The 53,485-nt window shown below is 49.4% G+C and overlaps 1 protein-coding gene across 5 annotated transcripts; it reads right to left on the reverse strand.

Moving 5' to 3' along the window:
• Nucleotides 1–13,229: 13,229 nt before the first annotated feature.
• Etv3 (ETS variant transcription factor 3) lies at nucleotides 13,230–30,801 on the reverse strand. 5 transcript variants are annotated; one of them, XM_045138331.1, is made up of 5 exons: nucleotides 30,685–30,801; nucleotides 28,884–28,942; nucleotides 28,085–28,322; nucleotides 26,331–26,446; nucleotides 13,230–17,717 (listed from the first exon to the last, which is right to left on the reverse strand). In XM_045138331.1, exons 2-5 carry the CDS (start codon nucleotides 28,927–28,929, stop codon nucleotides 16,603–16,605), a joined length of 1,515 nt encoding a protein of 504 aa, XP_044994266.1. In that variant the 5' UTR covers nucleotides 28,930–28,942; nucleotides 30,685–30,801; the 3' UTR covers nucleotides 13,230–16,602. The 5 variants fall into 5 exon arrangements, with proteins under 5 accessions (XP_044994266.1, XP_044994269.1, XP_044994267.1 ...); XM_045138334.1 differs by having other exon boundaries at nucleotides 28,884–28,939; nucleotides 30,685–30,744; XM_045138332.1 differs by lacking the exon at nucleotides 30,685–30,801 and adding an exon at nucleotides 30,084–30,171.
• Between the last annotated feature and the right edge of the window lie 22,684 nt (nucleotides 30,802–53,485).

Here is a 53,485-nt window from a genome sequence, read left to right on the forward strand (position 1 = left end):
GGGCCTGGGAGACTGGTTTCTGGGCTGCCCAGCTGAGCCTCCTTTCTTTCCTGCAGGGGATAGAGGCAAGTGGCCCAGTGCCTTGGCATGGCGGAGCTCAGGGTAACAAGTCCTGGGGACTGAGCAGGAAGCTGGGGCACCCCCCCACTTCTGTAGCCCACCCTGCCCAACACCCAACTTCCCAGCATGCCACAGGGAGCCTCGGCGTATTTTAGTATTTATTTATATTTTTCGAGTTCTTGAGATAGGGACTCACTCTAGCCCAGGAACTTCCTATGCATCCCAGGTTGGCCTTGAACTCATGACAGTTCTCTTGCCTCGGCCTCCCAAGTGGTGAGAACAGCTGTGTCCCACTAGCGTGGCTTGACTGGGTTTTGGAGGGTGTAAAGTACATTGAGGCTGAGGCATGAGGAACAGAAACTCAAGGCCAGTCTGGGTTATAGAGTGAGCTCAAGGCCGGCCTGTGCAACTTAGTGAGACTCTGTTGAAAATTAAAGAAGAGGAGCGGGGCATGGTGGCGCACGCCTTTAATCTCAGCAATTGGGAGGCAGAAGTAGGAGGATCACTGTGAGTTCCAGGCCACCCTGAGACTACATAGTGAATTCCAGGTCAGCCTGGGCTAGAGTGAGACCCTACCTCAAAAAACCAAAACAAAAAAAGGGATGGAGGAATGGCTTAGTGGTTAAGGTATTTGCTTGCAAGGCCAAAGGACCCAGGTTCAATTCCCCAGGACCCACATTAGCCAGATGCACAAGGGGGCACACGTGTCTGGAGTTCGTTTGCAGTGGCTCAAGGCCCTAGAGTGCCCATTCTCAATTTTTCCCTCTTTCTCTGTCAAATAAAGAAAGAAAGAAAGAAAGAAAGAAAGAAAGAAAGAAAGAAAGAAAGAAAGAAAGATCAAATAAAAATTTTTTAAAAAAGGAATTAAAGAAGAGGGCTGGAGGGATGGTTTAGTGGTTCAGGTGTTTGCCTGCAAAGCCAATGGACCCAGGTTTGATTACCCAGGACTCACGTAAGCCAGGTGGCACATACATCTAGAGTTTGTTTGCAGAGGTCTGAGGCCCTGGCACACCCATGCTTTCTCTCTCTCTCGCTCTCTCTTTTTTTCCTAGCTCTCTCAAATAAATGAATTAAAATAAAAACAACATATATATATATATAGGACCAGATGTAGCCTAGTGGTGGAGGACTTGCCTAGCATATGCATGTTCAAACCCCTGTACTGCAGGGGAAAACACCACCCACCACCACCCAGCCAGGAATGGTGACCCACACCTGTAATCTTACTACTTGGAAGGCAGAGGCAAGAGGATCAAGAGTTCAAGACCAGTTTAAGCTGCATAGTAAATTAGAGGTCAGGAGACCCTGTCTCAAACAGCCAACTAACCCACCAACCAAAATCCAGGAACTGTCCCTGCCCCAGCTGCCCTCTTGGCTCCCTGGCATGGTGGCACAATAGCAGTCCTGTGGGGTGTGGGGGACCCTACCGACTCTGCCCCTGTCTTCTGCTCTGAGGGCCGACAGGCTCTGAGCATCTCTCAGGACCCGCTGCGCTGAGGGGACAGAGAGGATGGCAGCTGCCCTTTCCCTCAGCCCTGCTAGACCCCGGAGCAATACAGGACTTCTCCCAGCAGAAACCAGAGGACACTCCTGTGGTCTCAGTGCTGCCCCTGTTCTGCCTGTTCTGGTTGATTATTTGTTTCATACTCTTTTTTTTTGGTCGAGGTAGGGTTTCACTCTAGCCTACAGTGACTTGGAATTAACTCTGTAGTCTCAAGGTGGCCTCGAACTCATGGTGATCCTCCTACCTCTGCCTCCTGAGTGCTGGGATTAAAGGCATGCACCACCACACCTGGACTTGATCCATATATATATATATATATATATATATATATATATATATATATATACACATACATATATATATTGAATATATTTATTTATATAATAAATATATTATCTGGGAGATAGAATGAGTGCACCAGGACCTCCAGCTGCTGCAAATGAACACCAGACACATATGCCACCTTGTGGATCTTGCTTACATGGGTCCTAGGGAATTGAACTTAGATCCTTTGGCTTTGCAGGCAAGTGCCTTAACCACTAAGCCATCTCCAGTCCTATTATCTTTTTTTTTTAAAATTTTTTTTGTTCATTTTTTATTTATTTATTTGAGAGCGACAGACATAGAGAGAAAGACAGATGGAGAGAGAGAGACAGAATGGGCGCGCCAGGGCTTCCAGCCACTGCAAACGAACTCCAGACACGTGCGCCCCCTTGTGCATCTGGCTAACGTGGGACCTGGGGAACCGAGCCTCGAACCAGGGTCCTTAGGCTTCACAGGCAAGCGCTTAACCACTAAGCCATCTCTCCAGCCCATCATTTTTTTTTAATTTTTAAAAAATTTATTTATTTGAGAGCTACAGAGAGAGAGAGAAATGGGTGTACCAGGGCCTTCAGCCACTGCAAATGAACTCCACACATGTGCGCCCCTTTGTGCATCTGGCTAACGTGGGTCCTGGGGAATCGAGCCTTGAATCATTTGTTTTTTGACATGCTCCAAGCCTTCACTTGTGCTTTGCACTGGGCGCCAGTGAAGTGGGCCACCTTAGCTGAAGCCTCCCCACCCTGGGGAATCAGACCTTGGGCTGGGCTTTTCAAGGGCTTGGATGGGAATTGGGCTGGGGAGGGGGACACACTTCCCTTCCCTGAGGAATAGAAAGAGCGATTCTTCCTATTTTTCCCAAAGCTCACACCTTTCCCTCCACTCTCTGCTGTGCCTGGCCTGAGGTCATGCAGCCAGTGCTGTAGAATTTTGGGGACCTGGCTGATTCCAGCAGGACCTGTCTGGCCAGCCTAGATGTGACAGAAGTTTCATTTACAATCACACCTTCTCAAGTTGTTCCCGAAAGAGGAGCAGTTCCCACTAGCTCCTGTTCACTCATCCAAGGGTATGATGGAGCATGTGACCTCTCCCTGCCACAGGGACAGGGATGGAGTGGGGGGCTCTCTGGATTCCGAGGGAGGCAGGATCTCCCTCGTAGAGGGATGAGGTCTCCCCGGTGGCTAGAAAGGGGCAAGAGAAAGGAAGTGCCATGAAAGGGAGTAGTCATTTAGGCAGGAAGAGGAAGGTGCTGGGTAAGGGTCTCCTGGAGAGTCCAGTCTGGGGTGAGGAGGCTAGGAGCGAGACTCTTTGTGTCCCTTTAGCCACAACGGAAGATGACATGTGGGAATCGATAGCAATCTAGGTGACAGACTCCCAGTAATAAGCCCATTTCACTCACACTTCTCTATCCCCCCACTCCACCATCTCCTGCCCTGGCCAGGGCTTCCCACAATGGTGGCCCGGGGTGGGGTGGGGGGGAGGGCCCCTGCGGGGTGCCACTGTCTGCCTCTCCTGCCCTGGCTGAGTTTCCCAGTGGGAATAGAAAAGGCATGGCATGTAGGGCACAGGTGGTGGCCCTTTGTGTTCCTGTGTCTGAAGGAAGCTCGTGTCCTGATGTGGGTGTCAGAGCCCCTGTCGGGCGGTGGCCTGCCTCGGAGCAGCTGGGAAGCGAGTGTGTGCTCCTTTGTGCACGCCTGCCTCCCTGCATGTGTGGGCGTTTGGGTCCGCTTTTGTGTTTCCAGCACTTGTGTGCCTACTTGTCCACACACACACCCATCTCTGGGCACGTGGGCATGTGGACCCAGGCTCAGCTGTGTGTGAGTGTGAGGTCTGGTTTCGGTGACTGTCTGCTCCTGGAGACCGTGTGGGTGTGTCTGTGTGTGTCTGTGCCTGTCTTTGCCTCTTTGAACACTGGGAAAATGCTGCCCCAGTCTGGCCCTATTAGGCACTGGTGTGCTTTGCTGGGCCCAAGAGCTTCCTCGGGCAGACTCTCAGTGCTAACAGTGGGACAGCCCAAGAAAAATGGGACGAGTGGTTTTCCTACTTCCAGGCCTGGACTCCAGGAAGCCTAAGTGAATGTAGTGCACGTGTCAGGGAAGGAAGGCCAGGGGCATTGAGGAGGAAGATAGAAAGGTCAAAGCTGGGCATGGTGCTGCAGGCCTTTAGCACTCAGGAAGCAAAGGTAGGTGGATCACAATGAGTTCTAGGCCACCCTGAGACTGCATAGTGAATTCCAGGTCAGCCTGGGCTAGAGTGAGACCCTACCTAGAAAAATACCCCAAAAATAAAAGAAAGAAAGAAGGAAGGAAGGAAAGAAAGAAGGAAGGAAGGAAGGTGGAAACAGTCAAGGCAATTGAATGGAGAAAGAACTAGAAAGGTGTGGGAGTGGTAGGAGGAATGCTCACTAATGAAGGAGCTTCCCTAGGGAACAAGCAGAGGGAAGACCCTTGAATTCAGCTGACTGGAGGCAAAAGGGAAAAGTTGTACCCCACTCTATAGGAGAGTTGAGCTAGGCCCAGCCCAGGGACAATGCATACCGTAGTGTGAATATACCCCGAGATAGAGCCCCCAAGAGGTCCCCACCGCCCCTCCTGCATGCCCCACGCTGCACTCTGCCTCATCAAATGGGGTGGGGACTCAGTGCTGAGTGTCTTGTTCCCATTGTCTACCTGGTGGCTCCCTGAGAGGCACAGAGATCAGAGGTCCTGGGGAGGGACAATGGTTCATGATTGCCCCGCGTGAGGACTGCACTTCACTAGGAGGGTCTGGATGTGCCCACAGAGCATACTGTGGGCTTTTAGCCCCATCTTCAGTGCCTGGCATGCCGCAGTAGCTAAGGACTAGGGCCACAGCTTTGGCTCTGCTCCATAGCGCCCTTTTAAAATTTATTTATTGATATTTATTTGAGTCAGAGAGAGAGAAAGAGAGAGAGAGAGAGGGAGGGAGGGAGAATGGGCATGGCCAGAGCTTCCAGCCACTGCAAATGAACTCCAGACACGTGCACCCCCTTGTGCATCTGGCTAATGTGGGTCCTGGGGAATTGAACCTGGGTCCTTTGGCTTTGCAGGAAAGCACCTTAACTGCTAAGCCATTCCTCCAGCCTGTTATAGCATTTGATTTTAATTAATTGACTGAATGATTATGGGCTGAGACAGGCTCTTGCCATGTAGCCCAGGCTGGTTGATTCACATTCATTCAGTCTCCTGCATGCTGAGATTGCAAGCATGCACCGTCTGATTCCTCAGTATTTTAGCTGCCTTCTGGGGGTGGAGAGAGGGCCAGGCATGAGGTAAGGGTCCTTTTTGCTCTCAGCCCATCTCATTCCTGTCTTCTCTAGGGGTCTTCTGCATGGGGCCTCACAGGCAGCACCATGAGGAGACTGAAGAAGTCTCTGGAAGTTCAGACAATCTTCTCAGTGCAGGAACCTTGTCTCGCCTGTTTCCTGTATTATATTTCACTTGACATTTTTCAACTTGTTCCCACACAAAGCCTACGGCATTTCCAAGGGCTTAAGGTGTTGGCAGAACCTTTGAAGTTCCTGGGCGGCCACACAAGCTTTCACCTGCTTCGCACGCTGTGCTCTTAGAGGGTTTGACCAGGGGTCCAAGGCTAAGTGTCTTCGCTCTCTGGCCCGCTGCTGACACTTGCAGAAGGCTGGCCGTGTGCTCCTAGACATGGTACCCGCTGTTTGGGCAGGGAATTATGGATGTCACGGGCCCAGGACCCAGTGGGTATGTTGCCTTGGCCCCTTGAGCCCTTCCCAGGGCCAGCCCTAGAGTCCTGTGTTAGGCTTCCCAGCCAGCTCTTTGCCTGGGAGCTGACCAGCGCTGTGCTCTGGAAGATGGCGTAAAACCTGAATGTAAAATGGTCTAAGATCCCACTCCCCCTGAGCTTTGTCTTTTATACAGTGTTCTGGTCTGGTCTTCAAGGGGGTCTTGTCTCTTTCTTCAGACTGGGGGCGTCAGGAAGCCAGGGACTGTTGCTTCTCAGTTAGGGGCTCCTTGGGGAATGGTCTCCCTTCCCTCAGACTGGAGGTCCTTACAGGAAACGCCTTTCTTCTTGCAGCTGCCAGGGTACAGAGGGGTGGGAGGCTGGACCGCTGGGGTGCTGGGTGGCGGGGAGGGAGAGTGGAAGGAAGGCGGGTTCAAAGGACTTCAGGGGACAACAGGTACCAATGTGGTTCAAGAAGGACAATGGCAAGACTGATGCCCAGCAGAGGGGTGCAATTGGTGGGAGCCAGGGTGCCCCAGGGCTGGAGTGCAGGTGGGGGGAGTCAGGCTAAAGCTGAGTGTCCCGGGTTCTGAGGTTTGGATCCCCCCACTCTTATCTGGACCTCTGAGAACCCAAATGACTCCCCCCTTCCCTCCCCCTGAATGTCCAGAAAGGCCTGGGGCTTTGGAGTCCCTACTGTTATCTGTAGAAGTCTCATGGCCCCAGGACTGGAGCAGGAACGTCACCTCTTCTCGGCCACCACCTGTGGCTCTGGGTGGATACCGGACTTTCCAAGTCTCACTTCCTTAAAGGAGGTTAACAGGTGATGGTCCAGATGACCAGATCAGGTTTGGGGCCCAGGTGCTCAACTGCCCCTCACATCTTGTCCCGTAGTCCCATGCAAGATTGCCCTCTGCTCCTCCCAAAGCCTTGAGACTGTCACCCTCCCCGGGCTGGGGGTCTGGAAGCGTCTTTCCTTTCCCTTCAGATTGCAGCTTTCTCTCATCAGGCCAGGAGTTACGTAAATCCTCAGGTCCTAGAAACTGTCTTATCTGAGTCCTCTATACCTTGAACTCGAACTTGTAGTTTAGACATCGCCACTCTCTGGAGCCAGGAAGGGTTTCTTCCAAGAGAAGAATGTAGGCGGGGGGGGGGGGGTGTCCATGTAAAGCTGGTCTCTCCCTCTCTCCATTCCTCTACCCCAAGCCCCAGCCCAGGGTAGCCTAACTAAACTTTATAAATTCTCTGTTAAGGAGAAGATATGTTGGTAGGAAAAAACATGAGGGAGAGAAGGGGCGCTGGGAGAGTTGAAGAGCTCTAATTACCTGATCAATACGGGTAAAATGAAGCAATCTAGCCAGTCAATACCCCGGGCAGGGGCTCTCAGCCCCCTTCCTTCTGCACCCCCCTCTCTTAGGAATCCATCTCTCCATCTGCCGCCAACCTCAGCCTCTGCGTTCCAGGGTCCCAAAGTTCCACTCCTGCTCCTGCCAGCCCCCACCCTGTGTCAGGCTGCCACCCTGCGGGTGCCCCTTCTTTTCCAAGTGGATCCCACCCTCAACACTTCTGGGTTGGCACTTCCTCCCTGCTCTTCCATGTCTGCTTCCCCATTATGCCAGGGATAACAGTCGGAGCTGTCCGAGTGACGAGAACTAGGAACACCACACCTCTTCATTTCACTCTGACCCCATCACGACAGCCACTCCATTGAGCACGCGTCGGCCGAATGCCAGGCTGAGCCAGACCCTGGCAGCGGGGAGTGGGAAGGATCCCCTAGGCCTGCCTTTTGTGCCACCACCGAAGGGCACCAGCCCACCTGAGGGCTACTGTCCCTACAGAGGGGAGTGGAGGCCCCAGAACTCCCCCAGAATTGTGGGAACAGCCTTTCACGGACAGAGGCCTGTGCGCTGTAGGGTTCCTGCTTGTCCTCACTGCCGGCCACGGCTAGCCTGCAAGTGCCTGGCCTTCCCTGCCCAAGACCATTTATTGACTTTGTAACCCTGGGGCAGGGCTGGCTGAATGAGAGAATGAACACTGGCCCCTTGTCTGCTGGCATGCTGTCGGCCATCCGCCAGAGGACCGTGAGCCCCTGGAGAGCTCGGGCTCTGGTGTCTCTCGGGTCAGTGTCCAGCAGGCACTGCCCAAAGTGGCCTCGCTGACCAACCGACTCTCCCTTTCTGGCTGAGCGTGTTCCAGGGGAGTGCAAACACACATTTCCCGTACAGAACCTGGGGTCTCTCAAGCGACACGAGGGCCGGCCCTTTCCAGACACTGTGAGGCTCATTCTTGAGTCTCGGGAACATGCTTGGACTTTGGAGCCTCTGGGTGAGTCACTGTGTTGACCTAAGGCAATTCCCTTAACTTCCTTGACCTTTATTTTCTTCGTCTGTACAGTGCGGATAACAAAAGCACTCTCTCCAGATCCTTCTGTAGGGCAAGGAAGTCAACACGAGTTATGTGAGGACATATAAACCTTCCTTCTCTTCCACTGGGACTGGGCAGGGTCAGCCAGCTGACAGGAAGACAAAGATTTCTTTCAGCTGGGCCTTGAGTGGGAGAATTAAAACAAACTTCTAGATTTGTTAGGCTCTGGAGACAGACCGACACCTACATACCTAAGTTTCCCTCCCCTTCTTTACCCAGGGAGTGGAGGTAACACGGAGAAGACAGGCGGATCACAGCACACTCAGGTTATGCCGCCCCTCCCGCGCCCTCCCCCGTCCGTGCTTCTTTCTGAAGACTCCAGTCAGACTGGCGTGAAGGGCACCGGCCAGACTCAGGGATGCCCCCTGTTCCTGCCCCCTGGTCTTCGCCACTAGTGAGGCCCTGAAGGCCTCCAGGGGTGAGGCAGGTGACTTCTGCTCATTGCCTCTCAGCTCTCAGCACTCAGGCTATAAGGCTTGCCGGTGTCCTGGTCCTGTCTACAGGTAGAGGTGGAGTGACTTAGTGAGACAGACGTCTGCTGGTGCCAGCCTCAAAGCATCACCTCCGATCGTTTGGGTGGCATCTCTGGTTTGTGGTGCCTGCCCCACTGTCTGCTGACCTAGAGACTGGAGCTGAGTGGGGTCTCCTTCACCTTCAACATGGGTCCCTCAGGTTTCCAGTGGGGTGGGGTGCGCTGGGCAAGGCAGCAGAGGAAGGCTGGCTGGCTCCTCTGCATTCTCTGGGAAAGAGGATCCTGTCTGACCAGAGTTAACCCTCCAGTCCCCAGAGATGCTGGCCTGACCAAGGTTCTTAACAGGGTCTCACACTCCAGACGGGGACACATGGCTCAGCAGCTGGAGAAACGGAGCTCCCTAGCCCCTGGTTTGCTTGTCTGGTCTGTGGCTGCTGTGGGGAGAGGTGTTTTCAGTGGGTCAAGTGTGACAGCATGAAGCCGGTAGTGGGAAGGCCTAGGTTTGAATCCCTGCCGTCCCTGGCTCTGAGCTTCCCTCACCTCTGGGAAAAGCAAGGCTTGTGCTGTCTACCTCCCCTGGAGAGGGCAGTGAAGAAACGGAAGTGAAAACTCATGAAGCCAGGGCCGACACAGCATCTCGGTCACTTTTAAAGGATGACTTGAATGTCCAGAGCTTTATGTGCCTCATTCATCCTCACAGCTCTGGAAACAGGGCATGGAGGTTCCTGACAGGTGTGACCAAAGTCTCCTGAGCTAGTGGAATGTCAAGGGCGGGGTTATGGCTTAAGGGAGTCGCTGCTCTTGGGAGGGGAGGGAAACCAGAGCTCACACGGGGGTAGTAAGGCCCCAGGTATGTGGCGGCACCTGCTGCTCCCTACTCCCTGCAGGACAAGAGGCAGGTGCCCAGGGGTGGACCAGGTGTGACGGACCAGTGAGTCTGTCCCCTAGAGGAAGGCAGAGGCAAGCAGGTGAAGATCTGCAGACGCGCTGCGGGCGGGAGGCAGCGCGCACTCTCTCTTCGTTTTCTTGCCCACTTTCTGAGTAAACGAAAACCCCGCCCTGTGGGGAGGAGGCAGGCTTGAAGTGGGTAGGCATACAGTTGTAGGAGACAGAGGGAGGAGCACGTGAGGAGCAGGGCCGGAGGTTAGGAGGTCTACTAGGACGGGGTCGCGGGGCAGGCAACTTGGATAGTGGCCCTACTGTGGGGCTTGGAGGCTAGAGCAGATCGGCTCACCTGCGTGTCTCTCCCTCGTCCATTGGCCTGTCTCCATGTCCACATCTGTGCTGTCTGTGTTTCAATATTTTTATTTACTTGTTTATTCATGGGGGGAGGGAGAAAATGGACACACCAGAGTCTTCAGCCACTGAAAACAACTCCAGACACATGTGCCATCCTATGCACCTGGCTTACGTGGGTTCTGGGGAATCAAACCTGGGTCCTTAGTCTTCATAAGCAATCACCTTGACTGCTGAGCCATCTCTCCAGCCCACATCTGTGTTTTTTATTCAGCAGTGAAAAACCCTACTTCCCTTCCTCCTTCCCCTTCTCCCTTCCATCCATCCATCTGGCATGTACCAAGCAGGATCCAGGCAGTGTGCTAGGAGCTGAAGTAAGGGTGATCAATCAACCCTGCGCTGGCGTTTGGCTTCCTGGCTGACCACTGAGAAGTCAGACACACAAGCAGACCAGTGACCAGTGACAACAGCACAGAAAAGGCAGAGATAAACCTGGGCCCCAGTAGACACAAGATGTGCCCCTGACCAGCCTGGAGAGGGCGCCGAAGACAGGGTCAGAGCAGAATGCTGGAGAAGACCTGGCCAGGAGTGGGGGATGAAAGGCATCGGGCAGAGTTGAACAGACCAGACCCATGACTCAGCATGGCCGGGCTTCCAGCAGTGCAGCTGAGAACCCAGGTAGTGGGGCTCCTCCGAAGCTCAGTGCCCTCTGGGCAGAGGGGAGATGGACAGCTTCTGTGTCACAGGGTTGTCATGACCCTGTCTCCTGGTCATGACTGAGTCCCTTGGCTGTTAGGGTTAAGCTTAAGTTTGGGTCTGTGGTTAAAAAAAAAAAAAATGAGGCTGGGGCTGGAGAGATGGCTTAGCAGTTAAGGCGCTTGCCTGCGAAGCCTTTGATTCCCCAGTGGGTAAGCCAAAGCCACATGGTGGCACATGCATCTGGAGTTTGTTTGCAGTGGATAGAGGCCCTGGCACACTCAATTCTTTTCCTCAAATAAATAAATAAATAGATTTTTAAAAAATGAGGCTAGAAGTGGAAAGCAGCCAGACTAAAGCCTTCTATGCTATCCGAAAACTGAGGACTGTGGGGTCACTGAAAGCTTTACTCTCCCTGACTCATCATGAAGAATTAGTGGCCTTTCCTCGCTCTTCTTGTTGCCTGGCCCTGCCTCCTTCCTCACTTTTCTTGAATCTGGGGTGGAGGGTGGAGAGGGAGAATACGGGTGGGCCAGGGCCTCCTGCTGCAAGTGAGCTCCAGGCATGTGCTCCACTTTGTGCATCCTACTGAAGGTGGGTGGGTACTGGGGGATGGACCAGGCCATCAGGCTTTAACTGACTGAGCTTTTCTTCCTTGTGTTCACCATCACTCCTTTCCCTTTGTCCGGAATTCCAGGATGTGCCTGTCCAGGTCTAAGCACTGACCTGTCAGCCTAAGCGGGCGGCTGGGCGGGAACTGTTGCCTGGGACAGGCAGCTCCGGGCTAGCTGATTGGGCTTCTCACCTGGGTCACCATGGCCAGCAGCCCGTCACTGTCCTCGCCTGCCTGACAGGGCTGAGTCTGCTTGAGTAAGCAGACTGCTTTGGCAAGATAGCTCCTGATGGCTATGGACTTCTGTGCCCTTTCTCAACTGGCAACTGCCAGCCGAAAAAAATCTCACAACTCCTTAAGCTTCTCCTAAGCTCCCTCCTTGTATGTGCCTCTTCACGCATCACCCTTGCCACACATCTCACCCTTCCTGGGCTGAGAGATGGCTTGGTGGATACAGTGCTTGCTGCACCACGTGGGAGGACCTGAGTTCGGATCCCTAGAACCCACGGAAAGCTGGACGCGCAATGTAAACCCGTGTGAGGACAGTGAGCAGAGAGACTCACTGGAGAACCTCTCAGGCCCGAAGGCCTGGGAACACAGGTGTGAATGAGACCCTGTGCCTCAAACACAGTGCAGTGAGGGCCGAACCCAGCGTCGTCCACTCCTACACGCGCACAGCTGCACGCATCTGCACACACACGTCCTCCCTCTAGCTTAGCAGGGCCTGAACCCTCCAAGAGAAGTAGCATTTGATAACTGATGTGCTGGGACCATCAGAAAAATCTGCCTAACCTTAAGAGCAAGATGAGATTAGTGTATGTGGTGGTTTGAACAGATGGCCCCTAATATATTCAGTGTCTCATTAGTTTGTAGTTTGCATCTGCAGCCACCTGGCTGGAGGCAGTGTCACCGGGTGGATCTTAAGGTGTGGTGGTGGGTTTGAGATTCCAATCTAAAGACATGCAAAGTGTGCCTAGTGGGAGTTCCTGACTGTACAGTGTGGTGTGGCTTGTGCTTCTCTCTCTGCTTGGTCCTGTGCAGGCAGGCCAGCTTCTTCTGCCATTATGGAACTTCCCTGGACCTGTAAGCTTCAATAAATCGCTTCCTCCATCACTGTGCCGGGTCTGGACATTCATCTCAGTGACCTGAAGCTGTCTGCTGCGGTGTATGACAGTTTTCCTTGAAGGGTTAAATGGCATTTGGTACATTACTGCAGACTGCCCCCATTCCTGTCTGTTCTGTATTGTCTTGCCATAGACTTGATCTACCTTTTTTTTCTTCTTGGTTTTTCGAGGTAGGGTCTCACTCTGGTCCAGGCTGACCTGGAATTAGCTCTGTCATCTCAGGGTGGCCTTGAACTCATGGCAATCCTCCTACCTCTGCCTCCCAAGTGCTGGGATTAAAGACATGCACCACCACACCCGGCTTTGATCTACCTTTATTGAGGTGTAACTCACAACCATCTTCAACCTTGTGGAGTGACTGTGAATCAGTGTTCACTAAGTACAGAAAGGATATTCTTACCACCACAAGAGAAAACCGGAGCCATGTGCAGCCACTTCCTACTTTCTCTGGCAACCCCTGCCGTGTTCAGTCTGTGCATCTGTACAGCCTGGATATTTCCACGAGTGTGACCAATGGCCCTTGGTGCCTCTGCTGCAACCTTTCCTGGGGCTCTGTCACCCCACGGAGAGGACCGAGAGACCAGAGGAGAGAGTCCACAGTGCGCTCTGGGCTTACTCACCAGGAGGGTGGATGGTCCAAGGGCAGCTGCCAGCCTCTCCCAGCGTGCACACCGCGTGCACAAGCAGCCCGCTGGTCAGCAGCAGTTGTAACTGCGTAGACGACCTTGTGGACCTCTGTTTCCAGCGCTTTCTGAGATCAGAGACTAAAACAGCTTCACAGCAACCTGGCCATGCACTCCAAGTGGATGCTCACCACAGCCACTGTGCAGGGTCCCTACCTGTGCCCTGGCTTCGTATCATTTCCTTAGGAAATGGCCCAAAACCAACTGGCTGGTGCCTCTTCTCTTGGCGGGTGGGCCCTTGTGCAGGACACAGGGAGCAGGTTAGCTAGCACTAACTGGTGGGTTCTCTGGCACGATCACCTTGGCAGAGCGCATGAACAACAAAACCAACACTCGGCAAACATTAAAGTACTTTTTTTTATTTAACTTTAATTTCTGAGGTAAAATACTTTTTTCTTTCGACTTCCGTAACAAAATACAGAGCTATCAGATACCCCTGGAAAAAATATGTATATTATACATATATTTCTGTAACATTACATATATATAATATATGCAAAAATTTGAAGACTTTATAGAAAGCAGAACGTCTAAAAGGCACTGCACGATGGAGCTCAGAGTACTTACACTTTATGTACATGGGTAACTATGAAGTCATCTTTCACTGTGAATGTCTCATTCACAAATCCCTGCATCACAATTTTGTAATTCAAAGAATGCCTAAATATTGAAAAACTAATTAACTCATAACTTTTTTCTCAAAAAGAAATCAAAAAATGGAACAGTTCTTAAAAGACTGAATCAAAGTTTTCTTTTAAAATACATAAAAGTAAGTCCCATTACTGTTTACAAAACAGAAAGCACAAACATAATTATAGAATAAATAAAAACAAGGGACAAACAGCCACCTGACTCTACAACCATTTTTTTTAATGCTTCTGGAAGTTTCTTGGCCCATGGGTTGCTAGGGTGCAGCAGTTCTCTGTATTAGTGAACTGGGTTTATTTAATGCAGTGCAGCTTGATGTCTAGGGTGGAAGGACTTGGTGTCTTTTGTATTTTACTTCTATTCATTCTTCAGAAAAAAAGGCAAGCTCAGCCAGGCTGAATGCCCTTCAGAGATCTACTCTCCAACAGCTGGAAGAGCAAGCTGTGTGCAGGAGCAAGATCTTGGGAGAAATCTTAACAGACTTACAATTGCAACGTTTTATACATTTGGCACAAGGAAGTTTGAAGAGGTGGCGGCCTGGATCTTGTCCCCTTTCCCGCCTGCTGTTGAACAGCGATGAGAAGCTCTAGGAAGGGGAAGGCTGCGGTTTCATACCATGCTGGTGACAGGTTAATGCTGGGCGGGGACTGAGGGGACAGAGAAAGTCTCACTCCTTTGCCCCAGCAAGTATTAGTGACCGCCACATTCCCTGATCTACCTCCTGGGAAGCCCGAGGTCAGCCCTGTATAAGGACCCTCCCCTGGAACCTCAACCCCAGTGTGCAGTGCAAACCAATCAACAAGGACTAGTGGAATGGCAATCAAATGAAACAAACACCAATTCTTAAAGCCCCAAAACATTTTTCATGGAATTCAACATTTTAAGAACTGTTTTCAAGTGTAGACGCAGTGATTTTTGATGCTCAATGGAAGCAGCATCTGGTAAGTGGCCCTGGCACTTGGGTTCTGGGGTTACAGGCAGGCTTCATGGGTTTCTTCCCTCTAATTTTAAAGGCCTCATGTTTCTATTCCTGAGTTCATACTGACACCTGCTGGCCCTCCCCTCTAGTGGACAGTGGGCAGCCAGCTGGCCTTGCTGGTTAGATAAGCAATCCAGGCAGACAGCCCTCCTCCACCTGCTGGGTGGGCTTGCTTTGTGGTTCAGTCAGTCAAGGTGCAGGGATGGAGCGACACACAAGCACCAAGGGCAGCCTGAAAGGAGACTTCTGCGGCTTGACCAAAGCCTGCGTCCTAACAGACCACTCTCCAAGTCCCATTCCTGGGAGACACTCGCGGAATTTGGACCAAGTGAGGACACTTGTCAAGAAATAGAATGATGAACTTGAGTCATCCCAAGTCACCTACTATGTCGCTGACCTGTTCTAACCTTTCCTGAGTCCCTCTTTTGTGTATGCACTCCAGTGTGAAAAAATAGCCCCAACCAGTAGAGACAGCCCTCCAATGTTAGCAGGCGTATAGAGCTATCCTGGGCTAAAGTGGTGGAGTCAGGAGTCAGTGCGACTCCAGATGCACTCCCATGGCACCCCGTCTCAACAGGTGTTGACTCTCTCCCTGCTGCCTGGCGCCGGATGGAGCTGAGCGACAGCCAGGTGTTCCCTGCACTCTGCAGGCACACGTGCGCACACAAGAGGTGAGTTACCGCGCTACGCCCCTAGTGTTAGTGTTGTGCTTCACTCCTTTGAAGTTCAGGGAATTCTGCATGAAGGAACGATAGTCACTGTGAACTGCAGTCTCATGAAGCTCAGAACAATCTGGGCAAATGGGGATGACAAGACGGCAATGCCAGAACAGGACAGACACGGACTCCTTCTCTTCCCAGGCCTTTTGGCACCTGGCAACCTTGGATCGTGAGGCATGGACCTGGCTGCCATCTGTGCCTTCTTCCCACCTCTCCCGTCAGCGTCAACAGTTACAAGCTCGCCAAGCCACCTTCTACATTTCCGGGTCAGCATTTGTCCTGTGTTCCCACAGCACTGCCCTTTGCCATCTCAGTAACAGCACAGGGAGTGACAGTCACACAGGAATTTAACTGTGTCTCAATATTCCTGGGTTATCTGAACAGTGTCTACACCCTTCACAGGCTGACGCTGACAGACCCGCATCATCTTAAAGTATGTTCATACTTAAGGCTCCACTTCAGCAAAATGGTAAGAGAACCAGACACAATGGAAAGACATCTTCAACAACACTGTCATGCTTCTCAGTGAACTTGCTCACAGTCTGACTTTGGTTTGGTCTTCCAAACCCACAATGGAAAAAGAAAAATGAAGAGCATTTTCGTCATTTGTTTTAAAAGGCATTGGGTTACTTCCTCCTGTACTTTTCTTTCTTCCCTGATCAAGAGTTTACAACTCCTCATGGCTTCTTAGTAGGTGAAAAGTCCAAGGAACCTGCACCAGGGTTTGCTGTCCACCTCAACCCTGCAGCTCAGAGGAGAGGGTCAGCTCCTGTGTCCTCCCAGCCCACAGGGACTGGCAGGACACACACGTCCTGAAAGCATTTTCCAAAAATGAAAGAAAAATCCTAAATGACAGAGAGAGAGATAGAGAGAAGTAGAGAAGGAGGGAGAGAGAAAGGAGGAGGAGAAGAGAGGAGAGGCAGGGAAAGAAACATCTGGACACCCTCCACCCCAGCAGACTGAGGTGACTCACTCCTCTCTTCAAGTAAATAGTTCAGGCAAGATACTCAGCAGTGATTCGCACTGCTCCACCTCCTAGCCATGGCCTTTCCCTCTCTCTCTCTCTCTCTCTCTCTCTCACACGAATGGCTTTCTGTGTATAAACACAACAAAGAACCGTGGAACCTGAACTGCCACGGGACTACAAAGGACCTGGACTCTGAGGGACTGTCCTTTTTAGGAAGTATAAGCCTTCCACAGGAAATAGGCTCTTTCCAACCTCCCTATGTCCTACTCACCAGGAAAAAAAATGTTTACAACCCACCTAATTTACAATAGAGGACACCCATGCCATCCAACAGAAAAGCCCAAGTCTATGCCCCAGATCAAACCAGCACCCCCCCTCATCTTGCTAAATAAATACATGTATGCATTTGATTGTAATATAAACAGCTCCCATGCCACGTGCAGTTCTAGGCATCAGCCGCAGCTGTCGCTAGACTTCTGGGTCTCACCCCATTCCAGAGGAACTCGCCAGTCTTACTCAGCTCCCGGGCTTCCGGGTCATCATTCCAGCGCCGCTTCAGTCGCAGCTTGGGAGGCATCAGGGCATCTTCTCTCTTCTCGGGGGCACTGGGCTCTCTGTCAGACCTGTCCTCACCATCAGGTTCTTCGTTCGGGATGCTACTGGGCACAGAGGGCCAGGTGGGCGGGGCAGAAGGCCGGGCAAAGATGGTGTCTCTCCCCTCTCCTATGGTCCTGCTCAGAGTGGTGCCCCTTTCATGGGGGGGCCCCGCTTCTTCTTGGGCAGGGGCAGACAGCCCGAGGCTCTCGGGATCCTTCTCAGAAGAGGGCTCCACCTTAATTCGAGGGAGAACGGGAGCACTGGTGGGTGCAGGCTCCTCACTGCTCTCGGCCCTCTCCCGGTTCTTCCGCCCAATGGGTGGGGGCTGCAGCTTGATGGGGAAGTGAGCAGGCTCCTCGGGATGCATCTGGCACTGCAGCGGTGGGACCACGAGCCCTGGGTAGCGGGGGAAAGTGCGAGGGCTGAGATGGTAGTTGAACACAGAGCAGGCTTGGGAATGGAGGTAGCGTTTCATTTCTTCTGGGCTGAAGGAGAAGCAGCTGCTGGTAAAGGGGCTCAGGCCTGGGGAGGGGCTGTAGGAAAAGACGGGGGGAGTCAGCGAGAGAGCTGGCGACATGGGAACATTGAGGACCCCTCCCCGGCCAGTGACGGGAGAAACAGCGAAGGGGCTGTGAGGGTCAGGGTACAGGGCTGGCCGAGTGAAGAGCGGCAGCATGATGTCAGGCTTGCGCTTCAGGTGCTCAATCCCGCCTCCGTCAATAGCGCTCCGCGAGGACAGGACGTCCACGCCGCGGTGCCACTCAGGGGCCGAGCCGTCCTCCAGGTCCGCAGGCTCCGCCTTTCGGTCGGTGCCACAGCTGGACTCCTGGGCCGCAGCAGCCAGGGAGCCAGCGGCGAAGCGCCCTCGGGGCCCATCCCCGGTGGGGGAGTGCGAGTCCAGCGGTGGGAAATGGAAGCGGGAGGAGGCTGTGGGCACTGGTGGTGCGCTCTGAGGAACCACAGCTGGGAGGAGAGAAAGAGGAAGGCTGCGTTGGCCACCTGGTCATCCACCTGCGCCGCGTTTACTAGCCAAGCACACGATGCTCAGGAGCAGCAAACACTGCAATGGCTGAACCCCTACATCCCACTCAGCTCCGTTCATCAGCCTAGCTGCCCTCTTCTGCTCCATCCTCATCTACCTGTGTCGGCTCTGTCCCCATCTACCAGCATTCTCACTTGGGACCAACATTCTAACTCTACAAAGCAAAACTAAATTTTCAAGGTTTCAGGATGAAACCATCAGCACATACACGATTGATGGACACTAGCCTCCTCTGCAACTCTACTGTGCAAGGACCACATATCTCAGCTTGCAGCTTTGCAAACAGCTCTCCTTCCCTCACCATCCACACTCTGGCCATAAGCATAAAGGAAACAAACCTAACAGGAAACCAAGCCTACAACCCTGAAATCAGCATCCCTGAGGAACACTGCACTGAAAACCCAAGGACTTTGTACCTCAAATACACAAACACAGACAATATTTTAATAAAAACAGACTCATGTAAAAAGATTGTTTTATTTCAAAGTACGGTCTTCCTCTAGCCCAGGCTGACCTGGAATTCACTATGTATTCTCAGGGTGGCCTTGAATTCACAGTGATCCTTCTACCTCTGCCACCCAAGTGCTGGGATTAAAGGTGTATGCCACTACGCCCAGCTTATTTCTTGAGGCAGGGTCTCACTCTAGGCCAGGTTGACCTGGAATTCACTCTGTAGTCCAGGTTGGACTCAAACTCAAAGAACTCCTACCTCTGCCTCTTTGAGTGCTGGGACTAAAAAAGGCTGTTTATTGCTACATTTTTATGGCATATATTTCACCACCTTTAATATATGATTACCACTGCAGAGATCCAAGTACTTTTCAATTTCTCTACCTAATAATCTCAGTTCATTCCATTTTCTAGGGCTGAGAGGAGGCTAGAACCCACTCCTCCCAAATCTGACTGCAAGCTGGGTACAGCAGTGTATGTCTGCAATCTCAGCTCCTGGGAGGCCACGCAGGAATACTGCCGTGAATCTGAGGCCACTCTGAACTACCTGGACAACGGAGTGAGATCCTGTCTAAAAAAGTAAAGTCTGAGCAGGGCATGATGGTGTACACCTTTAACCTCAGCACTTGGGAGGCAGAGACAGGAGGATTGCCGTGAGTTTGATGTCACCTTGAAACTACATAGTGAATTCCAGGTCAGCCTGGGCTTGAGTGAGACCCTACCTTGCAAAAGCAAAAATTAGATTTTACTGTTGAATTTAAAGTACTAGGCCTGCGAAGTCAAAGGACCAAGGTTCAATTCCCCAGAACCCACATAAACCAGATGCACAAGGGACACATGCATCTGGAGTTCCTTTGCAGTGGGGGAAGGTCCTGGCACGCCCATTCTCTGACTTACAAATTAAAAAATCTAAAACAAGTAAATAAAAGAATAAAGATTAAAAAAGTAAATAAAAGATTAAAGGAAAAAAGGAAGAAGAAAGAAAGATAAATATCAGTGAAAGCCAGGCACAGCGCTCAAGATTATTGGGGGGGGGGGGGAGGCTGACATACCAAAATTGAAGTCAGTTCAAGGCTAGCCAGATCTACATTGACTAACATTTTACCCCCTTTGAATATTTTTTTTTAAAAATTTTGTTTTTCAAGGTAGGGTCTCTCTCTAGCCCAGGTTAATCTGGAATTCACTATGTAGTCTCAGGGTGGCCTTGAACTCATATTGATCCTCCTACTTCTGCCTCCCAAGTGCTTGGATTAAAGGCATATACCACCATGGCTGGCCCCTTTTGAATTTTTTGACTCGACTTTTTAAGAGTACATCTAATCAAAAGCAAAAAGACCACCTGTATGTATTCTGGAGGGCAGAATGAAGTCTAAGTATAATGTGGAGTCTCCTAAACAAGTCAGAAATACTTGGTTAAGTTGGGTGTAGTGGTGCATGCCTGTAATTCCAGCATTTGGGAGGCAGAGACAAGTCTTGGCTACAAAGTTAGTTCAAAGCCAGCTTGAGCTATATGTGACTCTTGTCTCAACAACATCAACAAAAACCTGCCAGGTGTGGTGGCACATACCTTTAAACTCACCACAAACAGAGGTAAGTGGATGGCCTTAAGTTCCAGGCCACCCTGAGACTACATAGTGAATACCAGGTCAGCATGGCCTAGAATAAGACCCTACCTCAAAAACTAAACAAACAATCCAACAATAACAACAAAAAGAGCCAGACATGCCTCAAATCTCAATACTCAGGAAGCAGAGGTAGGAGAGTCACCAGGAGCTACCCAGAGAGTACATAGTGAATTCTAGGTCAGCCTGAGTTAGACCCTACCTTGAAAAACAAAACAAACAAACAAACAAACAAAAAAAGGCTTTAGGGCTGGAGGGATGGCTTAGTGGCTAAGGTGTTTGCCTGTAAAACCAAAGAACGTAGGTTCAATTCCCCAGGATGTACATTAGCCAGATGCACAAGGGACTGCATGTCTCTGGAGTTTGTTTGCACTGTCTGGAAGCCCTGGTGCGCCCATTCTCTCTCTCTCTCTCTTTCTCTGTCAGATAAATAAACAAAATAAAATAAAATATTTTTAAAAAAGGTTTGGAATACTGTCTTCCAGACATTAAGTGGCAGACGCACTCATGACCTCACAGCTGGCCAACACTACCTATACAAGATCCGCATGACAAGGGCAAAAAGGATGACAGCAAAATAGAAGACGGACTAGTTGGAAAGAAGAAGGGGCTCATAAACAGGAGGAAGAGGAGGGGAAAAAGAGGGTGATGGCCAGGAATCGATGGTGAGGCCCTACTGCTGAAGAGCTGACACACTTGGGCTGCAAGGCCACTGAGAAATCCTGTTGGAGCTGAGCTGATGACCTCCTCCATGGAGACCAGCTGACAGAAAGCTGGAAGAAGCCATGTTGCATGCAGCTCAATGGGAGAGAGAGATACCACCAGTGAAGATACTCAACAGTGGACACTGCCAGCCTTGTATTTTGCCAGCCAGGCCAAATGAGCCAATAGGTGCAATAGTGGCACGTCTATCATGGTGGAAACCAACTGCCCTCTAATTGGATTGGAGGTCCGCTCCATGGGAGGGAATATATCCCTGATACTGAAAACTTAAAACAGGGGTAGTCATGAAACCTAGGGGTGTAATGTCTGCTGCTGTCTGGCTAATTGTATATACTATGTTTATCAAACTGCCCAGTAAGCACTTCTCCTAATGTTCATACCCATATATTAATGCTACTCTCATTTTTGGTAGAGAATCTTCTCTTCAGATGGCAGTGACCTTGGGACAACTCAGAAGATATCATGGTGCCGGAAAGAAGTGACCGCAGTGCTCAGTACTGCAATATCTCTATCACACCTTCCAAGGCTCAGGGTCTAATGCAGAAGAGGTGGCAGAAAGAATGTAAGAGCCAAAGGAAGGGTAGGACTCCTTACGAAGTGTTCCCTCCAGACACAAAATGGACTAGATTTCTACGACCTCACAATGCCTGACACTACATACACAAGACCATCGTAAGAGGAGGAAAAGATCATTACATCAAAATGAAAGAGAGACTGATTGAGAAGGGGAGGGGATATGATGGAGAATGGAGTTTCAAAGGGGAAAGTGTGTGTGGGGGTATTACCATGAGATTTTTTTTTTTATAATCATGGAAGCTGTTAATAAAAATTTGAAAAACAAAAAAAAAAGGAAGAGGGTGATGGGAGGGTATTATGGTCAGGGTATACTATGTATATAATGGCAACTGTCAGTAGCAAGAAAAAATGGACGCCAAAGAGATGGCTTATTAAGGCGCTTGCCTGCAAAGCCAAGATTGCAGGTTAGATTCCCCAGGACCCACATAAGACAGATGCACAAGGTAGCACATGTATCTGGAGTTCGTTTGCAGTGGCTGGATGTCCTGGTGTACCCATTCTCTCTCTCTACCTTGCCTCTTTCCCCTTCTTTTCTTTTTTTTTTAAAATTTTTATTAACATTTTCCATGATTATAAAAAAAAAAATCCCATGTCCTCCTCTTTTCAAATAAATAGAAATAAAATAAAAAAAAAAAAAAACAGGCTGGAGAGATGGCTCAGTGGTTAAGGTGCTTGCTCACAAAGCCTCATGATGGGTTCAATTTACCAGTGCCCATGTAAAGCCAGATGCACAAAGTGGTGAATACATCTGGATCTCATTTTCAGTGGCAAAAGGTACACGTTCTCTTTATCTGGCCCCCCATAAGTATCAAAAACCAAAACTGGGCTGGAAAGATGGCTCAGTGGTTAAAGATCCTGCCTGTAAAGCCTAACAACATGGGTTCGATTCCCCAGTACCCACATAAAACCAGATGCAAATGGCACATGCAGTGGCAAGAGGTCCTGGTGTGCCCTTCTCTCTCTCTACCTTTCTGTCTTCTTCCTCATAAATAATATATATATATATATATATATATATATTTTTTTTTTTTTAAAAGCTTAAAAAGAGGTATAGACCATTCAAATATGGTCCACATTGACTAACAGTATTAGAGCAACTTTAAACTTCCTGACTAAGTTAGAGGAGAGAATGAATGCCCTTGTTCCTGGAAGACATATGACAAAGGACATAGGAGCGAAATGCCCTATCTGTAAGTCCACAGTGTACACAGGTAGAGAGAAAACGCGTGAGCATTAGGTGAATCAAATTAAAGGACACGAGGGCTCTGTTCTTAATTCAAATTTTCTGTAGGTTTGAAGCTTTTCCAAAATCAGTATTAAAAATCAGGATGGGTGCAGGGAGGCATAGGCTGAGAGTTCTCAAGTCTGTCCTTAAACTGGTCTGTCCTGTCCTTCCTCCCTTCCTCTCCAGGCTCACTATGTAGTCCAGGGTGGCCTCAAACTCCTGATCTTCCTGCCTCAGGCTAAGTGCTAGGACTATAGGCATGCACCACACCTGGCTAGCAGAAGTGCTTCACCACTATGGAGTACTCTACCCTGAAGTGCTTTATTCATTCCTTTACTTCTTTGGGGGGGGGGGTTCACACAGGGTCTCAAAGTGGCCAAAGGTGGCCCTTACTTCACTGTATAAGTGAGGGTGTCCCTGAACTCCTGATCCTCCTGTTTCTATCTTCCAAGGGCTAGGATTACAGGTGTGAGCACAGAACTCAGCTGCAGCTGAACTGTAACACTGAGTAGGCCTGAGGGGAAGGGCATGAAGAGCATCCACATTTTACCCCACAAGCCTAAGATTCCCACCTGCAGGCAGCACACTTAGCTTCCAGGATCTCCGGCACATGACTCTTTCTAGAGTACTCCCTGCACTCTCCACTATAAACCCAGCTGGCTTATCTTTCCTGATAAACTAAGTTCCTCAAGGAAAGAACTGCCCCATGAGCTTGCTGTTTTCAACAGGACTTAACCCATCTGTTGAGGGAAAAAATTCATAGAGTGAGCCACATTTCAGTAGTCCATCTTTCAGGGTCTGTCTTGCAGATAACTACTGAACAGGCCTCGGTTGGTCTTGGACATTCTTAATTTTACCAGTTGTAAAAAAACAAATATAAAAAAATAAAAGAGCCGGGTGTGGTGGCACACGCCTTTAATCCCAGCACTCGGGAGGCAGAAGTAGGAGGATCACCTTGAGTTCAAGGCCACCCTGAGACTCCATAGTGAATTCCAGGTCAGCCTGGGCTAGAGTGAGACCCTACCACGAAAACCCAAAACAATAAAAATAAAAAAATAAAAAAGAGAAAACAACAATAACATGAATATCAAGACATGCATTTCACCAGGATAGAAGGGTAAAAAGAGGCACCTCACCAGACCAAGCTACACAAAAGTTCCCTAAGTAAATGTTCAATAAATAATCTTCAACACGTGCTCTATGTGGGTAGAAACTCTTTGTAAACAAATGATGACTCTTAATTCTTTGGATTGTCTGTAATTAGGATGTGAACAACCAAACAGAACACTCTCAAAAGAATGGAATGCTTTCACTTTCCCTGTGACCTTTTTTTTTTTTGAGGTTGAGATTTGAACCCAGGGCTTCTTATGGCTAGGCAAGGGCTCTTCTGAGCTGAGCCCCTCCCTAAACTCTTTCTTGATTTTTTTTTTTTTAAGTTTTTTGAGGTAGGGTCTCACTCTAGCCCACGCTGTCCTGAAATTCACTATCTAATCTCAGGGTGGTCTTGACTCATGGCGATACTCCTACCTCTGCCTCCTGAGTGCTGGGATTAAAGGCATGTGCCACCATGCCTGGTTAACTTTTTTCCTTTTTTCTTTTACATTTTATTTATTTATTTATTTATTTGAGGGGGGGGGGAGGAGGGAGGGAGAGAGAGAAGTGAGGGAGAGAGAATAGGTATCCCAGGGCCTCAGGCCACTGCAACGAATTCCAGATACAGGTGCCATCTTGTGCATCTGGCATTGGGTGGGTACTAGGTGAGGTCTTTGGCTTTGTAAGCAATCACCTTAACTGTCAAACCATTTTTTTCCCCCCAAGGTAGGGTTTCACTCCAGGCTGACCTGGAATTCAATATGAAGTCTCAAGGTGGCCTTGAACTCACAACAATCCTCCCACCTCTGCCTCCCGAAAGCGCATGCCTCCCCGCCCTGCAGTTAAGCCATTCCTCAGCGTAGCTTAACTTCTTTTGGCACAGCAGGTGTTCAGAGCACTTCTGCTGGGCTTCAGACCCCAGCCCAGCCTCTGCTCCGGAAGCACCGCTCCCAGGGGCAAATGGACATGCAGTTTGAAGTTATCCAAGTGGACAGAGGCAGAATTTCAGTCAACAAAAATGGATTAAAGAACAAGACCAGTACTTGGGGGAGGAGAGGTGGAAGGTCAGGAACACAACACATTCTTCAAAACTGCCAACAGGCCCATCTGAAGTCCCATTCCCTCTAGGTACACAGGAGGGGCACAAGGGAGAAGCAGTGGAGCTGCGCCTGGCCTGTGGGGCTAGCACAGGTCTGCTTTCCTGTGCTGCTCCCTGAGGCGCGAGGAAAGAAAACAGGTCATAATTAGAGATGCATTCCAACCCCCCTTTAAATGTATGCCCCAGGGACAGAAGGGAGTGGTTACAAAAGGAGAGACGAGTTATAATGATAGCAGTCAGCTAAAACTGCCCTAACCTGTAGTGTGTAGTAATTACGTATCTATAGTAGATCTTAGCATTATATTCTCTTAGCCACACCCTTGCTCTTATTTTTCTGATTTCTCCCAACTTTTCTCTGAGAAGTTTTACTACTTCAGAATCACAATCAGTTTTCTTTAATATACGAGTTGACAGGAAAGAACAATGAAGTAATTAAAAATAATTAAGTATAACCTGTATGGTCCAACCCAGCAATAATCCTAGTACATGGGAGGCTGAGACAGGAGGACTTCAAATTCTAGCCCAGCCTGGGCAACATAGCAAGTTCAAGGCCAGCTTAAGCTACACAGTGAGACCCTGTCTTAAAATGAAATAAAAAAAATTCTAACAGGAGACAGAGGTAGGAGAATCACCATGAGTTTGATGTCTCAGTGAGACTACATAGATCGTGAATTCCAGGCCAGCCTGAGCTAGAGTGCAACCCTACCTCAAAAAACAAAACAAAAAAATTCTATTTTGTTGAGCAGGGGTTTTGCATCTTGAAAACCCCTCCAACGACTACAAGTAACCCAAAGCTACTTTATGAGACGGCGTCTGCATGCATTGAGCGGCAGGCTAACGGCACTGAGGGGCGTGGTGCAGGCAACCCACCAGACAGGCTAGCGTGGCTGCAGTCAAGGAGAGAAAACTGCCTTGCTCTAGTACAGATAAAACCACCTCGCATGTGACCCTCCCCTTCTCTGATTCAGGACACCATGGTTTGGACAATACTCACTTGATAAGGGCATACTCTATAGTTTCAGACAAAATCAGAAGTGTTCGTATAAACAGGTTCTTCTCTATTGGACAGGGTATTAAAACTGAGTCCTAGCTGGACCTGATGGTGCATACCTTTAATCCCAGCACTCGGGAGGCAGAGGTATGGGTTCAAGGCTGCCCTAAGATTACACAGTGAATTCCAGGTCAGCCTGGGCTACAGACTCTTTCTCAAAAAACAAAACAAAAACAACAAAAAAATGAATCCTGGGCTGAGATGGCTTAGCGGTTAAGCGCTTGCCTGTGAAGCCTAAGGACCCAGGTAAGCCAGATGCACAAGGGGGCGCACACATCTGGAGTTCGTTTGCAGTGGTTGGAAACCTTTGCGCACCCATTCTCTCTCTCTGTTATTCTCAAATAAAAACAAAAAATTGTGTCTTCTTTAATCTCAGCACTTGAGAGGCAGAGGTCAGAGAATCACCATGAGTTCAAGGCCACCCTGAGTGGTCAGCTAGGGCTAGAGTGAGACCCTACCTCAAAAAGCAAAATAATAAATAAACAAAAAGAAACGACTCCTAAATTTAAAATCACCATTCTTCATACCCCCAAAAGGACAGGTTAATAATACCTAGGAGACACCAAGGTAATCCAAGGAATCACATCCTATTACTGTTTCTAAAACCTCCTTAAACATGTCACATCTCAGAACAGGGTCTTAAAAATTCTTTTTAAATTCAAAACTCATTCTCAACCAAAGGAGCTCACTTCTTACCACTTGACCGGATGTTGATGAATGGATAGTTAGGCATCACCAGCTTGCTAAAGTTAAATTTGTAAGTGAATCTCTTCCCTTTGGTCTTGTGAAGGATCCTCTTGTTGTAATAGTATCTGTCGAAAGAAGAGCATCTTACTGCGTGTTCTTGCTGGTCACGGCACTTAATATACTTAGTAATCACTGGGACCAGCAATTCTTTATTTTTGAGTGTATGTGTGCCCGTGCGTGAGCATGGGCTCATGTGCCACAGCACACACGCAGAGGTCTGAGGACAACTTTCAGGCCAGTCCTGGCCCTTCCACCCTCATTCGAGGCGTTTTCTCTCTCTGGATATCGCTCTGCTGTTGTTATTCTTTGCTGTGCTTGCCACAACCTTCCAGGACTTTCTCCTGTCTCAGACACCACATGCCACAGTCAAGAGTTCTGGGGTATAGAAGTCCACCACGACTTCTAGGACATTTGGTTTTGTGTGCAGAAGTGACACATCGTGCATCTGTGTGCAGAAGCATGCACAGCACGTGCTTATGAGCAGAGGCCAGAGGACATCTGGTGCCCTCCTTTTATCTTCCACCCATGACATTTCTCTCCTAGAGACAGGGTCTCTTCCTTCACCTGGAGCTGCTGTCCATGACTCCCCTCTCATCCAGCTGGGGTTGGGGCTACAGACTTGTGTGCCAACACCCAGCTCTTTACATGGGTTCTGTAGAGTCTAATTTGGCATCTGTGGCTCGAAAGGCACTCGTGCCTAAGTGGCAGGCACTCTTGACTGCTGAGCCACCTCCCCAGCTTGCTTCTGGGGTTTTTATGTGCTGCTTCTTTTGTAGACTGGCTCCAGGTTAGGGCTTGGAGACGCAAGAACTTACTTCTCCTGTGGTTTCAAGGAAGCGCTAGTACCTGGCTTTACAAAGGCATTCTCATTTTAAGATCCCAAACATCTACCCTTGCTCCAACCACTGATTTCATTGTTTCTCCACAGCTTCAGTCTAGTCCACTTTCTGCTGCTCTACTCTACATCACTAACTTCTTAGTTCTCTTCTGTCTTGCCCAGGTGGAGCTTTCTGGGGGGGCTTCTAGGGTTAGTTTGGAGGCAAAGACAAAGGCGGTAGAACCCCTGTATGGCATGCAGTGGAGTGATGGCATGTCCCAATCTGGAAAGTGTCAGCTCTGGCCTGACTCCTGTGAAGCAGCACAGGTCATGAAGTGCCTGCTGGCCCCTTAGGGCTAAAGGGTTATGAAATTTAAAACTTGACAAAGGAAAAAGAATTTGCAAGAACTTACAGTTGTCATTCCACAGACGTGCTGGAGCCACCTACGGACTGACAATGGAGCCTGCAGACACAGGGCCTGAACAACTGGGTCAGCGCCGCTTGGTGAGCCCTCCCCACCCCCAGCTTCTTCCAGGGGAATCCAAAGAAGTCAATTTCCAGTAATTTCCCCATAGGGAAGTCTACACTAATTCTCTGGTTCATAACGAGCCCCAGTCCATGTTTCACCATGTGTTCTAACCCACCACAGGGCACAATCAGCAGTCAGGAGCCAGGGCCAGCCAACTGGACTACATATAACCAAATACACACATCTCCTTCTGAGCCTCTGCTACTCAGATTCAATACCTCTCCAACTGCTACTTTGAAACGACACAGTATCCAACGAGAAGTGCTGCCTTTTATCGTCTTTTAATCTAACATCCACCAAATTTTGTTCTCCTTCCAATCTGTTAGGGAAACCAACTTGGGAATCCTTTTCCTCACCTGAGGGCCCGGCTCAGCTTGTCATAGTTCATCTGTGGCTTGCATTTCCTGCGGCCCCAGAGCCGGGCCACCTCGTCGGGATCCTTGATGACGAACTCCCCATACTCTCCCTGCTGCCAGGCGATGACATGGCGGAACTCCTCCTTCTGCAGCAGCTCCAGGATGAAGTGCCACAGCTGGATCTGCCGGGAGCCTGGCGAGGACTCTGTTTTGTAGGCCCAGTCAGGAAACTGATACCCTTAAATGTGGAAAGGGCATGACCAAGGCAGTGAGGACCTGAGTGCACGTGCTGGGGCCCCAGCTCTCGTTCCACTGCTCACCATCTCCAGAGCGCTTTGCAAAGAGCCGCTGCTTTCAGCCAGCAGAGGCTGAGAGGACAGAGAAATTACCCGTCCTGTGGCAAGCAGTTACCTGGGTGTCCTAACTCACGACTTTTCCAATGTCACTAAGCCTCACGCCTACTTTCTATGAGAGCAGGGAAGTTCCAAGAGGAACAAACAGGAAAGATAAAGTAACAATTTAGGAAATACAGGTTAAAATTCCTATTCCCACCTTCCCCCAGGCTGGAATTATGTTTCTAACAGAAAAGAGATGTCTAAAACTTGGGGTAAAGGACTGTGGTCAAGGGATGTTAGGGATGTTAAACATATATCCACAGGAAACAAACCCAGACCATCAAGATCCACCGTCACGAGGCTGTCAATCACGGCCTAGCATTTGTGAACCAAGCCCAAGAAGAGAAAACAGGAACCAGCAAGGGACATTCCAGGTACATCAGAGATGATTAACTTCTGCTCACCTCCACCTCCTTCTGGCTTTTCCACGATGCTACAACCTGCTTTCATTTTCGCTCTCCTGCTGAAAGACACAAGTCACACAATCACTTTGGGATGCTATTATCCTCCTAAGATTTCTGGAACAGCTTTGCCCCCAAACTTCTCTTTCCTAGCCTTTCCTTCCTTACACAACTCTCTCAAATATGTCACCTCAAACTGCTAATCCGCAAGCATCAAATGAGGATCCTCAAGTCATCAGCTTCAAAAGCCATAATTATCTCTCGCCTGACTTTAAACCACAAAGTGTAAACACTGTCCTTAATACTGGCTTTCTTCCTCCTAACCTAACCAATCCGTCCTTCAAATGTTAAAAAAAAAAAAAAGAGGGCACAGTGAAACAAGTTCAAAAACGCAGCAAAAACAAGTTTTCTATTACTAGACAAGACCAGATGGCCAAAGTATACAAGCCCAATTCACCTAGAAGTACCAGTTTAAAGAGTTAAAAAAAATTCTGATTCCTGCTTAAGAATGAACATCTCGGAAAGCCGGGCGTGGTGGCGCATGCCTTTAATCCCAGCACTTGGGAGGCAGAGGTAGGAGGACTGCCATGAGTTCGTGGCCACCCTGAGACTCCATAGTGAATTCCAGGTCAGCCTGGGCTAAAGAGAGACCCTACCTCGAAAAACCAAAAAAAAAAAAAAAAAAAAAAAAAAAAGAATGAACATCTCGGGAGGCAGAGGTAGGAGGATCACTGTGAGTTCAAGGCCACCCTGTGAATGCAGAGAGAATTCCATATCAGCGTGAGCTAGAGGGAGACCCTCCCTCGAAAAACCAACCAAAAAACAACAAAAAGGAGGAGGAATATCTAATTTTTGATTTGTTGTTGTGATGGGAGGAGAAAAACTTTTCATCAGTTAGAAACTGTCCCCTCACCCTTGAAAAAATACCCTGGCATACATAACAAAATTTTCATCGGCCCTTCCTTCAACACCCTCCCTCCCCATCGCCTCCCTCCAAGTGGTCACTTGGGAGCATCTTCTGGCCAGCGCGCCCGATGGGTACTTCCTCACTAAGCGCCCGTCCCCGGGCACACAGAAGGGCACCTGCGCCCGGCCCGGCGGGCGTCCAGGCTGCATGGCAGGCCCTCGTACCCGAAGAGCTGGAGTCCGAAGGGGACGCGGGCGGCCCGGCGGCGCCGGGGCGGGGTGCGGGCCACATCTAACCTCGGCAACGTGAACTCCGAGCGTCTCGCTTCCCCTCCCGGCGAACGCCGAGGACCCCGGCCCGGCCCCCAAGTTCTCGGTGGATCGGAAGTGCCGGCGCCGGGGAGGAGGTGAGCAGCCGGCCGAAAGCAGGCGCAAACGGCCGCGGGCCCCCTCCGCCGAGCGCCGCTTCCGCTCCCACTTCCGCGACGCCCGGGCCGCGGCTCCGCGCTCCCCCGGCTGCAGGAAGCCGTGCGGGGCGGCCCTGCCGGCAGCCGGCGCGCGGGGCCCAGGCCGGGGCTCGCGGGCGGCGCGGACGCCGGCCGCCCCCGACTCCGTCTCGCGGGCCCGGCAGCCCGGTTTCGCGGGCGGGCCCTCCCCGGGGCGCGGCGGCGGCGGGCGGTCGGCGAGCGCGCTCGGGTTCCCCCGACGGGCGCGCCCAGCGCCGCGTTCCGGGTCGCGCCCGCGCAGCCCCCGAGCCCTGGGTTCCGCCCGCCCGGCGGCCCCGCGCCCAGCCGGCCCCCGTCGCCGCGCAGCCCGCCGCTCCCCTGCGCGCCCGGGCCGGCTCGAGCGACGCGCGGGCCACGGCCCAGCCGGCTCGCGGGGCCCGGGGTCGGCTCACCTCTTCCTCCCCGGCGCGGTCCGTCCTCGGCCCGCTCTCCTCCGCAGCGCCGCGGGCTCCTCCTCATCCACCCCAGCAGGAAGTGACCTCCTCGGCCGCTGTCGTCACTTCCAGCCCGGCCGGGGCGGAGAAGAGGCGGCGCCCCCCCCCCGCCCCCCCCCCCCCGCTCCTGGCACCTCGTCCCCGCCGCGCCTGGCATCTCGTCCCCGCCGCGCCTGGCACCTCGTCCCCGCCGCCGGCTGCCGCCCGTCCCGGCGCCGTCCCGCTCGGGGTCGCGCCGGCACCGGCTCGCTCACACCCAGGGGAAGGAGCGCCGGCCCTCCGCCGACAGCCTTGGCCCACCTCGCGGGGAGGGAGCTTCTCCCGAGCACGTACTTGTTGGCATTTCCTCCGGTGAAGACCCGGGGCGACCATTCATTCACTCGTTGGCCTGTCGCTGTCACTCGTTTAATTTCATTCTGGAAGCTCGCAGAGCTTTTCCTCCTTCAAACATCTCCCCTTTCCGGTTTGTTCCCTCTTGAGCAGTTGAACAGATCCTGGCCAAAGCTTTTTAATTTTTTTAAAATTTTATTTGAGAAAGAGACAGAGAGAATGGGCTCACCAGGGCATCCAGCTGCTGCACACGAACTCCAGACATGTGCGCCCCCTTGTGCATCTGGCTTACGTGGGTCCTGGGGAATCAAACCTGGGTCCTATGGCTTTGTAGGCAAGCGCCTTAGCTACTAAGCCATTTCTCCAGCCCCAAAGCTATTTTTAAAATATTTTATTTACTTATGTACAAGCAGAGAGAGAGAGAGAGCTCGCCAGGGCCTGTAGCCACTGCAAACGAACTCCAGATGCATGCACCACTTTGTGCATCTGGTTTTATGTAGGTACTGGGGAATTGAACTTGGGTCATTAGGCATTGCAGGCAAGTGCCTAACTGCTGAGCCATTTCTCCAGCTCTTTTTTTTTTCTTTAGCACTTAATGATGAGCGATCTGAAGCCAGCCTCTATGAATGTAATCACAAATGGTGTCCAGATTAAGTAATGAGAGTAAAAAGAGAGAGGTGAAGATAAATGATAGAATTGAAAATCAATTCATGTAAACTGTCCTGTTACATCTTTCCATCCTGGGTAGCACATAAAAATAGCACCATCAGTTGTAAAAGTTGGCTTTGCCGGGCGTAGCTATGCATATCTTTTAATCCCAGCACTCCATAGGGTAGGCTGAGGTAGGAGCATTGATGTGCATTCGAGGGCAGCATGGCCTACAGTGAGTTTCAGGTGAGGCTGGCATAAAGTGTGATCTTGCCTCAAAACAAACAAACAAAACAAAACAAAAAGCCATGGTACTAGCTTATTAGTCTCCCTCTCCCTTTTTCTCTCTTCAGCCTCTCTTTCTCCCATCCCCTTCCTTTGCTGCATCGTGATTATTGGCATGCGCCACCACACCTGGCTGGGGCTACCAGTCATTCTCTAGGTGTTAACAAGTCGACTACTAAGTATAGCTTAAAGTTGCCTTACCTGTTCTAAAAAACTAAAAGACTGAGGCCGGGCATGGTGGCGCACGCCTTTAATCCCAGCACTCTGGAGGCAGAGGTTAGATGATTGCTATGAGTTCAAGGCCAGCCTGAGGCTACACAGAGAATTCCAAAAAAAAAAAAAAACAAAGCACATTGGTGAGTAAAGCTTCTATGTTTTCAGTTAGGAGGCCTATATGAAGTAATTAAAATGAATATAAGTGCCATTGAGAACATTACCCATATCTGCAAGTCATCCATGAGCTCTTCGCCTATAGGAGTAATCTGTGTAGCCTCCATTTTCTGTGAAGACCCCAAGACACTGTCTTATGGGTTAGGTCGAACAGAACAAGATATCAGGGTCCTTTGTGGTCCTTTTACCTTCAAGTGTCAGCATGGCTGCCTTGGTTAAGTCACTGCCTGTGTCACTTCCTCAGTGTGTGAGCATGATCTTAATGGATCCTTCCCACGTGGACACCTCCGTGTGTCTGTCCGCATCTCTGTGTGGAGTGGCCATGATACTGCATTGTGGCAGTTTATGTGTTGACACAATGTAGCATCGCGAGTGGCGTGTTGTAAATCTGGCAGACGTAAATGTCAGTGGACATCATCACTAGACCCTTGAGAATCCTCACCTCCTCACGCCGGTCATGCAAATCTTCTTGCTTGTTTGTTTTTTGTTTTTTTCGAGGTACGGTTTCATTCTAGCTCAGGCTGACCTGGAATTCACTGTGTAGTCCCAGGTTGGCCTTGAACTCATGACGATCCTCCTACCTCTGCCTCCTTAGTGCTGGGAATAATTTTAATTTTGTTTTGTTTTGTTTTTGTTTTTTGAGGTAAGGTTTCTCTCTAGCCCAGGCTGACCAGGAATTCACTATGCAGGGTCAAACTCACGGCTATCATCCTACCTTTGCCTCCTGAGTGGTGGGATTAAGAATGTGTGCCACTACCCCCTGCTTTTTTTTTTTTTTAAGACAGTCCAGGCTGGCCTCGGACGCCTTAAATAGCCAATACTGGCCTTGAACTCCTGCCTCTGCTTCCCAAGTACTGGGATTACAGGCATGTACCATCATGTCCAGCTGTTTATTTTTATTTTTTTATTTAAGAAGCAGTAGAAACTGGACATGGTGGTGCGCACCTTTAATCCCAGCACTTGGGAGGCAGAGGTAGGAGGGTCACTGTGAGTTCAAGGCCATCCTGAGACTACATAATGAATTCCAGGTAAGCCTGGGCTAGAGTGAAACCCCACCTCAAAATAAAGAAAGAAAGAAAGAAAGAAAGAAAGAAAGAAAGAAAGAAGGAAAGAAAGAAAGAAAGAGAGAGAGAAGAAAAAAGAAAACCGAGGTGATTGAGAACAAGCAGTTTCTTTAGAAAGTTTGAGCCTGCCTACCTTTTAGCTCATGGCTCAGATGGTCATGTTTAGAGCCAGCACTGTCTTCTCTAAGGGCTCCGTGTGCTGCAGAGGGCCAGAAACCAGAGTTTGGGGACATGTTTGGCATATATTTGTACTCACAATAGACTCCCAGGGGTTCTGTGACTTCTTCGTGACTAGGGTCACAGAAGATGGGTAAACACAATTAACAGAGGTAAGCTGGTTTCTGTGCTGGCTGGAGTATGATGTGATATCCTAAGAAATGCTTATATTCTAGCAGAACTTAGAGAAAGAAGGGGGGAGAGGGAGGGAGCAAGAAAGAGAAAGAGAAAAAAGCTAACCACGGACCTGAAATCAAGTAAATGTGGCTTTGGTAAGGCACACTGGCGCGTCCCTGTGGGTGGCTCTGGGCAGAGAGCTGTGTGCGGAGAACCTCTCTTGTGGTGGCGGAATCTGGGGAGAGGAGGTGGCCTGGGACTTCCCGCCCACTATACCAGGTCCCCCCCCGGTCCCCATGCGCCCTCTCCTCTGCCAGAGCATCTGAAGGCTCTCACAGCTTCAGACTTTCTTTCGGCTTCTGAGAGGGGCGAGCAAGAGCTTTCTGAAGGCAGGGGCAGGAAAGCACTTGGCGTAGCCTAGTAGTCAAGACCGCTAGGTAACGTCCTGGGCCTCACCTTGCAGGAAGCGCTCTTCCTTGGCTGACACTGCCTTCCACCGGTCCCGCCCATCTTCAGCGTCATTCCACATTCAGGATACGTTTCTGTTCCCAACTGCACACTCTCTCCATTCTCACCAAAACACAGCTGCTCTGCTGCTGCTTTCTTTTTCTTAATTTTTTGTTTTTTTTAATTTAATTTGTTTATTTATTTGAGAGAAAGGCAGAGAGAGAGAGAGGTATATATGTGTGTGTGCATAGATAGATAGATAGAGAATTGGTGCACCAGGGCCTCCAGCCACTGTAGACAAACTCCAAGTATATATTGTACCTTGTGCATTGTTCATGCACAAGGTACAATATATACATTGTTCACCTAGGGATGAACCTGGGTCCTTTGGCTTTGAAGGCAGGTGTCTTAACCACTAAGCCATCTCTCCAGCCCTGTTTTGTTTTTTTTGAGGGAGGGTCTTGCTTTAACCCAGGCTGACCTAGAATTCACTATGTAGTGTCAGGCTGGCCTCTAACACAGTGATCCTCCTACCTCAGCCTCCCAAGTGCTGGGATTAAAGGTGTGCACCACCATTTCTGGCTTCTACTGCTTCTTAAATTAAAAAATGAACAAATGAAACAAAACAAAACAAAACCAGTTAGACATGGTGGTACATGCCTGTTATTCTAGTACTGGGGAGGTGGAGGTAGGAGAATCAGGAATTCAAGGCCAGTATTGGCTAGAAAAAGAATTTGAGGTCAGCCTGGGCTGTCTCAAAAAAAATAAATAAAAAAAAAAAAAAAAAGCAAGGCATGGTGGCTCACACCTTTAATCCCAGCACTCAGGAGGCAGAAGTAGGAGGTTGGCCATGAGTTCAAGGCTACCCTGACACCCCACCTTGAAAAACCAACAATAGAAAAAAGAGGTAACTTCCAGTATATTTTATTTATTTATTATTATTATTATTTTTGAGGTAGGGTCTTACTCTAGCTCAGGCTGACCTGATATTCACTATGTAGTCTCAGGGTGGCCTCAAACTTAATGGTGATCCTCCTACCTCTGCCTCCTGAGTGCTGGGATTAAAGGCATGCGCCACCACACCCGGCTCACCATTAACTTAACAAAATTATTTATTTATTTGAGAGAGAGAGATCTGAGAGAGAGAGAGAGAGAGAGAGAGAGAGAGAGAAAGAATGAATGACCATGCAAGGGCCTCTAGCTACTGCAAATGAACTCCAGATGCATGCATCACCTCTATGCATCTCTGGCTTTATGTAGATCCTGGGGAACTGAACCTGGGCCTGCTGGCTTTGCAGGCAAGCACCTAAACTGCTAAGCCATCTCTCCAGGCTCAAGCAAAGGATCAAGGTAAGTGTCCAAAAACCCTGTCTGTATTGGCCTCTCTTGTCCCCCTCCATACATTTCTTTATTGTTTCTCTTTTCACTCATGTGCTTATAGGTTCTCCACACCCCAAACCAACCAGGACATAATATTTGATAAAAAATGCTTTCCTAGCCGGGTGTGGTGGCGCACGCCTTTAATCCCAGCACTCAGGAGGCAGAGGTAGGAGGATCGCCATGAGTTCGAGGCTACCCCGAGACTACAGAGTTAATTCCAGGTCAGCCTGGGACAGAGTGAGACCCTACCTCGAAAAACCAAAAAAAAAAAAAAAAAAAAAAAAAAAAAGCTTTCCTGTGTCAGTCTCCTTCACGCTTATGCTGGTACCAGGTTCACCAAGAAAACAGCACCCTTGCTTGTTTTGTCAATTATTCTTAGTTTCAGCTGGGGCCCTTTTGATGTATGATGGGGTGTTTCTGTCCTTAGGAGAGTAAAGTTAGCACCAGATAAATGGGATAACCATTATGTTTTTAGAGAGAATTTAATAGATGTAGCCTTCTTATAGCCCACGATTGGTGGTAGCTTGATAATGAAGAGCAGGCTCATTTTTGGATCTGGTTCTGACTTGTTTCCCAGCCCCCACAACGCATGACCCATATACCCCAACAAGGAGGGGCTGGGGGAGGGGGGAGGACAGGGAGGAGGCTAACAATGGTACCAACTTGACTGTATTCACTGAGTAGAAAACTAATACATTTTTAAAAATGCGTTCCTATCTACTCTCGCCGAGGTTGACTTCTCATAGCCCGATGTCTATATGTCATGTACGTATTTGTTCTTCCTGTGTGTTTGTCTTAAATGGCAGGTCCTCAGAGGTCAGAGCTGCTGTCCTCACAGTGCCCAGAGCAGTTCTTGCCTGTGTGAGAAGTACCTTCTCTCTTGCCCTGGACTGAAGCGCTGGCGAGCCTGGCTGCTTTCTCCTCCCTCAGTCGGCTCCATGTTTCCCACTAGAAGGCAGGAAGCCTCTTCCCCCTCACTTGTTCTCACTGAGCTTGGATTCAGTTCCTGTTCTGCCCTTTGCTAACTCTTCCCTGATAACACACCAGCCTCCTCCTATCTAAGGGGCCACTATTGATGTCCTTGGTGGGAACAGAGTGTGATAGCTGCTGTGGAGCACTTGCAAACCATGGAGCCCTTTGCAGAGGTCAAGAGCCATTACTTTTGCTACCGTCCCAGATCCCACACTGGCTTTGGCATCAAGAGCTCAAACTTGACAGAAGTTACTACATAATTTCACAAGCTTTGAGTAGATCTGTCTCATAGTTGGGCCAGAAGCTAATGAGAAAAGAATTTTGTTTTGAGAATTAGGGCTCTTAGGTTTTGTACTTAAATGAGATATTATGATAGAGCAACCATATGAACTCAGAAACTAGGGTGATCAAGAGCCTTGGTTCTTGGGCTGAAGGAATGGCTCAGCAGTGAAGGCGCTTGCCTGTGAAGCCTAAGGACCCAGGTTTAATTCCCCAGTACTCACATAGAGCCAGACGCACAAAGTGGTGCAAGTGTCTAGCGTTCATCTGCAGTGGCAAGAGGCCCTGATGTGCCCATTCTCTCCCTCTCTCTGCCTTTCTCATATAAAATAAATAAAAATGTTTTTAAAAAACTACTTAAAAATTTATTATTTACTTATATGTACGTGTGTGCCACAGCACACATGTGCGAGTCAGAGGACAACTTCAAGGTGTCTGTGCTCACCTTCATTATTATTAATTATTATTATTATTGGTTTTTCGAGGTAGGGTCTTGCTCTAGCCCAGGCTGATCTGGAACTCACTGTGGAGTCTCAGGGTGGCCTCGTACTCATGGCAATCCTTTTACCTCTGCCACCACACCCGGCCACCTTCTGCATTATTTATTTATTCTTTTGTTTTTCTGAGGTAGGATCTCTCTGTAGCCCAAGCTGGCCTGGAATTCACTACGTAGTCTCAGGGTGGCCTTGAACGCATGGCGATCCTACCTCTGCCTCCTAGGTGCTGGGTTTAAAGGTATGCACCACCACACCCAGTTTCCACCTTCTTTAAGACAGTCTCTTGCCACTTCAAACAAACTGTCTAACTGCTAATGGTCATCAGATTAGCTAGCCCTGGTGCTTCTTAGGAATCACAGGTGCATGCGCCACCTTGCATCTGGTTTTATGTGTGTACTGGAGAGTTGAATCTGGGCCAGCAGGCTTTGCAAGCAAGTGACTTTAATGGCTGTCATCTCCCCAGCCCCTAAAACATTATTGATATTAACTGAAGGGCCTCTATGAAATTGATGTAGGTGCTGGAGAGATGACTCAGCAGTTAAAGGTGCTTACTTACAAAGCCTGCTGGCCTGGGTTAAAGTCCCCAGTACCCACATAAAGCCAGATTCACAAAGTGGAGCAAGTGGTTGCCTTTTGTATGCAGGGGCAGGACATTCTCTCATTCTCTTTCTCTCTCCTCTCTCTCACATAAATACATAAAAATATGTTATAAAAAGAAATTGACGTTATGCCTTGTTTTCCCTTTCTGTAAAGTAAAAATAAGTTATAAAAGAATCAACTGGATGTTCTTTGCATTTTACTACACTGGACTCTAGTAGCTTATAAAATTTTCTATTTTGGTATATTTCCTCATCAACTTAAGGTTGTTTTGGGGATTGAGGAATTAATGTCAGTAACATGATTGGGGATCCCCAGACTAAAGGTTAAATGGGTCCAAAGCAGAAGTAACTTTGCCCAAAGTTACAGCTCAGCCAGAAGTAGTAGAGAGCTTGGCTATTTATTTAGCAGTGACTCGGGGACTCAAGGACTCTCCCGGATTCCACATCCATCACCGTCCACAAATACCCCCGTCTCACTTCCCCTTTTCAGACCGAGTTTCCCCTGTCTCGGCGGCAGTGCGGGGAGAAGGCAGTGAGCAGTAGGATGGAGAACAGAGTCCGTAGGCGGAAATGACCACTTAAGCTATTTTGGCTTTGTTTTATTCCTGGCAGCTCAGGAGGAAGATTCCCCTAACCAAATGTTTGATTGCCAGAATCTATGTATTTCTGATGGTCCTCTTATTGCTGGAAGTAGAGGGCTAGCTTCTGAACACATCCCATCTAGGATATATTTTTCCAAGGCCTGGCACATTTGTTCACACTCTTACATACCTACCCACTACAGAAACTATTCGACTTGCTTTTTAAAATTTTTTTAAATTAATTTATTTAAGTGTGACACAGAGAGAAAGAGAGAGAGAGAGAGAGAGAGAGAATGGGCGCACCAGGGCTTCCAGCCACTGCTAACAAACTCCAGGCACGTGTGCCCCCTTGTGCATCTGGCTAATGTGGGTCCTGGGGAATCAAGCCTCGAACCGGGGTCCTTAGGCTTCACAGGCAAGCGCTTAACCGCTCAGCCATCTCTCTGGCCCTTGGCTTGCTTTTTTTTGTCTTTTCATTTTTGTCTTTTTTTTTTTTATTAGTTTTCATCGGCTTGCTTTTACATTTATTCATTGCTTATATTCAACTCTCACTCCATTCTCTTTATGGCTGTCCATGTCATTTGTCATCTGAGAGGGCCGAAACCATATCTACTTCTTATATATAATGGCCAATAAAAATGATAGTGTTGTAGTCCGGTTCACATTGCTGGTAGAAATCACCCAACTAAGAGCAGCTTCTGGGAAAAAGAGGTTTATTTTGGCTTACAGGCTTGAGGGGAAGCTCCACAATGGCAGGGCAAACAATGACATAAGCAGAGGGGGAACATCACCTCCTGGCCAACATAAGGTGGACAATAGCAACAGGAGAGTGTGCCAAATACTGGCATGGGGAGACTGGCCATAACACCCATAAGCCCGCCCCCAACAATACACTCCCTCCAGGAGGCGTTAATTCCCAAATCTCCATCAGCTGGGAACCTAGCATTCAGAACATCTAAGTTTACTGGGGACACCTGAGTCAAACCACCGCAGATAGATACTAGGTCTGGAGGGATGGCTTAGCAGTTAAGGCCCTTGCCTGCAAAGCCAAAGGACCCAGGTCCAATTCCGCAGTACTCATGTAAGCCAGATGCACAAGGTGGCACATGTGTCTGGAGTTTGTTTGTAGTGGCCGGAGCCCCTGGTGCACCTATTCTCTCTCTCTCTCTCTCTCTCTCTCTCTCTGCTTCTTTCTCTCAATTAAATAATAAAAATAAAATATAAAAATAAGCAAATAAATAAGTAAGTAAAAAAGGAGCTGGGGGTTGGAGAGATGGCTTAGTGGCTAAGGCGCTTGCCTGCGAAGCCTAAGGACCAAAGTTTGATTCCCCAGGACTCATGAAAGCCAGATGCACAAGGTGGCACATGCATCTGGAGTTGGTTTGCAATGGCTAGAAGCCCTGGCATGCCTATTCTGTCTCACTCTGCCTCTTTCCCTCTCTCAAACAAATTAAAATAAAAATATTAAAAAAAAGAAGCTGGATATGGTGGGGCACATCTTTAAAAAAGAGATAGTTACTATAATAGGGACACGGGGTCGTCGTCTGAGAAGCTCTAGTAATGATTGTCATAAACCTGTCCAGTCAAGAAAGACCTCCCAAGAAGTTCATGTTTATCTGCATGTACATGTGTGTGGTGTATGTGTGAATGTGTACATGTGTGTAGCTGCACATATATGTGCTTGTGAATGCAGGCCAAAAGTGCATGTTGGAAGACTTCCTTAGTCACTCTCCACCTTATTATTATTATTGTTATTGCTATTATTATTATTTTGGTTTTTCAAGGTAGGGTCTCACTCTAGCCCAGGCTGACCTGGCATTCACTATGTAGTCTCAGGGTGGCCTCAAACTCACTGTAATCCTCCCTCCTCTGCCTCCTGAGCACTGGGATTAAAAGCATGTGCCACCACACCCTGCTGGTTCTTTAAAGTCACATATTTTCCTTTTATTTATTTGATAGGAAGAGAGAATGAACACACCAGGGCCTTTCACCTGCGGTGAGTGAACTCCAGATGCAGGTGCCCCTGTGTGCACGTGCAACATTGTGTGCTGCGTCACTGTGCGTCTGGCTACGTGGGACCTGGAGATTCAAACATGTGTTCTTAGGCTTCACAGGCAAGTGCCACTAAGCTATCTCTCTGGCCCTAAACTCACGCATTTTCTAAACAGCTCCATAGTCACTGCAGGAGCTTGCAGTGCCTTGCCAGTCACGGTTCCTTTCCTGGGCGGGGTGCCCGCTAGTAGTGGTGCAGGTGACGGGAGTCCAAAGAGCAGTGTGCCCAGAGCACGGGACTCTGGGCCAGTGACTTAAAGCCACTCGATAGCAGAGAACAAGCTGGGCTCGGTGGTGCACACCTGTAATCCCACCACGTGAGAGGTAGGGGCTGGAGGATCAAGAGTTCAAGGTCAGGCTGGAGAGATGGCTTAGCAGTTAAGGCGCTTACCTGCGAAGCCTAAAGACCCATGCTCGAATCACTAGATTCCCATGTAAGCCAGACACACAAAGATGAGGCAAATGTAAGGTCACACATGCCCACTATGTGACACAAGAGTCCGGAGCTTGATTTCAGTGGCTGAGGCCCTGGCCTGCCAATTCTCTCTCTCTCTAAAAAAATAAAAATAAAAAAGAATCAAGGTCATCTTCATCTACATAGAGAATTTGAGGCTAGCCTGGGTTACATGAGACCCTATCTCCAAATCAAACAAAAACAACAAGCAAACAAATAAACAAAAGCACCAAACAAACAAATAAAAAAGTAGAGACATCAAAGCAAACTTAGTTATCATGCCGGCAGCAAGGGGGAGAGGCATGAGGTTTCCTGGGCAGTAGTGGGACATCATAAGGACCTTGGAATTTATGTCATATTTTGGCATCAATCCAGGAGGGACTTCCAGATACATATATTGCTGGGGTATCTTTCTCTCAGCAAGTAAATTCATCATAATGGACTTGGCTAATGTGCTTGCAATAAAGTGTTAATAGCTGGTTCATTGGCACAATTTAAAAATTGTGCTGGCAAGACCATCATAAGAGGAGGAAAAGATCATGACACCAAAATAAAAGACAGATTGATTGAGATGGGGAGGGGATATGATGGAGAGTGGAATTTCAAAGGGGGAAGAGGGAAAAGGTATTACCATGGGATATTTTTTATAATCATGGAAAACGTTAATAAAAATTGAGAAAAAAAATTGTGCTGGAGAGTTGGCTCAGCAGTTAAAAGTGCTTGCTTACAAAGCCTGACAGCCCAGGTTCGATTCCCCAGTACCCACTTAAAGCCAAATGCACAAAGTGGCACATGTACCTGGAATTCATTTGCAGTGGAAAGAGGCCCTGGTATGTTCATATTCTCTCTCTCTCTCCCTTTGCAAATAAATAAAAATACAATAAAAAATCACCATCAATATAGTAACAGGTCATGATTTTTGCAGCTTTGAGGAAAGAAGAAAGTGTCACAATTGTCAGGAAAGCACCCGGGCAGACAATGCCTTCCTCCTGGCTGTCAGGAAAGCCCCTGGGGCCCAGAGCAGGCCCAGCCAGAGCACAGATGTGCACAAGCCCCGTCTTGTCCAGCTTTTCTACGAGGCCGCTGCTGGTTGCAGCCCACGTCCTCTCCTGCCCCTGCATGCCGTGCTGCTCCAGAGCGGCGCTGGCTCCTCTAAAGTTACTTGCAGAAAGTATTTTTCCCCGAGACAGCCCCTGAAGTCCTGAAACACTGATTGAACCTGAGTGTTTTAATTAAGCCTCATTACTTGAACTGTGTGAAGGAGGACTGAGTCCCTTGGGTCTGGAATCGGGTGAGAGGAGACTCAACTCTGTTACGTGGCTTGTCTCACGGTGCCAAAATAGACGACCTCTGGGAACCCAGTTACTTGTGGCAACTTTGAGGTTTGCGCCCAGCTCCTTATTTACCTGCCTGCTGTGCGCCTTGCCTGCTCGAGCGCTCTCATCCTGATGCCCAGGGACAAGCGAGAATTTGGTGGAAATCACAGTTCTCTCTTACATCCAGGGTGCGGGTCAGAACTTGGGGATTCACCACCAAGTCAGTCACTGACCCCCACAGTTAATGCTGGTTGTTAAGTGCCTGACCATCTCCTGTTCTATATAAAATAAAACATCAAATATTTGGAGTTTTTTTTTTTTAAGTTTTTATTTATTTATTTGAGAGAGACAGACACAGAGAGAAAGACAGGTAGAGGGAGAGAGAGAACGGGCGCACCAGGGCTTCCAGCCTCTGCAAACGAACTCCAGACGCGTGCGCCCCCTTGTGCATCTGGCTAACGTGGGACCTGGGGAACCGAGCCTCGAACCGGGGTCCTTAGGCTTCACAGGCAAGCGCTTAACCGCTAAGCCATCTCTCCAGCCCATGGAGTTTTTATTTTTTAATCTTAAGTTTTAGTTATTTGAGAGAGACTGAAAAAGAGGCAGATAAAGAGAGAGAATGGGTGCGCGAGGACCTCCAGCCACTGCAAACAAATTCCAGATGCAGGCGCCACCTTGTGCATCTGGTTTACGTGGGTCCTGGGGAATTGAACCTGGGTCCTTTGGCTTTGCAGGCAAATGCCTTAATCAGTAAGCCATGTCTCCAGCCCATTCATCACATTCTTTTCATTTTAACTATTTATTCATCCATCATTAATTTATTCATTCCACAAAAGTTCATGCAGGTACTGAATTGCATTCTAGTACTCTGGGGGGAGACAAAGCTTACAGAGCTTGATCTCTGAATGTTATAACAATTCCATTAGCAACACACCCTACAATTATTTCAAGGTGTGAGCCACAGACTGTGCAAGCCCACATATGAACAATATTAAATGTTGTAATCAAATATAACACAAGCAGATTGCATCAGTTCCTTTCTCATTGTTGGGACAAAATACACAACCAGAAGCAGCTAATGGGAAAAAGGGTTTATTTTTGGCTTACAGTTTTTAAAAATTATTTATTTATTTATGAGAGAGAGGCGAAGAGAGAATGAGAGAGAGAGAGAAAGAAAGAAAGAGAGAATGGGTACACCAGGAACTCTAGCCACTGCAAACAAACTCCAGATGCACGTGCTACCTGTGCACCTGGCTTATGTGGGTACTGGGGAATTGAACCTGGGCCCTTAGACTTTGCAGGCAAATGCATTAATGGCTAAGCCATCTTTCCGGCCTGGCTTACAGTTTTTAGGAGAATTTTCTTTCATGGTGGGGCAAGTGCAGCCGGAGCAGACAGCTGGAGTCACATTGTCACATCTGCGGGAAGGAAGTAGAAAAACACAAAAGAACCAAGTGAAGTTACATTGTAACACCTCAAGGGCCACCCCCAGTGACACAATTCCTCCAACAGAGCCTCACCTCCCAAAGGTTCCAAGGGCACCCCCAGCTGTGAAATGAGTATTCAGACACACCAGTCCGTGGGGACATTTACATTCAGACCGCCACACAGGCTCACCTAGGTCATTAAATTCTCTGTGTCTATTCCTTCAGCAGGTGGTAGCTGAGCAGGCACTGTGAACCAGATCCCCAGGGGTGCACAGAGAGCTGAAGTACTGATCTCTCTCACCTGAAAAGAGCAATTCGCAGAGTGGGCATCCACAACCAGGCTCTTCTGTCATGGATTGAATTCTGTGGCCCCTCCATTCCAAAATTCAAGTTCCAACCCCAAGTACCTCAGAATGTGACTGTATTTGGAGGTAGGGTGTTAAAGATAACTAGGTTACAGGGAGGCCATTACGGTAGACCCTGATTCACGGTGTCTGACACTCTCACAAGGAGAGGTCACTTAGACAAGATGTGCAGGAAGACAGCGGGAGGACATGTGTCAACCGCCCCCAAGCCAAGGACAGAAAGCTCCAGAGAAACCAACTCTGGTAGACAACACTGGTGTGTGACTTTGACTTTCAACCTCCAGAACTGTGAAAAAAGAAAATTCCCGTTGTTTGAGCCAGCCAGCCAGCCCGTGTGGCAGTCCTAGTGAACTAATGTGCCTTCCTTGATTTTGAATGTTGTTCTACAGGTTTGGAGGTGCTGCAGCCATCTTGCAGGAGAACAGGAGATCCCAAGAAATGCTCACCAAGACACCTGTGGAACCTTCTATATCTAAGACTTCTTTTTTCTTGTTTATTATTTAGTTTAGTTTTTTGAGGTAGGGTCTCACTCTAGCCCAGGCTGACCTGGAATTCACTATGTAGTCTCAGGGTGGCCTCAAACTCATGGCGATCCTCCTACCTCTGCCTCCCAAGTGCTGGGATTAGAGGTGTGCGCCACCATGTCTGGCTTCTTTTCATTTTTTTTTGAGAGAGAGAGAGAGAGAGAGAGAGAGAGAGAGAATTGGTGTGCCAGGATCTCAGCCACTGTAATTCAACTCCAGACGCTTGCACCACCTAGTGGGCATGTGCTACCTTGCACTTGCCTCACCTTTGTGCATCTGTCTTATGTGGGATCTGGAGCAATATTGAACATGGGTCCTTTGTCTTTGCATGTAAGCACCTTCACTGCTAAGCCAACTTTCCAGTTCTTAACTTTTTTAAAACTTTTATTTATTTGTTTGAGAGAGAGAGAAAAAAACAATGGGCATGCCAGGGCCTGTAGCCACTGAAAATGAACTCCAGACACACGTGCTACTTTGTGCATCTGGCTGACATCAAACCTAGGTCCTTAGGCTTCCCAGGCAAGCACCTTAACTGCTAAGCCATCTCTCCAGCCTTTTTTTTTTTTTTTTTTTTTTGGAGGTAGGGTTTCACTATAGCTCAGACTGGCCTGGAATTCACCATGTAGTTTCAGGCTGGCTTCTGGCTTTGAACTCACAGTGATCCACCTACCTCTGCCTCCCATATGCTGGGATTAGCGGCATGCATCACCATGACCAGTTTTACACGTATACTTCTTGTGAAGAGACCATAAGACTGTTGTTTCAGCTGCTCTGGGTGTGGGGGTTTGGCTACAACCACAAGCACCCCAGTTGATAGATGGATAGTAATCTTTCTTTGATGACTGATGGTTACCATGGAGAAACCATGGAACAGGGGAAAGGACCAGGCCAGGCATAAAGGACATCCTAGGCAAGCTCTTGCAGGGGCACCATCAAGTCACTTCACCTCCAGCTGATACAGTCCGAGTCGGCCTGACAGGCACAGGGCCTAAATAGGTGCTTGTGCGCCTTTTGCACACTTACTTCCTGATTCCCATGGAGGTGTGATGACATGTGTGCTTGGCTCTATAAAACAATAAAACACCAGGCAGTGTACACAAAGGCCTTTCTTTTTTTTTTTGGTTTTCCGAGGAAGGGTCTCCCTCTAGCCCAGCCTGACCTGGAATTCACTATGTAGTCTCAGGGTGGCCTCGAACTCATGGCGATCCTCCTACCTCTGCCCCCAAGTGCTGGGATTAAAGGCGTGTGCCACCACGCCTGGCCCCACTGAGGCATTTTGACACTGTTTCCACTGTGAAGAGACAGACAACGTGGGGCTCATCTGAGTCCCACCGTCCCCCGCTGCTGAGTTGTCTCTGGGCCATTTGCTCTCTCTGGAAGGGTTCCACCTGCTCCACGGCGCTCGCTCTTCAGGGACGTGACTGGGAAGCTGGAGGGCAAACCTCTCAAGTCTCTGGTGCCACATAACCCAGCCAGGCTCCTCACAGAGGTCTGAGGACTTGGCTCTGGTTCAGTCTCTGTGGACTAGTTTTGGTGTACAAAGGCTTTTGTCACTTCTGGGTCGTCTGCTGCATTCCACAGAACTGAGGTGTCGGAGCCCGACTCCCAGTTCAGCAGGGCGTAGCCCTGGTGCTTCTCTTACTGCCAAGTGAGCGGGGCGATTTCACCCCACCCCCCGGTTTTAACCACTGTACAGTATTATCCTATACCGACTTACCCTCAGTGCCGAGCACACACCGTGACATACGTACTGTTACCATCTAGGGGTGGGGTTCATTTTCTTTTTTTCCCTGCTGATTAAGGAACTGAATTTCAGGAAAGTGTTTCAAAGAAGCTGTCTTTGTGGCTCACCTGAGCCAGAAGGTAGTGCCCATGACCACAGGATTATAAATACATTTACCAGTGGAGGGCAAGCTCTGTGGGCTGACTCCTGAATTTCAAAGGTCTGGTGAGCTTCCCTCATCTCGTGTTGGCCAGGCTGGGTCAAGACGAGGGAGACCCGCCATTCCCCCCCATGGGCTCTCTGCCCCCCACATGATGGGAGCTCTCTGCACATTTTCTCTCTAAACCTCTGTGAGGTTTCTTGTAGGCTACCACGGTCTTTCAGACCACAAGGGTACATTCATTTTCCTTCCCTTGGTTTCATACTTTCCTAAACAAATATAATAATTTAATTATGATACCTGTCAGTTTTATTTTATTCAATTCTTTGTTTAAAAGTAGACATAGGCCCAGAGTGGTGGCGCACGCCTTTAATCCCAGCACTCGGGAGGCAGAGGTAGGAGGATTGCCATGAGTTCAAGGCCACCCTGAGACTCCACAGTGAATTCCAGGTCAGCCTGGGCTAGAGTGAGACCCTACCTCGAAAAACAAAAAACAAAAAAAAAAAAAAGGAGACATAGGTTTGGAGAGATGGCTTAGCAGTTAAGGCATTTGCCTGCAAACCCAAAGGACTCCTGTTCGATTCCCCAGGATCCATGTAAGACAGATGCACAAGGGGGCACATGCATCTGGAGTTCATTTGCAGTGTTTGGAGGCCCTGGTGCACCCACTCTCTCTCCCTCTCTCTGAAATAAATACACAAGTAAATAAAAAATTTTAAAAAGGAGACATAAATTAAGGGCTTGGGGTTTAAGAACTCTATTCCTGAACCCCTAACATTCCACTTCAATTACTCAGACACACACAAATATGTACATTGTGGTATACATGGGAAATTTTCCTAATTTGTAGCAAAAATTCAGAAATGTAGAAATAAAATGTGTATTTAATTACAAAAAGAACAAAGTTTATTTGGAAGGGAAAGCAGAGAGAGAATACATGCTCCTAATGGAGGAATGGACTCCAGAGCTGGAAGATCTGCTGCCCCAGTGGGAGCTGGACTTTCATTGCATGAGGGAAGCCCTCCTGTCCAGAGTCCATAATATTTTATTTTTTTGCATGAATTTTATTGGGCTGGAGGGATGGCTTAGTGGTCAAGGCATTTGCCTGCAAAGTCAAAGGACCCAGGTTTGATTTCCCAGGACCCATGTTGGCTAGGTGCACAAGGGGGCACAAGTGTCTGGAGTTTGTTTGCAGTGGCTGAAAGCTCTGGCATGCCCATTCTCATTCTCTCTCTCTCTGTCCCCATTCTCTGTCAAATAAATAAAGAAAGAAAGAATAAAAATAATTTTATATTTATTTATTTATTTGAGAGAGAGAGAATGGATGTGCCAGGGCCTCCAACCACTTCAAAGAACTCCAGACACATACACCTCCATGTGCATCTAGCTTATGTGGGTACGGGGCAATTGAAACTGGGTCCTTAAGCTTCATAGGCAAGCTCCTTAACCGTTAAGCTACCTCTCCAGCCCAAGAGTCCATGATTAATGAGGTTAAGCAAAGATAAAGGTGCCAGTTGGTCCAGGATGCCTCTAGTCTTGTGCAGGTCCCAGAAAGCCTGACGAGCCACCCCACTAGTAGGAAAACTCACCTAGGAAGGGAAGAGGAAGGATGTGGACCACCGTCTTCACCATCTTAGGTTGCCATCGTAGGGCACTCTAGAATAGAGCCTCCTACCAAGGTCCCTTTCCCCATCTGTCTGCCTGCTCACGGAAACGATCTAGCTCCCATAGTGTCTCATTAGGACGAAAACTCTGTTTAAAAAAATTTTTTTAAGTTTTATTTATTTATTTTGACAGAAAGAGGGAGAGAGAGAGCGAGAAAGAGGGGGTGAGGAGGGAGAGAGAATGGGCGGGCCCAGGCTTCCAGCCACGGCAAATGAATTCCAGATGCATGTGCCACCTTGTGCATCTGGCTTACGTGGGTCCTGGGGAGTCAAACCGAAGTCCTTTGGCTTTGCAGGCTAGCACCTTAACCGCTAAGCCATCTCTCCAGCACCCCTCCCCCCCTTTTTTCTCGAGGTAAGTAAGGTTTCTCTGTAGCCTAGGCTGACCTGGAATTCACTGTGTAGTATCAGGGTGGCCTCAAACTCAGAAAGATCCTCTTACCTCTGCCTCCAAGGACTGGGATTAAAGGCGGGCACCCCTATGCCCAGCTATTATACATTTTTTTCTTCTAAGGTTACTCTATATGAGAGACGAGAGGTAGCCACGGATTCTCAGATATGCCTTCCTTCGCAGGGGCCTCCGCTCCCATTTCTGAATTATGGCTGCCTGGTGACCGAGCCGCCACTGGAGTGCAGGAGTCACCACCCCGGCTTCACCTTTCCTTCCTGAGAGCACCTTCCGTCGCTTTCTCCAGGAAGGGAAAAGAGGCAGGCTGTTCTGCTCCTTGGCAAAGATGGACCCTGAGTAGAGAAGTGGACTGGCAAACAGCTCGCAGCTCAGGTTTTCTGGGGGGGCGGCGGAGAGACAGGCGAAGGGGCGCAGCGCGGGGCCTGGGGCGCAGGGGCGCTTCCCGAGCTGGGCGGGGAGAGCCGGGAAGCCGGCGGGGCGGGCCCGCGCGCTGGAGAGGGCACCGGGCAGGAAGGCAGCGTCATCCAGGGCGAAGGAGAAGTGAGAACATGCATTTGAGGAGCTTTTTTTTTTTTTTTTTTTTTTTTTTTTTTTTTTTTTTTTTTTTTTGCCAAGTTTCAGAAACAGAGACGAGCAGTGTTCACGTTGGAGACATGATAAGAAAGTTGCCGGAGATGGAGCGCAGGCTCTAGCTAACGGGCAGGAGCGGTGTGAGCAGGAAAAGCGGAGGAAAGAAAGGGCGACTGGTAGAGAAGGCCAGGGCACTGCGTCTCCAGCCCGGCCTGCCTGGGCACTGGCTGGTCCCCGCCGTGCTCCCTCTGCGCAATCATGCCAGCCCTTCTTCTATGGAGCACGCACCGCTCGCCAAGGGCGCCCCGGGCATCTCTTGGAACTATTATGTGCTTCCTCTTTTGGTGCTTGGAAATATTAAGAGAAATGTCCAAGAAACTGAGGCAGAGCGCAGAGCAGGTGGGAGAGAGTGGGTAAGCTTGCCTCCTGAGTCTGCAGCCTGGCTTGTTGGGCACGCAACTTCCTCACCCTCATCTGTACAGGGCTCAGCTGTATAATTTTGGGAGCCTACTGCCAAACGAAGAGGTGGGCCCTTTGCTCAGAACTTCAGAATTTGGACGGGCGTGGTAGCACGTACCTTTTTAATCTCAGCACTTGAAAGGCAGAGGTAGGAAGATCATTGTGAGTCCCAGGTGGCCCTGAGACTACATAGAGAATTTCAGACAGGTCAGCTTGGGCTAGAGAGAGACCCTACCTCACCCCCCGCCCAACAAAAAGCTGGGTGTGGTGGTGCATGCCTTTAATCTCAGCACTGGGGAGGTGGAGGTAGGAGGATTGCTGTGAGTTTGAGGCCACCCTGAGAATCCAGGTCAGCCTGGGCTAGAGTGAGACCCCACATCAAAAAAAAAAAAAAAAAAAAAGAGAGAGAGAGAGAGAAGAACAAAGACTTTGAAGGGTTGGGGAGCTGCTCAGTGGTTAAAGCACTTGCTTGGAAAGCCTGATGGCCTGGGTTTGATTTCCCGGCACACACTTGTAGCAGTACAAAGTAGCACATGCATTTGGAGTGTGTTTGCAGTGGCAAGAGGCCCTGGCAGCCCATACTCTCTCTCTCTCTCTCTCTCCTCTTGCTTGCTTGCAAATAAATCTAATGAAAAAATATATATATTTTAAATTTCAACACAGTTGCAGTGAGGGGTGGTCTGTGTGACTGTAGGGTTGTCAGCCCAGGAAGATGGGCCTGGTCACCCGGGCTCCTGCAGGGACAGCGTGGGTCGGACATGAGGGCTTTGGTGTTCCGTACACACAGCCCTTTCTGGCCCCTTGCTCCCCTGTTCCCCTCCTGTCCCTCCAGTTCATCCCTGCACCTCTCATTTACCGAGGGGTGGTGGGAAGAAGGGAAAACAGTGTGAAGGGGGGAGTGAAGCCACCCTTGACTGCTCTGTGCTCAGAGGGTCTTGAGCTCCTGGAAGCCCAGGTACAAACTCCCTTCAGATGGGGCTGAGGCCCATCAGAACGAGCACAGGCGCAGACAGGCATCAGGAGATGTAAACAGGTAGAGCAACCTGGGGTCTCCTGGCTTTGGGGCTGGTGGCGTTGCTACTCAGCTAATGAGTACTTACTTGCTGGCTGAGGAGGGGAGGACAGAGAAAGTAGAGGGAGTCTGGAGGTTCTTTCCCTCAAGGAACTTTTCATTCTGATGGGGGATAATCAGAAGACAAAGCCAAATAACTCATAGTTGCACTGTCGAATATGATCGAGTCTCAAAACAGATGTCACCAACGCTACTTGCCATGTGTTGTTAGGTTAGGTGGAGAAGCCAGGGTCGACCTGAATGAGTCTGGGCTGTGTTCACCAGATGGTGGTACTTGGGTGTTTCCGTGAGGCGCTGAGTGGTGGGAAGGAATTGGGAAGTGGGAGGGATGATGTGGAGGAGGTGTGTGGACTGTGTGGGAATCTTAACAAAGCAGAAGGGACACATGCGGGGGGAGGGGACTGTGGGAGCCTGCGCGGTGTCCAGGTGGGTTGAGCATGGGTGGGTGATGGCAGAAGAGAGGACTCTGAACTGAGACTGGAGTTTAGGTCTGTCTCTTAGGGACGGAGCCGCCTGATCCTGGCCGTTGTCTAACCTTTCTAAGGCTCACTTTCCGCATCGTATAAGCATAACTGTTATTCAGGATTGCTCCACGGCTTGGCAATCAACACAGATGAGACAGACACAGGGTGGTGAGTTCAAGACCAGCTTAGGCTACACGAGACCTTATTGCAAAAACAACAACTTAGGCTACATGAGACCTCATTGCAAAAACAACAACAACAAAAACCTAAAACAACAGCCACCACCACCACAACAAAAACGGTTGACGAGATGGCTCAGCAGTTTAAGGTGTTTCCCTGCAAAACTTAAGGACCCAGGCTCAATTCCTCAGTATCCACCTAAAGCCAGAGACTCAAAGTGGCACATGTATCTGGAATTCATTTGAGGTGGCTGGAGGCCCTGGCATGTCCGTTCTCTCTTTCTGTCTCTCTCTGTTTGCTAATGAATAATTTTTTTTTGGATCCCCCAAACCTATTTTTCGTCTTTAAATATGGCAGAGAAAGAGACAGATAGAGAAGAGAAAGGTTCAGATACAGGGAATGGGCACACCAGGGGCTCCAGCCCACAGAAGCGCTAGCGCCCCCTTGCGCAATGGGCTTGCATGCATCCTGGGGATTTGAACCTGGGTCGATAAATGAACTTTTTAAAAAGAAAACAAAACAACAAAAGTTAGGGTTATCTATTGCTGTTGTTATTATTTTGAGCATTGAAAAAGTAGATATTAAGCCGGGTGTGGTGGTGCACGCCTTTAATCCCAGCACTTAGGAGGCAGAGGTAGGAGGGTCGCCATGAGTTCAAGGCCAGCCTGAGACTACAGAGTGAATTCCAGATCAGCCTGAGCTAGAGTGAGACCCTACCTCGAAAAAAACAAAACAGAGAGAGAGAGAGGATTGCCAATGTTGATTTTGAAGCTGAAGTTGCTTGGGTGAGTAGGTTATGAAAACACTGTGTTGCATCAACTCTTGGCTCCAGATCCCATTAGCTGGGCCAGCTTGGACAATTTGTCAACCTCCCAAGCCTCAGTTTCTTCATCTGAAAATAGGGTTGATAATGTCACCTCCCTTGTAGGGGGTTTGCAAGGACGAAGTGGCATGACGCATATAAGACACCCAGGGCCGGGCTGGGTGTGTAACCAGTGCTCATAGATGTCAGCGTCGTCATGGCTAATCTCAAACCCTGCAGGGCTACCCTGCCAGCAGCTGGAGAGCTTCATCCCTCCAGGAAGCACAAACCAACTGTGCAGCCTTTCCTCCTCAGACATTCGAGCCACCACTCTCATTACCACAGCCCTCTGCTTCCAGAACAGCCCTCATTATGGGCTGGCTGCGCTGTGGTAGCTCCCTCGAGAGCAAGGCTGTTGTCCCACTTGACTCTTGTGAACCAACACCCGACATCAACCAGTTCATGGGAGGTTCTGGGAAATGTGTGGTGACTGGAATTGCAGCGGGGCCATCTGGGTCAGAAGGGGTCACATTGAACAGGTATCCACTATCACAGGCCACATGGAGTCCTCAGGCCTGGGTAGTGGGGAGAACAGTGGAACGGTGGGCCCAGATCAGAGAGACTTGGGTTAGAGAAAATGTGGGGGGAGGGAAGATGTGAGGGTGGGGTTCAGACAGGTTAAAAAAATAACTTTTATTTATCTTTATTTGTGTGTGTGAGAGAAGCAGAGAGAGAGAGAGAGAGAGAGAGAGAGAGAGAGAGAGAGAGAGAGAGAATGAATTGGCGAATGAGGGCCTCCGGCCACTGCAAACGAACTCCACACACTCATGCACCCCCTTGTGCATCTGGCTTACGTGGGTCCTGGGGAATTGAACCTAGGCCCTTTGGCTTTGCAGGCAAGGGCCTTAACTGCTAAGCCATCTTCCCAGCCCATCAGACAGGTTTTGATGGGGAGACAGAACTATTTAATTAGGATTCCATGCAGTGAAAGGCTACTGGTAGCTCCTCCACCCCTTCTCCATGGACTGTTTTCTGCCCTGACATCCAGGTCTCTCTGTCCTAGACTTGCTCTGATGGAAAGAGGCACGCAGGGAAGCAGTGTTTAGGACACTTACACAGCCACCTGTGAATGTCAGGCGGGGAGAAAAGTGGCCACTGGCGATGGGATGGGAAGCCCCGGGGTGAGCAGGCTGGGAGCGGCTGGGCCAGAAGGGCTTCGTGGAGGACAAGGAGCCCTGCGGTGGACGGGTAGGGATGGGCCAGACCAGGACTGCTTTGTGGAGGAGGAGGAGCCCTGGGGTGGGTGAGACAGC

This window comes from Jaculus jaculus, chromosome 19 (assembly GCF_020740685.1).
Source record: "Jaculus jaculus isolate mJacJac1 chromosome 19, mJacJac1.mat.Y.cur, whole genome shotgun sequence".
NCBI lineage: Eukaryota > Metazoa > Chordata > Mammalia > Rodentia > Dipodidae > Jaculus > Jaculus jaculus.

Coding starts and splice junctions, on each gene's coding strand:
- Etv3 (XM_045138331.1), bottom strand. CDS start 28,929: ATGAAAGCAGGTTGTAGCATCGTGGAAAAGCCAGAAGGAGGTGGAG. Junction 26,447..28,084: donor AAGCTGAGCCGGGCCCTCAG/GTGAGGAAAAGG, acceptor TTCTTTCGACAG/ATACTATTACAACAAGAGGA. Junction 17,718..26,330: donor CATCAACATCCGGTCAAGTG/GTAAGAAGTGAG, acceptor CTCTCCTCCCAG/CTGTGGTTCCTCAGAGCGCA.